Here is a 72,089-nt window from a genome sequence, read left to right as displayed (position 1 = left end):
TGAATCCTGAGAAGAAAAAAGTAGTCCTTTATATTACTGTAACAAGTCTTTACATAAGCCAATATAGACTTTCTTTTCCAAAAAACATCCAACCCCTTTTACATTCATCTTTCAGCTCTATATAGAATATTTACTCTACCTGATTCGAGCTCCCTCCTCCAGCGTGAGGGGAGCTCAATAATTACCTATGATGACACCTACTAACTTTTAACTACCTAATAATTACAGCTGACCACTAATTGACAGCGCTAGAATCCTAAAACAATTAAAACTTTAATTCTACATCATGCTGGAAATGGCATTTATTACAACCAGGATGGTGCTCCTACGAAAAGAAGGAGAAAACAGGCTCATTCTCTGACAAATGGCTTCTTTTAGTTTGGCTGTGATAGGTGTCTGTAGTTGCTTACTGGCCTTTAATGTAACATGTTTTCCAATACGCTGAAATATAGGAAACTACTCCTGTTTGTCGGTCCTTGGTTCGCCTCAACATATTCGAATCTAAAGGAGTATGCTTTTATCCTTTAATTAACCAAAATAGAGCGTCCTGTATGTGCTATCCACCGTTTCTTGTACCTTGTGATGACACAACATTTCAAAAGAAGATTTGCCGCTTTGTTAATCATCATTGACCAACTGAACTGTAATATGCAGCTACAGCAGTTTCGTAGCGCGCTACGAAACTGCTGTGTAATTTCAAAAACACAGCTTCAACTCAAAATCTGACTGTCTTCAAGTAACGAGGAAGAAGAAATGTATGCCAATCATTGGCAATGAAAACAAAACCCTCCCCATAAGGTCCACTAAAGTGTTCACTGCCTGAAAGATTAAGAATCCTTGGAGTTTCAATAACTGCCTGACATAAGAGGCTAAAACAAAGTTCATTGTCTTGGGTTTTTATCCCTGAACAAGAGATAACTGCCTCAGAAGGTTTATGATCTTCTGCTTCAACACCATCATCTATTAAAACGCCACATTCCGTTGTAATTGCTTTAGCTATGTTAATATTGTCACCAGTGACCATCCTCACTGTAATACCTGCCATATCATGTTGTGGAGATGCTTTCTTGCAGCAAACTTTAGCCCAAGGGCTTACATTGCATTAGTCTTATCACTTATAATCCTGTTTCAGCAAAGAATGCATCACTAATCAATTGGTGAACCACTTTCATAATGATTTTCTTGGATCTTCAACGTGTTCCACATACTTGTCAGAATAGTCAGTCATCCAGTTTGCACGGTGTTCCTACATCATTTTAGATTAAGCTCGCTTCTGTCATTACATATCACAGCAAAATTGATTAGCATCAAACCAATAACAGCTTCATAAATCCCAACTGGAGCATAAAGTCACTGCAGTATTCCTCGCTGTCCTCAATAACTACTGAATTTTCAGTTTCCATATTTCTTTTGTATGCATATGCCAATCTCTAGTGGCGTCCATGTTCACAGATTACATAAGCATCAAATGCTTTCAAGGGCAACAAATACATGAATCAAATTTTCTAGCCGAAAGAGGCCAGAGTACTTACGCACATGTAATTATAAGGCTAATGCTTTTCATTTTCTTCGTTGGACCCACATCAGCCCCAGATGTAGCACTAGCCGAGCGCTTTCTCACATAGCCTTCATGAAGTGGCTTAGGAATTTGATAGGAGAACTGTGAAACCTGAAGAGGATTAGTGTCAGGATTTTCCTGCTTCAAATATGGAAATAGCCTTAGAGTCGGATCTCGGGATTTGAGGAATTCTTATCGACTGTCTGAGCGGCTTTGGTTGACTTGAGCGGCGTCTTGTTCTAGAGCTCCTACAATAGTAACTCCAAGTCTTCGGCAAACTTCAATATATATTATGCTTAGCATTATTCCACTTCCAAATGCAGATTTAAGCACTTGATGCAAGTATGACTGTTTTGGATTGTTAAGAAGAGATGACCTAGTAAGCCTCGTAAATCAAAAAGAACAAAATTCACCGCCTCCAAAATTTTCAACAGATGGCACCCAATTTCTTTTAATACTAACTCTGCTTCCACTTGTTTTGTCACTTTCTTTCCAGCTGTGATTTCAAAAGCATGGATCTTCATGATGGCAATTGTAACATACCCCATGACCACATTATTCCCCAAATGAGCCTCGGCCACATCACATAATTTTCCTATAATATATTGCGCAGAGTATTTCCCATCAGCTGTTCCATACTTTCCCAAAACCCAGCATATTACTTGCAAAAGAATAGATGGAGGTTTCGGCTCTCCAAGTATCTGCAAATATGAACCCACAGCAGAAGATCTCAATTGGCTATCAGCATCCTCATTATCTTCACCAGAGCCTTCAGCAATCCGTCGCATTAAATTATGTGCCACTTTAATATTTACCGGATCTCCATTGTGTTCAAAGACTTTATTCATAATCTGAATGAACCAATGATTGCTTGGTGCAAAGCGTTCTGCAATTACTTCAACCTTGCTGGATTTTATTAACATTAATATTAATTAGTTTGATTAATATTAATAAACTCTGTTTCTTAAAAGCCATCTTCTAATATAGAAAGAGCTCTCAAGTAATCACTTGCAGAAGTCTGAAAATCCTCTCTTTCCAATGATGTATCTTCTAAAGAACTACACCACGACCAACATCTTCTAAATCTTGATATGCTTTCCTTCTTATGATTGGCACCTTATTCAAAAGCCACCTTTCTATTAACCTCAGCTGTCATTGACAGTGGAACTGATTGAGGACTTTTATCCTGGTTAACAAGCTTTAAACTCTCACTAGAAGGCAAGCAAGCCTGTAGCCATAACTCAGATGAATTACAAACTTCACCATCAATTTTCCGAAACAGGCTTTTCTATGCATATATCATATTCCCACAGAACTCATAGGAGACAAAAGTGATATGGGTGAGCAATGGTTTCAGACAAATTCCCAATTTCGTAGCGCAGCCAGTGCAAATTATGAATTATGCGCTACGAAACCACCTAAACATCTTGCGCTGCGAAACTACTAAAAGGGTTCATGTGCTTATTTGCAGACATTTAGCATTGAAATTTTGTCAGTGATAACAGTGGCTCCACTTGGGATAGTGTGCCCTTGTGGTACACTAAGAACATGCAGATCCAGTGCCTTATCCATTTATGACAAACAGAAATTTGCTTGACAAGCATGACTGTAGGAGAAAGAAAGCTACATCTACTGAAAAATGCTCAGTTGACCTTGAGCTTATTTGTATTTACCTACCTACCTACCCTAACAATTTAAACTTCTTCCTGCTCAATCAATATGAAATTTCCAATGTAGCCAATCCTCTGTTTTATCTGATATTTGTTTTCTTTGACTGCATCGGAGTTCAGAGCCAATATGATAGTATGATGACCGCTGCCACTGAATTTGTCTCTGATCTTTATAGGAAAACTGAAAAACTTGAGAGTAAAAATCTTTTATGTAATCAGCTACAGGATCCCAGAATACATGATCAGCTTGATTTTTCTTGTAACTTTCCAGTTGTGCAAACTAACCTTCAACAGCAGTGTGCATTTCCTCAAGTGTAAAAGAGAAAGGAAACAATACTCTCTCCTTATGTTCTGCCATAGAAAGCTTCTGAAAATAATGATCATGATTATGAAAACTGCATGCCTGAATTTGACCTTCTAAACTTTCAATTTCTTTCTCAATGTCCTCAGCAACTTCATCAAAAAATCTCATCTTATCCTCTGCCTTGCAGTCAAATGATTTTAGATATGAGGACAAGGACAAAGAAAACTTTTCACCTATTTCTTCATTAATATGATCATCATTCCATTGTTTGAAACCTTCAATTGAAGGAAAGTTTGCCACCACCTCTGACCTAACTATCCATTCCTCCAAAAACATAAGCCAAAAGTCTTGAAATGACTTAATGGATTTGACAGGAAAGCTTTCAATCCATTGTTTGCATTTCCCTTCAAGTGAATCATAAAATAACATAATGCAAACATCTTCATGTTTAACTCTAAGAAGCTCAGCAAAATGACAGAAATCTTTGATATGCTTCAGAGCTAAACTCAAATCTTCTCCATTAAATTTGGGACCATTCCTTAGAAAATATGCATCCTTGGGAAAATGATTTGGGAAACCATGAATTCCTGAAAACTCTATGCATGCATACCTTGAACTACGAATGGTAGCTTCTGAGTCCTTCATAACTCCAGTGGAATTACCATGAACCTATGAATTTCGAACTCTTCAACAATGGAGTCGCCAAGGTAGATTTGCAGCCTTGAAAACCTTTTGAGCTCCTGCTACCTTCAGAAGTTCAGTTTCATAATTTCGGGAATGAGTAATCTTCAGACTCCCGGCAGACGAACCAAAATGTTATCACAAAATCATGTACTGATGGCTGCTAATCAGTTAGACTCTATGTAACTATTTCAGACCAGACTCTTGGCTAAGGATTAGCCTCCCTAACCTGAGAGGGCTCTCTCAAAACAAACTACTGACTATGATTAACACTAAGAGGGCTAACTCTTGAAATGAAAACTTTAATAAACATGCTGGTTGGACAGACAACATAAGATTTCACCCATTGGGCTCATGGAGTCAAACACCATTTCAGTAAACAATAAACTACTCAATCATGGAAGTCAGGGCATGTAAAGTCCAAACACTCAAAACATTTCTCAAAGAACCTCAACTCATAAATATACACAGAAAATCTGAGCAACTAGGTGAATTCAGAGTGATTGCATATCTATTGAGCTGTAAAACATGAAGGATAAGACAAAGCCATATACATCTTGAGCATCTGAACTAAGTATGAATCCTGAGAAGAAAAAAGTAGTCCTTTATATTACTGTAACAAGTCTTTACATAAGCCAATATAGACTTTCTTTTCCAAAAATCATCCAACCCCTTTTACATTCATCTTTCAGCTCTATATAGAATATTTACTCTACCTGATTCGAGCTCCCTCCTCCAGCGTGAGGGGAGCTCAATAATTACCTATGATGACACCTACTAACTTTGAACTACCTAATAATTACAGCTGACCACTAATTGACAGCACTAGAATCCTAAAACAATTAAGACTTTAATTCTACATCATGCTGGAAATGGCATTTATTACAACCAGGATGGTGCTCCTACGAAAAGAAGGAGAAAACAGGCTCATTCTCTGACAAATGGCTTCTTTTAGTTTGGCTATGATAGGTGTCCGTAGTTGCTTACTGGCCTTTAATGTAACATGTTTTCCAATACCCTGAAATATAGGAAACTGCTCCTGTTTGTCGGTCCTTGGTTTGCCTCAACATATTCGAATCCAAAGGAGTATGCTTTTATCCTTTAATTAACCAAAATAGAGCGTCCTGTATGTGCTATCCACCGTTTCTTGTACCTTGTGATGACACAACATTTAAAAAGAAGATTTGCCGCTTTGTTAATCATCATTGACCAACTGAACTGTAATATGCAGCTACAGCAGTTTCGTAGCGCGCTACGAAACTGCTGTGTAATTTCAAAAACACAGCTTCAACTCAAAATCTAACTGTCTTCAAGTAACGAGGAAGAATAAATGTATGCCAATCATTGGCAATGAAAACAAAACCCTCCCCATAAGGTCCACTAAAGTGTTCACTGCCTGAAAGATTAAGAATCCTTGGAGTTTCAATAACTGCCTGACATAAGAGGCTAAAACAAAGTTCATTGTCTTGGGTTTTTATCCCTGAACAAGAGATAACTGCCTCAAAAGGTTTATGATCTTCTGCTTCAACACCATCATCTATTAAAATGCCACATTCCGTTGCAATTGCTTTAGCTGTGTTAATATTGTCACCAGTGACCATCCTCACTGTAATACCTGCCATATCATGTTGTGGAGATGCTTTCTTGCAGCAAACTTTAGCCCAAGGGCTTACATTGCATTAGTCTTATCACTTATAATCCCGTTTCAGCAAAGAATGCATCACTAATCAATTGGTGAACCACTTTCGTAATGATTTTCTTGGATCTTCAACGTGTTCCACATACTTGTTAGAATAGTCAGGCATCCAGTTTGCACGATGTTCCTACATCATTTTAGATTAAGCTCGCTTTTGTCATTACATATCACAGCAAACTTGATTAGCATCAAACCAATAACAGCTTCATAAATCCCAACTGGAGCATAAAGTCACTGCAGTATTCCTCGCTGTCCTCAATAACTACTGAATATTCAGTTTCCATATTTCTTTTGTATGCATATGCCAATCTCTAGTGGCGTCCATGTTCACAGATTACAAAAGCATCAAATGCTTTCAAGGGCAACAATTACATGAATCAAATTTTCTAGCCGAAAGAGGCCAGAGTACTTACGCACATGTAATTATAAGGCTAATGCTTTTCATTTTCTTCGTTGGACCCACATCAGCCCCAGATGTAGCACTAGCTGAGCGCTTTCTCACATAGCCTTCATGAAGTGGCTTAGGAATTTGATAGGAGAACTGTGAAAGATTTATTCCTGCCTCTAAATATTCTGGATTTTCTATCAGAAACCTTTCAACCTCTGCCATTTGAACGTAACTTGTTCCTTGATGGAGTAACATAGTACACATCATCAAACTTGGATGCACCTTCACCTCTAATGACAAGCAATCTTTCCCATCCAGGGGGAAGCTGAGAAATATTTGGCTTGTCAATTGCCCAAAGTCTGCTCGTATCTTGAGAAATATCAGCTGGATCATCACATGATGCATCTGGACGCCAAGGATAAGCATTTTCACACACCCAAGGATCTTCCAGAATGTATTGTCATATAGCTTCGTATTGCTCCTTGGTTGGAATTAACCTCCACTTGAAGCACCTTGCACACTAGACAGTGAATGCCCCTACAGAAGATAAAACCCGTCTCGAAACGTCTCTCGGCATTGATACATCATTAACTGGACTTTCTTGTACAACAATGGGGTCTGAAACGGAGGCATAATCTAGTTCTTCAAAATAATTTCCACTGGGATTGTAGACTTCATTGCATGGAACATACTCCAATGAGGATGCATCTCTTGAATGCACTTCCTGAAAGGGTACGAGTTCATTAGAGATTAGCAGACGAGGATCTGATCTTGCTGAAACCTGAAGAGGATTAGTGTCAGGATTTTCCTGCTTCAAATATGGAAATAGCCTTAGAGTTGGATCTCGGGATTTGAGGAATTCTTATCGACTGTCTGAGCGGCTTTGGTTGACTTGAGCGGCGTCTTGTTCTAGAGCTCCTACAATAGTAACTCCAAGTCTTCGGCAAACTTCAATATATATTATGCTTAGCATTATTCCACTTCCAAATGCAGATTTAAGCACTTGATGCAAGTATGATTGTTTTGGATTGTTAAGAAGAGATGACCTAGTAAGCCTCGTAAATCAAAAAGAACAAAATTCACCACCTCCAAAATTTGCAACAGATGGCACCCAATTTCTTTTAATACTAACTCTGCTTCCACTTGTTTTGTCACTTTCTTTCCAGTTGTGATTTCAAAAGCATGGATCTTCATGATGGCAATTGTAACATACCCCATGACCACATTATTCCCCAAATGAGCCTCAGCCACATCACATAATTTTCCTATAATATATTGCGCAGAGTATTTCCCATCAGCTGTTCCATACTTTCCCAAAACCCAGCATATTACTTGCAAAAGAATAGATGGAGGTTTCGGCTCTCCAAGTATCTGCAAATATGAACCCACAGCAGAAGATCTCAATTGGCTATTAGCATCCTCATTATCTTCACCAGAGCCTTCAGCAATCCGTCGCATTAAATTATGTGCCACTTTAATATTTACCGGATCTCCATCGTGTTCAAAGACTTTATTCATAATCTGAATGAACCAATGATTGCTTGGTGCAAAGCGTTCTGCAATTACTTCAAGCTTGCTGGATTTTATTAACATTAATATTAATTAGTTTGATTAATATTAATAAACTCTGTTTCTTAAAAGCCATCTTCTAATATAGAAAGAGCTCTCAAGTAATCCCTTGCAGAAGTCTTAAAATCCTCTCTTTCCAATGATGTATCTTCTAAAGCACTACATCACGACCAGCATCTTCTAAATCTTGATATGCTTTCCTTCTTATGATTGGCACCTTATTCAAAAGCCACCTTTCTATTAACCTCAGCTGTCATTGACAGTGGAACTGATTGAGGACTTTTATCCTGGTTAACAAGCTTTAAACTCTCACTAGAAGGCAAGCAAGCCTGTAGCCATAACTCAGATGAATTACAAACTTCACCATCAATTTGCCGAAACAGGATTTTCTATGCATATATCATATTCCCACAGAACTCATAGGAGACAAAAGTGATATGGGTGAGCAATGGTTTCGGACAAATTCCCAATTTCGTAGCGCAGCCAGTGCAAATTATGAATTATGCGCTACGAAACCACCTAGACATCTTGTGCTGCGAAACTACTAAAAGGGTTCATGTGCTTATTTGCAGACATTTAGCATTGAAATTTTGTCAGTGATAACACTTTCCTTCTCCTTTCATTTTCCATCATTCGTTTTATATATACATGTCACAACAGTTCCTCGCCTCATGACCATCCCCTCATTTTTGTTTGTTCAGTTGCTCAACTCCGCTTTCATGTGGTTGACTCATTGCACACTTCACGTTAGCTCATGCTCGTAGGGCTAACCTTCATTCATTCGACTCATTCCACCATTTCCACCACATGTTGTCGTCTGACGTTCAAGCCAACTTATGTCCTTACGTGCATTCGGGCATGCCACTTGGTCATGTTGCATCTTTGTGGCACTTGTGCCACCCAAGCCGACATATCTCCATCCACCATTATGGCCATATGGAAACCACAATATTCTCTTTGGGGTCCAATTTATTGGGCATGCCCTCACCTATCGGTGTGCCTTTCGATTTTCTATCACCATCACCTAATCTTATTGGTTCCCTTGTCTCCACAGTGAAGTATTAACCAAACTCCATATCATCACATTATTATTTGCGATATAAAATTCCCAAATGGTGTTATGGAGATATTTCCCTTGGTTCATGTTCATTTAAAGGCGTACCTAATTTCACGTCTTAACACTAAGGGATTATGGATGGAGAGGATCCATTTTGTTGTTTAGAATGTGATATTTATCGTGAGGTAATTGTCTTGATATCTATTATGTATCCATAACTATTTATATTTACCAACAATTTAATTTAATGGTTGTTCAAGTTTATGTCTAAACAAAATATTAGGTATAAATTATTAGGTTTGTGTAGGATTTAGTTTCTCTTACATTATTCCTTCCAGTCTTTTAGGGAGGGGATGGTGGTGGGAGCCATTATAAAAATAAAAACATGCATAACTGACATTTAAGCTCCACTGAACTTTACAAAATCTTATTAACAACATCCTATAAATAAGAAAACCATACACAATCCTTATAAACATAGTTTTTTTAGATCTAACATTAAAACTAACCCAAAAACATAACCTAATTTAACCCAAAAAAAAGCTAACAAAACTAACTAAAATTTCAGAAAATCTAAACGGCTCAGATAACAAATAATAGAAATAGAGAAATTAGGGGAGAGGTGTCTAATGTTGTGCATGGACCAGTAATTGATACAGTACTGGTCCCACCAAACCACCAAAAATTGAGAGATATGCAACCAATATTTAAACAAAAATAAATAACATTAAGTGCAAATATGTTTTAATTTATGTTCAAAATTTCCCAAACATTGACTGGGCCCACAACTGTCCATAAATAGTATCTTAATACTTAACATTACAAGCCATATTGACCCAACTAGAAAATAGATAAAACCATAAATCCTTCCAAAATGATCTATTCCAGAAGTACAAAGTAGCAATCACTTAAACCGTCACTCAGCATAACTGAAGCTATGTAGTCCAAATAAATATCCATACCTGCACATAATAAAAGTGAATGTATGCCAGCCATAACTGCTATGCTGTTCAACATTTAAACCCACTGTTTTCAATAAATTACACCCAACCCAATAACATTTAAACCCATTGTGTTCAATAAATGACACCCAACCCATTTTATTTTTCATTAAAATATATCAAAGCACATGGATCAACAAATAACAAATTCCCATCCAATTAAATCCAGATCACATATTCAAAATGAAGCCATTGCAATCCATGTCCATCCTTACCACCAATTAAATTCAAGTGTAAAAAATATAAAAGAATTTCAACCACTGTTTAAGTTGCATGTTATGCATTCAAACTATTCACCAGCCTTGGAGGCAAACCATCGCAGAACATTTGACAGTATATTCAGGTTAGTTATTTCAATTATAGCACAAATTTCTATTACAATTCTACTTTCATTTCTCACAATTTTTATTTCAGCTCTTACAATTTCATTTTCATGAAAATATATATTTTTCTATTTTTCTATATTCTGAATCATTTTAAAGTTGATTGGAAAATATGACACAACCATAATGAAGAGTATTGGATAGTATGGTTAGCTACAAATGAAAAAGAATAAAACAACTCCACCTGAGAAATAATAATCTTAGTGGAAAATATGGCACAACCTAAATCTTGCTCAAAATAACTTTGTTGATAACATACCTCAAGCCATAACAAAATTGAGATAGCTTGCCACCTTAAGAGTAACTACCAGTAATTCAAATGTTCCAAAGCTTTCTAATTCAGTTTAGTAGCGGACACTGGACCATGCCACAAGTTGTTGAATCAAAATATCAGAGAAAAGACTATCTTTAAGTAACATAATTAATAAAATGGGTTAGATTGTTGAATCAAAAGATCATAGAAAAGACTATATTTAAGTAACATAATTAATAAAATGGGTTAGATTGTATTTCACACTGAATGTCTTTATAATAAATTGAGACATTAACCTTATGCTGAATATTTGAATGAAATGTTATGTCTTCCTTATAAAATTATGAAGTATTACAATTAGATTGAACTTGGTCAATTAATGTGATCATCATTCCCTTCAATATGTTCTCAGGTTGGTTATGGTAACTCAGACCATTACTATTGGCAGAGGCTTGAATATATGAAAACACCAAGACAAGCCTACAATATTGACACTAGCAATCCTAGATCAAATCTTGCAGGAGAAACTTCTACTACAATGGAAGTTTATTCAATAGTCTTTAGACAATCTAATCCTGATTACTCTAATGAACTTTTGAGCCATGCAAAATAGGTAATTTTCTCTTATCCATAGAATTTAATATTGAAGGCATTATTCCCATATTCAATAACTATGTTGGGTATTGCTCTAATATAATCTGATATATTGATATTCGAATGGCTGGGAGAATTTTGCAGCTTTTTGAGTTTGTTGACAAGTACTAAGGAAGGTATGACAAAAATATTACAATAGTGAGAGAATGTTATGGGTCAATTATTGGATATGATGTAAGTTCTTTTCAACTTGAAAGAAACATGAGGTAAACATCATTCCCTTCAATATGTTCTCAGGTTGGTTATGGTAACTCAGATCATTACCGTTGGCAGAGGCTAGAATATATAAAAACACCAAGGCAAACCTACAATATTGACTCTAACAATCCTGGATCAAATCTTGCAGGACAAACTCCTATGGTAAGGCAGTTAGTCATCCCTAACACAAAGATTTTATATAGATAGGAAGACTCGGAAGTCATTCCCTTGACTCTAAGCAACTAAGGTATCTAACGAATGTCTTTTCCTCATGTATCTCTGCACTTCTTCAATCTTTGTCTTCGAACAACCTAGCTTTGCAAGCCATTTCTCAGTCAATTGAAAATCATATATCCCCATCACATATTTGCAATAATCCACAATACCCATAGGATCTCTATCATCCACTTATGCACTTAAATCATCCTCATTAGAAGAAGCACTCAAGCATCTCACTCTGACATCACACTGTTGGTGAATACACTTGGTTGAAGTCTCTCAATGTTGCTCAAGATTGGGAGAAGATCCAACTTCTCCTACCCAACCTACAAATTGAATCATACTATCAATTTAATATGCTCATGTAGGCATTTCCACTAGCTCCCTTTTTTGTTTATCATTATATAGGGTTGTTCCCTTCTCAAACTTATGTAACTAAGGATCTATCTCATACAACACAACTGTGAATACCATTGAATGATATCCCACACTACTCTTCTTCACCAATGGCACCATCTAAGCTCCATGGTCTCTAATGATAAAAAGTTTATCCTTCTCCAACAAAGGAAATGTTTGAATTGTATTCATAAAATCCAAGCCCATAATCATCGAATAATCCTCCAACAATATAACTCTCAAAAACATTTTACCAAACCATGAGCCCACTCTCATCAGTGCATCCTTGAGAATACAAAATGTTGGCCTCATCTTAGAGTTCATTACTTTGTAGGAAAACATCATTCCCTTCAATATGTTCTCAGTTTGGTTATGGTAACTCAGACCATTACTATTGGCAGAGGCTATAATATATGAAAACACCAAGACAAGCCTACAATATTGACACTATAAATCCTAGATCAAATCTTGCAGGAGAAACTTCTACTACAATGGAAGTTTCTTATTACTCTAATGAACTTTTGAGCCATGCAAAATAGGTAATTTCTCTTATCCATATAATTTAATACTAATGGCATTATTCCCATATTCAATAACTATATCGGGTATTTCTCTAATCTAATCTAATATCTTGATATTCAAATGGCTCAGAGAATTTTGCAGCTTTTTGAGATTGTTGACAAGTACTAAGGAAAGTATGAAAAAAGTATTAAAATAGTAAGAGAATGTTATGGGTCGATTATTGGATATGATGTAAGTTCTTTTCAACATGAAAGTAACATAAGGCAAACACTACTTGAACTACATGATTGACAATGCAGGCCCACTTGGTGAGACAATGTGGGCCATGAATGAATTCCATTGCGATAACAAACATGAGTCTAAACAAACTAATTCAAAAAACAGTAACTACCAGATCTTCTCATAGTACCAGAAGAATGTGGAAACTCACAGTAGTTTTACAAGTACAAATACAGTCATGGTATTTTAAGTGTAAAAATAAGTTATGAAAACAACAACCACTGATAATTTTGAAGACATACAACAAAATGATTTTGTAGATTTGATTTTTCAAGGATACTAACATACATGTTGATAATTGCCTGTGATAAAGCAGAAGTATTTTTTCCTTCTATGAAAGCATAATTTTCAAATATTCTTAACTAATTCACTCAATAATTCTACAGGTTGCTACATCTGTGGCAAGAGTTAGTTATGTTTCTCGTACAAGGAGAAGTCGCAGGAGAGTGACAAGTGGTGCCCAGCTATGATGCCCATCATCAGATGAGGACAGGATAGGTGATGTGAATGTCAACAATGCCCCAAGGAACGTTGCTGAGGATGACCATGCGACTGAATCTGATGTTGTCACACCATCACCCACAGAGCCACCTTCAACAACAGTCCAAGGGGCAAGTTCAACTAAAAAGATATGTGCTATAAGAGGATGGAAAAACCAAGAAATGTTAGTTGCAATTGACGACTTAGCATTTAATGGATACTCGGTTTGGACATCTACAAAAAACATGGTATTCCTCCCTCATCAATACATTATTGGATAAATGGACTAACTCATAGAAAATGTAGAGGGCCTCTTACAGTTATGATTGACAAGGAGGAGGCTAAGGTGGTTGAGTGGTGTAAAGAGATGGCCCAATTCGGACATGGACTAGAGTTGATACAACTCAAATTCACAGCTGCTCAAATCTATCAAGAGAGGCCAAACCCATTCAAAGGTGGGTTTCTTAGTAAATCATGGTGGTTTGGGTTTAAAAAAAGGCATCCTTACCTTGTATTACGTACAGCTGAGAGCCTTGACAGAGAGAAAGCAATAAATTTGCGCCCTGCAGTTGTGCAAAAGTTATATGACACTCTTTCTAGTGCTTACAATAAACATTCATATGGAGTAGACCATATATGGAACTATGATGAAATAGGTTTACAGGCAAGGAGAAATTGTGGCATGCAGGTAATTTCTAGGAGAGGGAGCCAAAATGTGCCAAAGATTTTTCCTAAGAGAAGGGAGTGGATAACTATTTTATGTTGTGTCAATGCAATTGGTACTTCAATCCTAGGATTTTATCTATTCAAAGGTAAAAATCAACTAAAAAACTATATACAGAACAATGAACCAGGCAAATGCATGGCTTCACATTACCATGCATGGATGACTAAAGAATTGTTTTTAAGTTGGATTTTTCACTTTGATTCATCGGTACCAGGTGGAATTTCACCTAATCACAGACACCTATTTATATTAGATGGCCATGGCAGCCACATGGTTCTATAAAAAATTGGGGAAGAAAAAAAATTAGCCATCAACCTGTTGACATTTCCCACTCATATTGTTTCTGGGAAAACTAGTATTTCTAAGGAATGCTAGCCCTTTAGGTTTGGTAGCTACCCTAGAAACAACAGTTTAAAACAATTCAATGATTTCTTCTATGTGTAACAGATAACAGAAAGATAATGGAACCAACTTGGAACTTCCGCTTGATCCCTTGCTTGATCTCTCTCCCCTTTGACAGAACCCGCAACTCCTCCCCGTACTTAACACGCTTGGAGAGTACCTGCACAAGTACAACAACAAAGAATTGTCAAAGCATCGTGATCTATTACAACATAAACATTACATAATCATATATATAATGAACAAATGATAACATTCACAATTGCACAATCATATGGAAGAAAACTTGAAGAACTTTATTGATTGAAGGGAGAATTACAACCCAGTTGTTTGATCCAGCATCATCCTCCGAGCTTCAATCCTTCTTCACCTCATGAAATAGCAAGATCACTCCATCAATACAATGCTCTTTCCTCAATTACAAACTATCAACACTTACTTACAATTCACAACATTCCAGCCTCTGGATCTCTTGGATGAGGGATCCATTTATAGATGTGTGCAAGGGTGTGAGTCATCCATGGGGTTTGATTAGTTTCATTCCACTTGTTACAACTGGTTCCACAAGATAAGGGATAACTGAAGGTTTAAGATCCCTTATTCATCCTTGGGCGAATTCAAAGAGGCAAGTGACAGAGGAGAAGTTTCTAGAAGATTCCATGAGAATCCACTTAGCAAACTATCCTGGGCATTTGTCCATCCTCGCCCATCGCACGCTATTGAAGGCCTAAATAGTATGCATCACACCCTGGTAGTGGAGCAGTCAATATGCATTGCACTTTGTCAGTGGAGCAGTCAGTATGGTTCAGTTTAGTCAATTTCTGGATGGTTTCTCAGATGGAACTTTTGGAGAATGATGTATTCAAATGATTATGTTCCTTTAGGGTATGAAACAACTATTTTAGGGGTTGAAGGAGCCCTAATACATCAACATATAAGTTGGGGTTGATGTGCCCAAATAATTCTATAACAGTTGCCCCCTAAAGCATGAGGTCATAAATATTAATGTAGGATGAAATGCTTTATCATGAGGATCCGAAGTTTCGAACTGGAAGGTGACCTGCATAAGTTACAATACAATACATCATCATAATATAATTTCATGATCTAGCTAAGGGAGGCATTCCCATGCTCAGCTTTATAAATTTCATTTCATGTACATAGATCAGATGGTTGTCTGTAGATACATACTAGTGATTCTTCAGATATAGAGTCATCATTCATGTTTAGGATGACCATTCGTGCAAAGCCTTTTGTACATTTGATGTTTTTATATCCCTGAATATATTGTAGACCAGATGGATGAAACTAGATCCGGGGTCTTCAAACTCGTTCAATCTTCGCTCGATGTGATCCATGTGAAAAGATATTCTGGAGTCAAACATGGAAATACATCGCCTGATTACTAGCCAATGATGTAAGTTGTTAACAGACGCGAGAGGAATCACCGATAATGATAATGACCCTCAAGGTACTATAGTACAAATCACGTGGTGTGAACATATGATCCGATGTCGAACACCACACAAAATCTTTCGGTTGAATGCCATTGATGTCAACCTGTCACCAGAAGTAAGAAACTTGCCATTGATGTATGCAAGCTTCAAATAACTTAAATCATCTTCATTAGAAGAAGCACTCAAGCATCTCACTCTGACATCACACTGCTAGTGAAGACACTTGGTTGAAGTCTCTCAATGTTGCTCAATATTGGGAGAAGATCCAACTTCTCCTACCCAACCTACAAATTGAATCATCCTGTCAATTTAATATGCTCATGTAGGCATTTCCACTAGCTCCCTTTCTTTTTGATCATTATATAGGGTTGTTCACTTCTCAAACTTATGTAACTAAGGATCTATCTCATACAACACAACTATGAATACCATTGAATGATATCCCACACTACTCTTCCTCACCAATGGCACCATCTAAGTTCCATGGTCTCTAATGATAAAAAGTTTATCCTTCTCCAACAAAGGAAATGTTTTCATTGTCTTCATAAAATCCAAGCCCAAAATCATTGAATAATCCTCCAACAGTATAACTCTTAAAAACATTTTACCAAACCATGAGCCCACTCTCATCAATGCATCCTTGAGAATACAAAATGTTGGCCTCATCTTAGAGTTCATTACTTTGTAGGAAAACATCATTCCCTTTAATATGTTCTCAGTTTGGTTATCGTAACTCAGACCATTACTATTGGCAGAGGCTAGAATATATGAAAACACCAAGACAAGCCTACAATATTGACACTATAAATCCTAGATCAAATCTTGCAGGAGAAACTTCTACTACAATGGAAATTTCTTATTACTCTAATGAACTTTTGAGCCATGCAAAATAGGTAATTTTCTCTTATCCATATAATTTAATACTAATGGAATTATTCCCATATTCAATAACTATATTGGGTATTTCTCTAATCTAATCTGATATCTTGATATTCAAATGGCTCAGAGAATTTTGCAGCTTTTTGAGTTTGTTGAAAAGTACTAAGGAAAGTATGAAAAAAGTATTAAAATAGTAAGAGAATGTTATGGGTCAATTATTGGATATGATGTAAGTTCTTTTCAACTTGAAAGTAACATAAGGCAAACACTACTTGAACTACATGATTGACAATGCAGGCCCACTTGGTGAGACAATGTGGGCCATGAATGAATTCCATTGCGATAACAAACATGAGTCTAAACAAATTAATTCAAAAAACAGTAACTACCAGATCTTCTCATAGTACCAGAAGAATGTGGAAACTGACAGTAGTTTTACAAGTACAAATACAGTCATGGTATTTTAAGTGTAAAAATAAGTTATGAAAACAACAGCCACTGATAATTTTGAAGACATACAACAAAATGATTTTGTAGATTTGATTTTTCAAGGATACTAACATACATGTTGATAATTGCCTGTAATAAAGTAGAAGTATTTTTTCCTTCTATGAAAGCATAATTTTCAAATATCCTTAACTAATTCACACAATAATTCTACAGGTTGCTACATATGTGGCAAGAGTTAGTTATGTTTCTCGTACAAGGAGAAGTCACAGGAGAGTGACAAGGGGTGCCCAGCTATAATGCCCATCATCAGATGAGGACAGGACAAGTGATGTGAATGTCAACAATGCCCCAAGGAACGTTGCTGAGGATGACCATGCGACCGAATCTGATGTTGTCACACCATCACCCACAGAGCCACCTTCAACAACAGTCCAAGGGGCAAGTTCGACTAAAACGATTAGTGCTATAAGACGATGGAAAAAAGAAGAAATGTTAGTTGCAATTGACGACTTAGCATTTAATGGATACTCAGTTTGGGCATCTGCAAAAAACATGGCATTCCTCCCTCATCAATACATTATTGGATAAATGGACTAACTCATAGAAAACGTAGAGGGCCTCTTACAATTATGATTGACAAGGAGGAGGCTAAGGTGGTTGAGTGGTGTAAAGAGATGGCCCAATTCGGACATGGACTAGAGTTGATACAACTCAAATTCACAGCTGCTCAAATCTATCTAGGGAGGCCAAACCCTTTCAAAGGTGGGTTTCTTAGTAAATCATGGTGGTTTGGGTTTAAAAAAAGGCATCCTTACCTTGTATTGCGTACAGCTGAGAGCCTTGACAGAGAGAAAGCAATAAATTTGCGCCCTGCAGTTGTGCAAAAGTTATATGACACTCTTTCTAGTGCTTACAATAAACATTCATATGGAGTAGACCATATATGGAACTGTGATGAAATAGGTTTACAGGCAAGGAGAAATTGTGGCATGCAGGTAATTTCTAGGAGAGGGAGCCAAAATGTGCCAAAGATTTTTCCTAAGAGAAGGGAGTGGATGACTATTTTATGTTGTGTCAATGCAATTGGTACTTCAATCCTAGGATTTTATCTATTCAAAGGTAAAAATCAACTAAAAAACTATATACAGAACAATGAACCAGGCGAATGCATGGCTTTACATTACCATGCATGGATGACTAAAGAATTGTTTTTAAGTTGGATTTTTCACTTTGATTCATCGGTACCAGGTGGAATTTCACCTAATCACAGACACCTATTTATATTAGATGGCCATGGCAGCCACATGGTTCTATAAACAATTGGGGAAGCAAAAAATTTAGCCATCAACCTATTGACATTTCCCACTCATATTGTTTCTGGGAAAACTAGTATTTCTAAGGAATGCTAGCCCTCTAGGTTTGGTAGCTACCCTAGAAACAACAGTTTAAAGCAATTCAATGATTTCTTCTATGTGTAACAGATAAGAGAAAGATAATGGAACCAACTTGGAACTTCTGCTTGATCCCTTGCTTGATCTCTCTCCCCTTTGACAGAACCCACAACTCCTCCCCGTACTTAACATGCTTGGAGAGTACCTGCACAAGTACAACAACAAAGAACTGTCAAAGCATCGTGATCTATTACAACATAAACATTACATAATCATATATATAATGAACAAATGATAACATTCACAATTGCATAATCATATGGAAGAAAACTTGAAGAACTTTATTGATTGAAGGGAGAATTACAACCCAGTTGTTTGATCCAGCATCATCCTCCCAGCTTCAATCCTTCTTCACCTCATGAAATAGCAAGATCACTCCACCAATACAATGCTCTTTCCTCAATTACAAACTATCAACACTTACTTACAATTCACAACATTCCAGCCTCTGGATCTCTTGGATGAGGGATCCATTTATAGATGTGTGCAAGGGTGTGAGTCATCCATGGGGTTTGATTAGTTTCATTCCACTTGTTACAACTGGTTCCACAAGATAAGGGATAACTGAAGGTTTAAGATCCCTTATTCATCCTTGGGCGAATTCAAAGAGGCAAGTGGCAGAGGAGAAGTTTCTAGAAGATTCCATGAGCATCCACTTAGCAAACTATCTCGGGCATTTGTCCATACTCGCCCATCGCATGCTATTGAAGGCCTAAATAGTATGCATCGCACCCTGGTAGTGGAGCAGTCAATATGCATTGCACTTTGTCAGTGGAGCAGTCAGTATGGTTCAGTTTAGTCAATTTCTGGATGGTTTCTGAGATGGAACTTTTGGAGAATGATGTATTCAAATGATTATGTTCCTTTAGGGTATGAAACAAATATTTTAGGGGTTTAAGGAGCCCTAATACATCAACATATAAGTTGGGGTTGATGTGCCCAAATAATTCTATAACAGTTGCCCCCTAAAGCATGAGGTCATAAATATTAATGTAGGGTGAAATGCTTTATCATGAGGATCTGAAGTTTCGAACTGGAAGGTGACCTGCATAAGTTACAATACAATACATCATCATAATATAATTTCATGATCTAGCTAAGGGAGGCATTCCCATGCTCAGCTTTATAAATTTCATTTCATGTACATAGATCAGATGGTTGTCTGTAGATACATACTGGTGATTCTTCAGATATAGAGTCATCATTCATGTTTAGGATGACCATTTGTGTAAGCCTTTGTACATTTGATGTTTTTATATCCCTGAATATATCGTAGACCAGATGGATGAAACTAGATCCGGGGTCTTCAAACTCGTTCAATATTCGCTCGATGTGATCCATGTGAAAAGATGTTCTGGAGTCAAACATGGAAATACATCGCCTGATTACTAGCCAATGATGTAAGTTGTTAACAGACGCGAGAGGAATCACCGATAATGATAATGACCCTCAAGGTACTATAGTACAAATCACGTGGTGTGAACATATGATCCGATGTCGAACACCACACAAAATCTTTCGGTTGAATGCCATTGATGTCAACCTATCACCAGAAGTAAGAAACTTGCCATTGATGTATGCAAGCTTCAAAGCACTGAAAGGGTTGTTTCTAAGTCAACTTCTTGGATAATGAGCTAATGTTGACAAGAAGCGACTTTTCGTAGGAGGGCCATGATGTATCCCACATCTACGACATGAAACGAAGCAAATGATTTCTGGAGGTGAAAATGCACTGACGACACAAGGTTCAGGAATGACGGTCATGAAAAAATGAAGGTTGGAGGTATTGTAGTGGATGCGACATTAATTAGATGATGATTTCTCAACTAATGACTTCTCTTGAACATGTCGGTGACATTGAGATGAATTGGTAGCATTAACCCAAAAATATGGATGGTATGAAAGACCAATGGTGAGATGACTGGTGAATGAAATAACCCAACCCAACTCAATAATGGAGACGAAGTGGAAGTTTCATGTTCAAGAGCGACCTGCTACCATAAATTCTTCAAGTTTTTTCCCTTTTTTCCTAGTCATTGCTGGCCAATACCTCTTTATTTTTGTCAAGCTTGAGGAGGATAACATATGCTTGTTCTATAATTCGCCCTTCAGGCAAACCTGTCGCTATTTGATGTTTAACGAGTCTAGCGGCAGTGAAACTCGGTCTCGTCTAGAATGGGCAAGTTTGTCACTATTGTTTTAACGAGTTTAATGACAAGGATAACTCGGTCCTTTTCACGTTTAGAGAGTTTGAAAATGGATGAAAAGAAAACTCCATAAGTTCTTTTTCGTAAAGTAATTCCTTAGGTCCAAAAATGGATAAAATAATACAGGAGGGATGACGTTTCCAATCACTTTAACGAGCTAAAAATGACAAGCACTTGACAATCTTTTCATTTTTAACAAGTCTAAAAAGGGTTTAAAGAGGACTCTATTTATTTTTCGTAAAATAAGCCCTCAGGTCCGAAAAAGGATAAAATAATACAGAAGGGATGACTTTTCCAATCACTTTAACGAGCTGAAAAAGACAAGCGCTCGACAATCTTTTCATATTTAACGAGTCTGAAAAGGGCTTAAAGGAGACTCAATATTGAGGAACGAGTGGTGTCTCGGGTAGCAACTCGTTCCAGTGACGTTGGAACTTCTCAAAACATGTTGAATTCTATGAAGAGGCTGGCTAATAAAACCACTCATTGCAATTGTTCCTCAAAAAGGGTAAAACAACCAAGTGAGAGCATATGATCGGCTAAAGGGGTGGTGGTGATGGGATGTACAGAACCAAGGCTCAAAAGGCTGATAGAATGGCAATCACAAAGGTTAATGGGTTCATTTTTAGACAATCTTGAACCATGGGTTAACTATTCTTGGATTCGGTTTCATGTTTTCATAAGCTCGAAACAAGAACAAACTATGCTTGGAGTCAGTTTCATTTTTACACAAGCTCGAAACGACAAAACTATGCTTTAAGTCAGTTTCATTTCTTCAGAAGCTTGAAATGACAACACTATGCTTGAAGTCAGTTTCATTTTTACACAAGCTTGAAACAACAAAACTATGCTTGAAGTCAGTTTCATTTTTACACAAGCTCGAAACGACAAAACTATGCTTGAAGTCAGTTTCATTTTTACACAAGCTTGAAATGACAAAATTATGCTTGAATTTAGTTTCATTTTTACACAAGCTCGAAACGACAAAACTGTGCTTGATGTCACATTGCATGCCCCCAAAGATGATGAAAAAGAGAATCTCTTGTAATTAGATGGGAAATCACTGCGGTGAAGCAGGACAGTTATCCAACACCTTCTTGGTTTCATCCAAGATAGACAAAGGTGAATGGTGTGATAGACCTACAGGGAAACTTATCTTTACCATTAGGTGCATGCCCCCCAAGCTTCATTACATTCACCCGACTACTCATGGCTATCAGGTGGATGGAATGAAGGTTCAAGTGATACCGTTGATGTAAATGGACTATTTAAGGAAGATGATTGATTTGGGGCTATGGTTGGACCGGGAAATGATAGCTAGTCAATGGTGACAATCTTGCCTTCATGTCGGAAATGCATCACTTAGTAAAGTGTTGAAACAATAGCTTCCATTTTATAAACATAGTCATGCCCAAGAAGTAGATTGTAATCTAAAGGTCCCAAGACTACCATCACGTTCAGATAAACGGTCTTTCCTCCCAAAGTAATAGGTAACTTAGGATGGTTCCCTAATGGTCGACTGGTTCCTTTGTTAAAGCCTAATAGATTCTGTATAACAAGCATAAGTGGTGGCGAACCAAGTGCTTTCCAAGCAGTTGAGGAAAGGATACTCATTGATGCTCCTTCATCTATAATAGTGCCAGACATGATCATTTTACAAACTTGTACTATGATCTGGAAAGGTATACAGGAAGGAAAGCAGGATCTTGCTAGTTGATTCCAATCAAAGGAAGTGACTAGACTACTTGGAGGGGGTACTAAAGAAATGAGAGAGTTAACTCCTTGAGTTACGAGAACAGGAGGATTTTCCTCCTGTCTTGAAGGTAGATGTGGATTGCCCCCAAGCTCATTAGAATCCGAAGTAACAAAAAGAACTTGAACAGTATCATTTTCACTCCCTTCGGGAAAGGTACGATTAGCTGAAGGTGAAATTGGGTCAACTGTTACCTCAACCTGTTAACTTTGGTCGAGTATAGACTTATAAGATTCACTTTCACAAAGAGTGGTTTCAACTGACGGTTGGTTTAAGTCAGTGGGTTTTTCAACTAGTGAAGGACTTAGGGAGAGTTTCTTGTAACCAAATGGAAGTCGCTGCAGTGAAGCAGGACGGTTATCCAACATTCTTTTGGCTTCATCCAAAAAAAGACAAAGGTGAAGGGAATGATTTCCTTCACATAACCTACATGGAATCCTGACCTTTCCCTTTTGTCCATGAACTTTACAATCACTAGTTGATGGTGTGCTACCAACATAATCTCCAGAGGTTGATGACATAGGACGGTGTGAACGGGAAGACCATTCTTTCAAGATCTAGGGAAAGTAAGGAAAATCTCGATGAAAATGGTCTCCCACACAAACTATGCCCAGATATCTAGCTTTGGGAAGTTTAATGGGTGGATTTTCATTAGATGATGCATTCAAAGCAATGGTTGCTTGGTTTCCCCCTTGCTGAATTGGCTTCTTCTTCTTCTCCTTCCCTTTTTTCTTCTTCTCAGGTAGCTGGTTACTAGTATCGCTACTTTCACCAAGCAAAGAGGAAGAAGGGGAGGGAGAAACAAACGAGGAAGAAGGCAAAGGGCTAACTTCAGGTTCATCTAGAGGCATACTCAATTGTGGAGAAATCACAACGTTTTGAACCACAAAGGTTGAGAACAGCCATACTAGCAAGCCAATGGTAAGTCCCAGAAGGGACAAAGTAGCCATATAAGGAGCACCAATATTTCCCCAAGAAGGAAAAGGACTAGGATTCCCCTCAAAAGGGATTCCGTGATCAGTGGACTCTAGATTCGTTGCCATATGTCTCAACCTAAGATCAATTAAGGAATAGGGATGTTATTTCGAATTCAATTAATTTTAATGATGCTTGGACGCAACTTTTCTTTTTCAGTTTTTAAGAGTTGAGAAAAAGCTAAAGATGACTCTAGTCTCCTTCGATTTTTAATGAGCCTGAAAGGACAAGTGCTCAGATGGACCTTTTCTTTTAAAGAGTTGAAAAGGAATGAAAGTGACTACTCTGGAATATCTAGACAGAGGGATTACCAAACCAATCACAAAACTGCAATATACACGTTGGCGGTAAATTAAAAAGAAATTACCAAGGACTTATGTACGACAGTCAATCTTCCCGAATGTTGTCTTCAGTGCATTGTGATCAATAAGGCGGTAGACTTAGTTTCCTATGGATAAAGGATTTAAGCCTATTGTGGTCTCCCAATATATACACAATAGTACAGGGAGCACAAGTTTGTGCTAGCACTTGTTGTATCAAGGAGGAGGAATCACCCAACCTTCAATGAAAATGATAGTCACTAGTTTTAACGACGTCGGAACACGTCACTAGCCTAGACCTTTATATATGTTGTGTTAAGTTACAAAGCGTTGTTCGGTTCATTGAAGTTCATTTTAAAGTTGATCTTGTTTAGAGTTTTCCTTTCAATGGTTCACTGCGTGATGATGATCTGAAATTCCTAAGATGCAATCTACAATGGTAAACAATCTTTGTTTATTTGAATAATGAAAATCCTAGCTACTAGGGAAAGAAGATAACAATGCTTTTAAACAAAGAGCAAAGAGCACACACTAGTGCATTTCCCTAAATCTTTTTTTTGCACACAAATAAAAAAATATGCTAAATGCAAATGCATGTATTTTTTTTCGTTCTTCTTAATGTGAAAAAATTCCAAAAAGGAAAACTAAATGTTGCAAAGATCTAAAATATTTCACTCAAAATGACATTTTCGACAATTTCTTCTTCAAAAGAGAAAGGAATACTCCACAACACTTTTCAATTTTGAATAAAAATGATTTCGACAATTTGAATATAAAAAAATCAAATCAAATGCATGAAAAAAAGTTCAATCGATTATCAAGGGAAGGAATAATTCATGACACTTCTCTTTTTGACACAAAATGACAATTACGACACTTTTTGTACCAAAGCGACAAATCGATTCAAACAACTTTTCGACAAAGGATTGTAAATGAAAAACAAATACACAAAAAAATCATTCACTAATCCTAATGTAATTGAGGTTGATCTAAGTGATACAAGTAAGCTTCAGTAAAGAAGCATTGTTCATATGCAGCAAAACAACCAAACAACATTGAAAACAAGGTCAAAACCCTCAATTTCTAGAATGGAAAAAGATTTTAGTCAATCATTGCACCTAGGCTTCACAGAATATGAGATGCATTTCACTTACTGCACTCGGGAGGTGCTATGCATACTGAGTCATAGTGGGAGACAGTGTGATGGTCCAGGAAGCGCAACTGAAATGGGTTTTGGCTCAAATGTGTACCTGTTTTCAACGAGTTAAGGTGGGTTTTGATGAAAAATGAAGAGGAAAGTATGATGTGGTGTCCTGAGAGGTTACTGAGCTACAAAAAGGGCATCTAGATGTGCCTGTAAGTCAAATGTTCAATTCATAAACTAAACCCGATATTGACTGAAGCAGCATTCATCTACTATGCAATTGCAAAGCAATAGAAATTCGAAGGCTACCTGGATGACTTCAGGCTCTGTCTATAATTTATCAAATTGAACATCAAACAATAACAACAAACAAACATCTATTCGTTCCCTAGCGGAGTCGCCAATTTGTTTCTGGGAAAACTGTTATTCCTAAAGAATGCTAGCCCTCTAGGTTTGGTAGCTACCCTAGAAACAGTAGTTTAAAGAAATTCAATGATTTCTTCTATGTGTAACAAATAACAGAAAGATAATGGAACCAACCTAGAACTTTCGCTTGATCCCTTGCTTGATCTCTCTCTCCTTTGACAGAACCCGCAACTCCTCCCCGTACTTAACACACTTGGAGAGTACCTGCACAAGTACAACAACAAAGAACTGTCAAAGCATCGTGATCTATTACAACATAAACATTACAGAATCAAATATATAATGAAAAAATGATAGCATTCACAAATGATAACATTCACAATTGCATGATCATATGGAAGAAAACTTGAAGAACTTTATTGATAGGAGGGAGAATTACAACCCAATTGTCTGATTCAGCATCATCCTCCCAGCTTCAATCCTTCTTCACCTCATGAAATAGCAAGATCACTCCAACAATACAATGCTCTTTCCTCAATTAAAAACTATCAGCACTTACTTGCAATTCACAATATTCCAGCATCTGGATCTCTTGGATGAGGGATCCATTCATAGATGCAAGGGTGTGATTCATCCATGGGGTTTTATTAGTGTCATTCCACTTGTTTCAATTGGTTCCACAAGAGAAGGGATAACTGAAGGTTTAAGATCCCTTATCCTTGGGCAAATTCAGAGAGGCGAGTGGTACAGGAGAAGTTTCTAGAAGATTCCATGAGCATCCACTTAGCAAACTGTCTCGGACATTTGTCCATCCTCACCCATCGCACCCTATAGAAGGCCCAAACAGTATGCATCATACCGTGGTAGTGGAGTAGTCAGTATGCATCGCACTTTTTCAATAAAGCAATCAGTATGGTTTAGTTTAGGCAATTTCTGGATAGTTTCTCAGATGGAACTTTTGGGGAATGATGTATTCAAATGATTATGTTCCTTTAGGGTATGAAACAACTCTTTTAGGGGTTGAATGAGCCCTAATACATCGACATATAAGTTGGGGTTGATGTGCCCAAATATTTCTATAACACATACCACTCACAGATTGCAACCCCTTGATGTTAGTGTGTTTGGTCCTTTCAAGAACTATTTCAAGTCAGAGCATGATGCATGGATGGCAAATAATACAGGGGTTGAGGTGAAAAGGTTCGAGTTAGAAGAGCTTGCAAGCAAATATTTTAAAATGGCTCTAACACCATCAAATATCAAGGTTGGCTTTAGGAGGATAGGAATCTGGCCGCTAAATTATGATGCTCTTGTGCATGATATTGGTTGTAGACAGACATTTCATGTGGATGGTCAGGAAGAAGGACATGTCCAAACAGGTGTTGAAGTGCAAGAAGTATATGAACGAGATGATGTGGTTGTAGCTAGTAATATGATTTCCCTCTCTCAAGGACACTTATATGATGAAGATGATGAAACTATATGTGAAACATAGTAAATCATGAACAAATTCATAGTAACATGGATATCGTTCTACCAACTCAATAACATGAAACTTTTGTTGTTGATATTGTTAATGACGTTGTTGAACATGCAGTTGACAATGACCAATTGACATTGCCAAGCCAAGTAACCCCACCATCATCACTAGAAAAATCCATGATTAATATGAATGAACATAGTGTCTTAACAACCAATGAACAAAGCATGAGCATGCCCTCACAACCAGCAAAATTGAACAGTGAAATTGTTCATTTTCTTGTGGAAAATAGATCAATGGAAGAAGATACTGAAAGGGAAGTACCAAGTAATGACATGTAGGTGGGAGGGGTGGAGAAGATGCTTGGTCGGTTCCTAAAGCTACCAATAGAGAGAGTATCAATGAAAAAAAATCAAGGTACACTAGGTAGTCTTCGTTTGGGCGGAAGTTCATAGTTACTAACCTCAGAAGACTATATAAACCTCTTAGTTGAGTCTGAAAAAATAAATAAATAAATTGAAATGCAGGAATTAAAATAGAAAAAGAAGGATCTAACCAAGGAGTAGAAGGTAGCAAGGATTGTTGCAACACAACGTTGAGCAAATGAAAGGCTTGAATTAGATAAAGCAAAGCAAGATAAGGACCAACAAAAAAAAATGGCAAGACAGGAAAAGGAATCAAAAAAGGCACAACAAATGCTTGAAAAGGAACAAGGGATGATCAATATGGTTAATACTAATGCAAATAGCTGATGAAACTAGGATTATTTCAAACACATTGGACAATATTGTAGATAATACACCATTATTCCAAGACCTCATAAACATTCAAGTGCCTCACTATCAAATTGAGGGTTTACCCAGCTGCCTTATTCCTACCAGAGGAGGTATCAATTATATGTATGATCATCACACACCTCCACTTAATGCAGGGGTTAGTAGTGCAAATGTGAGGTATGGGTACTCAATTCCTCCATAGGTTGGAAGGTGAAAATTGGACTCAATCATATGGCAGCAATCAACCATTTTCTAATCAAACCTTTTTAGGTAAGCCAACCTACCTAGCTCAAGCAGGTAACTCAGGGAGTTTTGGAACTCAATATTCTCAATGCCATAAATAATAGGGGTGTCATATGTTTTTGATTGTAGCCACATTATGATGTGGATTTTGGATGGATTGTATCTTTTTATTGTCATAGAAAGATTTTGGCTTACAACCTAGATTGTTTTATTTCATATTGTTTGCAGCAATGTAACCAAAATCCATTTTAGAAGGAACATCTATAGTCTATTATAATGTAGAAATCTTACCTAAAAATGCAAATGGGATTTTCTATTATGCCTCTACACACCAAATGATTTACAACACATTTATAAATGAGTTGTAAATATGATGAAATATGAGTGAATAATGAAATCTTGAACAAGTCACTTATTTTAATATGAAATTCCATAAAATAGTGAACAACAAAAGTGCATAGATATTAGTTTCATATTCACAAAGAACCTAGCATTCCATAGATCAACAAATATGTTAAAGAACCTAACATTCCATACATCAACAAATATGGAGACAGGGCAATAAAGAAGCTCCTCAAGATGGCAAGTTACAAAAGGACAATTTACTTCCAATTAAAACATAATACAAATGGGTAATACACTCTTGGCATTGAATTTCCCTTATAGCCCAATTTACTTCGAATCCAAACACAATGCAAATTTTCTCTTACAAATAAATTTACCTCCAATTCTGCCAAATATGGACATTGAATGACTCTTATAAATGAATATACAATGCAAATGGGCAATGCACTCTAGGCATTGAATTTCCCTTATAAACCAATTTACTTGAATCCAAACACAATGCAAAGTTTCTCTTATAAATCAATTTACCTCCAATTGAAACACAATCAATTGGGTTGTCAACTATGGAAATTGAATTACTCCTATAAATAAATATACTACACATCAAATGCAATGCAAACACTTGACTTGATGGCAAAAAATTCCCATATTCATAACTTTACTTTTACGCAAATGTAGAGCATAAAGATTTGTCGAAGTTGACAATGATTTTTCCATATTCATTGCCTTAACATAATGCAATAATACATAAATTGTACTCCTTCTACTGGCCACTGCATATGTTACCAAATGTTGGGACAAATTAAAATCCCTTATAGTTAATGACTACAATGATCATGGAGGAAGAAAAATGACAAAGATGAATCTACTCCAACAAGCTCAAAAAACTTGTAATGTAATTAAAAGAAGCATTGAACATTTTAGGAATAAGTTCTATAATTTGAGAGAAATGGTTATACCAACTTGTGGATTTTTCTCTTTTTATAAACTGTAGCATTTGAGATTCATTAATATATAAAAGTTTCATATTCACAAAGAACCTAGCATTACATACATCAACAAATATGTCAAAGAACTTAACGTTCCATACATCAACAAATATGGAGATAGAGCAATAAAGAAACTCCTTAAGATGGCAAGTTACAAATAAACAACTTAGATCCATATGATATAAACTCAATAAGACAATTGGCTAAATATGACCTGAACCAAAACCATTTCCAAAATGACATAAAATCCAGATTTCTCCACAAACCAGATGCCACAAAGGAATGAAACAACAATACACAAGTACATTTGTTCCAACCCAAATATTAAGTGCAATTACATCTTTTAACTATAAATGTTATAGAATAATGAATCGAAAAATGAATTTCACATATTAATGTAGTCACTGCATTTAAAGTATCTGTTTAAGAAGTTCTAATGTGAAATCTATGTATATTATCACAAACTCTATTACAAACAATACATAAATGAATTAAAACACAATGCAAATGGACTAGTATGCCCACTATCAGCATCAAAATACCTTTATAAGTCAATGTATTTCCAATTAAAACATAATACAAATGAGTAATGCACTCTCAGCATTGAATTTCCCTTATAATCCAATTTACTTCAAATCCAAACACAATGCAAAATTGCCCTTACAAATCAATTTACCTCCAATTCTACCAACTATGGACATTGAATGACTCTTATAAATGAATACACAATGTAAATGGGTTGGTAGACCAGACCATTATGAGAATCATATTACCTTTATAAATCAATGCACTTCCAATTAAAACACAATATGAATGGGCAATGCACTCTAGGCATTGAATTTCCCTTATAAACCAATTTACTTGAATCCAAACACAATGAAAAGTTGCTCTTATAAATGAATTTACTTCTAAGTGAAACACAATCAATTGGGTTGTCAACTATGGACATTGAATTATTCCTATAAATGAATATACTACACATCAAATGCAAACACTTGACTTGATGGCAAAATAATTCCCATATTCATAACTTTACTTTTATGCAAATGTAGAGCAGAAAGATTTGTCCAAGTTGACAATGATTTTTCCATATTCATTGCTTTAACATAATGCAATAATACATAAATTGCAGTCCTTCTACTGGCCACTGTGTATGTTACCAAATTTTGGGACAAATTAAAATCCTTTAGAGTTAATGACTACAATGATCATGGAGAAAGAAAAAAAATTAACAAAGAGGAATCTGCTCCAACAAGCTCAAAAAACTTGTAATGTAATTAAAAAAAACATTGAACATTTTAGGAATAAGTTCAATAATATGAGAGAAATGGTTATACCAACTTGTGGATTTTTCTCTTTTTATAAACTGTAGCACTTGAAATTCATTAATATATAAAAGTTTCATATTCACAAATAACCTACCATTCCATACATCAACAAATATGTCAATGAGGCTAACATTCCATACGTCAACAAATATGGGGACAGAGCAATAAAGAAACTCCTCGAGACGGCAAATTACAAAAGGACAACTTAGATCCATTTAATATAATCTCAATAAGACAATAGAACAAATTACCAGAACCAAAACCATTTCCAAAATGACATAAAATCCAAATTTCTCCACAAACCAGATGCCACAAAGGAATGAAACAACAATACACAAGTACATTCATTCCAATCCAAACATCTTTCAACTGTACATTCATTCCAATCCAAACATTAAGTGAAATTACATCTTTTAACTGTAAGTGTTATAGAAGAATGAATCGAAAAATCAATTTCACATAATAATGGAGTCACTATTCCAAACTCTATTCCAAACAATACATAAATGAATTCAAACACAGTGAAAATGGGCTGGACCACCCACAATGAGCATCAAAATACCTTTATAAATCAATGTACTTTCAATTAAAACATAATGCAAATGGGTAATGCAGTCTCGACATTGAATTTCCCTTATAACCCAAGATACTTTGGATCCAAACACAATGCAAAGTTTCTCTTACAAATCAATTTACCTCCAAAAAAACATTTGGCAATAAAAATAGTCTTCCATCTCACACTGATAAGTTTGGGTAATTAGTTGTGTGAATATTTTAGGATCTCCATTAGATATCATAGAAAGTAAACTCCACCATATACAAATCAAATAACCCTTATAACAATTCAATCCAAATATCCAAAAAAACACCATAGAGATTAACTATGCGTCAAAATTCATTACAGAGCTAATCAGACCACAGAAAAACAATTTCCCGCATAGATTTGAAAGCAAAGAAAGTCTAAACAGCACAAATCAAATGAACCACAGAGCATTTCAATCTGAGAACAGACCATAGGGTCGAGGCTACCCCTTGGATACCATAGAAAGTAAACTCAACCATATACAAATCAGACAATCCTTATAACAGTTCAATCGAAATATCCAAAAAACACCACAGAGATGATTTCCATCTCAAAATTCATTTAGAGCTAATGAGAGCATAGAAAAACAATTGTGTGCATCAGATTTGAAGGAAAAGGTGGTCTAAATAGCAAAAATCAGATGAACCACATAGCATTTCAATCCCAAAATAGACCATAGAGTCAAGGCTACCCTTTCACACCATACTTAGATCGCATCACCCTTGAGTGGAGCTTCTAGCTATAGGTTCTTGCCCCAGACAAGGGTTTATAGCCCCAACTTATCAAATTTTAGCCTACTGGAGGAGCTTCCTAAGCGTATCAAGCACTTTAGACTCAAAAAATCCCCTGAGATTTAGTGGGTACATGGGCTAAACCTAGGGTCAAATTAAATCAAACACTGCACCCAAAAAATTAAGAAAACAAATCAGGTACAGGGGAGGGTAAGGAAAGGGTAATAGAGCAAGCAGAATCAACAAAAATCATAATAGAAGAAAATGTAGAAAACATGCAATAAAAGCTAATGTCCCATCAAATTCAAGTATTCAAAAACATAATAATGCAGCAAGATAAAAAAAAACAAAAATCCCTATAGCAAGTTCAGGTGTTCAAAAACACAGTGGCTGGTAGGATTTAGAATCCTATCGGATAGATGCAAAAGCCACCACCGTGTTCAAACGTCCCCTAGACCTTGCCATACCTTTTCTGCAACAACGACACAAATTAGCTACAATCAAAACTTCTAAAACATGAAAAATTAGCAGTTGGAAAAAACAACAAACAAATTACAGGGAATTAAAAAAAAAACCCATGTATTTAGAAATTTGCCATCATGGGCCTCAAACTGGTTAGAGTTTCGCACTGTCTCCTTCCCAAACAAGAGGTCGCCTGAAACAACAACCAAGGTATTTGTAAACCCTCGACGGTGCAAAACAAACAACAAAAACGACAATTGTAAACCCCCGACAAAGCGTTTAACAACAACAACAGAGTTAAACCCCCCTCAAAACAAGTAAAGCAACAATACCCTAAACCCTGAATGAAAAACGAGCAATTAAACAACCACACCATAAACCCTAAACTGCAACAGAGTTAAACCCCCTCAAAACAGGTAAAGCAACAATACCCTAAACCCTGAATGAAAAACCAACATCTGCATATAGTAATGTCAAGAGCAATTAAACAACCACACCATAAACCCTAAACTGCTAACTAACCACTGCAAGGTGCGCAGCTCAAGAATGGCGGACAAAACGAACCAGTATTGGAGTCGTCCCAAGCCATCATCGGAAGAGTGCATCACCCACACACGGGACCTGAAAAAAACAGTGAGGTAGGTTCAAACTTAAATGCCCCTACCCACCACAACACGTGGCAGGAGCTCAGGGTCTTACAAAGTTGGCAGGTGTCTCCAAATGGGCAGCTGAGATGGAAGAGGGCAAATGTAAAGGCTTCCCTCCCCTAAATAATATCGAAATGGACATGGAGGTTCTCATCGACTTGTATATCGTTAATGTAATAGCTAAAGATGAGTTTTAAAACCATAAAAATAGTCAATACAACTATCATTAATTTAATTGTATGCATGACATTGGCCCAGTTTTTGTTGAGATGAAATGCACCACTGCACGTAATAAATTAAACAAGCTCCATCAAAATATATATATGTAGAAGAACGGAAAAAGACCATGGACAGATATGTGTCGGCTCTGTTTGTTTAGCCTCGTTTCATTATAGTATAAAAGCGAGGCCACGTTCTTTGTTTTGTTTGGCTCAGTTTTCATGTGTAATAAAAATTTTGAGATTAGAAACAAGTAAATAAAGAGAAGAGTGTTGTGGGTGGTAGCCGTTGATATTTGAATTCTGGAAATGGAAGGAGAAAGGCGACCAGGACAAGAAGAAGCAGGCGGTGGAGAAAGTATGCGCAGGAGAAACTCAAATACCTCGTCTCCCAACAGGAGTGATAATCAAACCGCTAAGGATAATGATGAGAGCAACGTCACATCAAGATCAACAAATGACCCAACTAGTCCTGATAATGATGAGAGCAACGTCACATCAAGATCAAGAAATGACCCATCTAGTTCTGATAATGATGAGAGCAACGTCACATCCAGATCAAGAAGAGGCACAATGAGTCCTGCTGCCACGTCTGGTCCTTCAACTATTACTCTCGCGAATGACTTGATAAGCAACCTATCAGCCATTGCCAATGTGATAAGTGATGGATCAAACAACGCTAGAAGAAACACAAGATATTCTTCTTCGTGTGAGGGAAGTAGCTAATCTTATAACAATAACACAGGATGATCAACATGTCCGACCCGCAGATAGAGCCAGTGTCCACCAGCTGCCTCACCTAATCATCGCAGAAGAACACATAAATAATGATCATTCATCGTGTCCAATTTGCCGAGAGCAATTCCAGTTAGGCGAAGAGGCAAATATAATGCAATGTGGTCACATGTACCACAAGACTTGCATCTTCAAATGGCTGGAAACTCGACATACCTGTCCACTCTGTAGATTCGAAATGCCTTGCACAGAAGAACTGGTTACTTTTCAATAATGTAGTCTGTGTATTCAGCTTAATGGTCAATAGGTCGGTGTAATGAAGCTTTTAAGAAAATATATCAAAATATACGTAATGGAAAAATAAGACGATAAATATATTCTATCGGACACTTAGAGGTTAACTTGATTGCAAATCTTGATTCTAGATTTCCTGAATATTTGAAATCTGCAATGCAATAGACATAAGAGCAGTCTCATGGAACATGTCTCAACATTTTTGCGCTTATTAGAAAAATTTGCCCTTAATTTTTTAAGTAAATGTGGGAATCACTGCTCAAACGCTTATCGGGATATCTTGTTAGTTTCAATTGGCAATGAATCTTTGTTCTTAATTTTTGTATTTGAATGTGAAAATTTGAGTTATATGTGTTAGCTTCAATTGGCAATGAATCTTTGCTCTTAATTTTTGTATGTAAATGTGAAAGTTTGAGTTATATGTTGTTAGTTTCAATTGGCAATGTATCTTTGTCCTTAATTTTTTTATTTTTTTTATATAAATGTGGAAGTTATTACTCAAATGCTCATTGGAATATCTAGTTAATCTGAATTGGTAATGATTCTTTGTGACTAATTTAATTAGTGTTAGTTAATTTATCTATTTGATGTTTTTGTAAATATTAAGAATAGTATCTTCATTCATAATTGGTTAAAAATCTATGGTGGTATCTTAGAAATAAGAAGTAACAACATCAAAATCTATGGTGGTATATTAGAAATAAGAAGTAACAACTTCATCCTTAGACTTTCTTAACTCATAAAGATTAAGCTGATTAAATTTTCTAAAATAATGCATTTTTTGGCACCTTGATATAAGGCCCATATTGAATAGGTTTGAGTTTATGATGTTGCACATAATTATCTTGGGGAACCTAATATGGAAAAAAACTTACCTAGAAATTCAGGTTTGAGTTCTACCCTCTTTGCATTAGTTGTAAAACACACATAAAAGAGTGAAACTCGTGATGTAGTTACAAAATGGCTTGAATGACTATTATATAGTCCTCCTCTTATAGGCTCATAAAACTTCACTCTTAGGTTAGCTATTACTCCTCTTAGAGGAGTGATATATAACTTAGCCCACATATCATCTAGGTCTAGGGTTTTAACTTTTTCAACCCTCTACCATGATAACATTTTAGAACTTTTAGAATATTCTCAAAAGTCCATGTGAGGCTAGTTCTAAATTTGTGGGTAAAAGGGGATTGACATGGTATCCACACATACCATGGTGGTCAATAGGTAGATCAACTTATGGATATGTAAATTTTATGCAATAACTTAGATTGAGGATATTTTCACATTGGTAGTCTAAAGATCTAAATATTTTAGTGTGTAAATCAATGTTGAGTGTGTGGGTAGAAGTTATAAACTATAACTACAATCATTAATCTCCCACATGGATACTTATTACAGCAATTCCATAGTTATTACACTCATTGGACTATGTTTCAACTTTGGATCTATGAAATTGCTCATATTCAGAGTCATTCTTAAAGACCAACTTAAACTAAGCATGAACTTAATTCCTCCTTGGTTATTTCCTTTGTTAACATGTCAATAGGATTTTAGTTAATCTACATCATTTCTAACATAAATTTTTGTTATAGCTCAAAATGTCACCCATAGGGCCTTCTTAGCTTAAATGGCATACCCTTGGGTCTATTAGGGAAGCACCTCAAAATCAAGGGTAAAATATAAGATAAACTCCCATGGAAACCACTCAAATGCTAGTAGAACACTAGTTGGGAGGGTTGTAACTCTTTAGTTGGTTTGTGAGGGACAATTCGAATGATTTTACTTAGCAAAGGAGACTTGGAGCAACTAGGACTAGAAAAGTAAAATGGATAAAGTTGGGAAAGGTAAAAAATGATTATATTTCAAAGATATGGATGAAAGGACCATACCAAACATGGTAAACAAAAAGTTTAAATAAATTTGATCACTCCTCAACCTCTTATATACAAGCAATGTTTTCCATAAGCAAAGAGAGAAAAGTTGAGGATAAATAAATATTATTAAATTAATAAACCACTCTCCTTTATGATAATATGTAGAATACAATGTGCTTGATTGTGAGTTATAGTGAGAGGGGTAGTGAAGGGAGGTCCACAAAGAAAACAATGTTGTAAGTGTTGTTGGTATAATAAAAAAATTATGCTTTTCCTCTAGCAACATGTTATTTTTAATGTATGTTTGTGGGTTACGATGATGTTAATATTAAATTGATTTGTAACGATATAGTGGTTGTTTATTGTTTGTGTGCATGTTACAAGTGAAAGGAGCATAAGGGTCAATATCTTGAAGAGCTTCATTGTCGAAAGTAGTAAGTGTCCACCATCTATAATAAGGTCTACTCCCTTCTCTCTCTTTACTTTTATTATGCACGCATGTGTCATTTATTTTTTTGGGTTAGGCAGATATTTCACATGTTATTTATCATAGCCCTTGGTAGAACTATGGGTCAAAATTAATTTGTCACTGCATAGGAATTTCCATATAAATAGAATTGGTGCCTCCATTGGGGAATCCTAGTGGGTCTCTTTGTGATAGTTGTTTACTTATTTTTATTTTATTTTTACTTTTCTTGGTTTCATCATCATTAGGGGTCTTACACCAAATCTCACTATTAAAAATCTTCATAGGCACCAACCTACCAAAGGCACCAATCCACACTACTAGAAATATATGTAGGCACCAACTTACTTCACTAAGCCTTTTTACTACTTCTACCTTCACCAAGTATGCTAGATGCTTTTTCCTTTACTATGTATTCTTGTTGCTTCCTCCCTTACTAGGTTTGATTGTTTCTTCTACCTTCACTAGGTTGGTTAGTTACATATTCCTTCACTAAGTTTTCTTAAAAAAATAAATAAATAAAAATAGAAATAAATTTAAAAAAAAATAATCATACCAATAAAAAACGTGTACAACATGCCACCTAACCAATTTTTCAAGTATGATTTTGAAACTATTGCCTTAGGTACTTATGTATGCTTCCTTAGATCTCTAAAATTTTCACATTTTGAAAAGTCCTAAAAAATAATTTATAACAAAAATACTAAATTAACTTGTTTGAAGTTGACTTTAGGACTATTTGAAAACCATAACTTTGATTGTGCATATCTTAAAAACTAGCCTATATCCATCTAACTCCGAATCTATCATGCGTTGAGAGGGATCAAATCCCTCGAGGTGCAAACCTTTCCTCAAATTCCACACTCCAAAAAGAAGGTTTGCACCTCGAGGGATTTGATCCCTCTAAGCACATGATATATCGAGAGTTATATGGATCTAGGTTGGTTCCATTTGAGGGAAACAATGACACATTTTTAGATTAACATTATTATGTATATGTTTGAGATAAACTTCATACTTTGAGATAAATTTACATTATGTTTTCTTTCTTTGACATGACTATCATTCTCTTCTTTAATTTTGTTTTTGTTGCTTGCCTTGAATGGTTTGTACATCTGTGCTTGGATGCTTTGAGTGGTTTGTGTGTTTATTTTTTTGGATTTGGAAGGGAATGTTTGTGAATGTTACAATTGTTGTATTATATTTCTATATGTGTATGTAATTGTATGTTAGTAATTAGTTGTTGATGAAGAAGGGAGACAATCTTGCCAATATTTTCCAAGAGGATTGATACTACACATATATTTCATTAATTTTAGGTATTACAACTTTTGACAATTAATAATTCTTAATAGTGTCCCTCAAGGTATTAGTAAATATATTTTGAGGAGTAGTTTTAATAATTTACTACATCAAGATTACTCTTGAAATCATTTGTTTCATTGCTAATGTTTGAAATAATTTATTTCCTTCAAAATACTTTGATGATTTTTTTTATCTATAGTTTGTTTTTCAAAAGTCAAGAAATAATGTGATTTTGTTTCTTTAATGAGTGGTCAGATTTGCGAAATCTTTACACTATTTGTTAGCTTTTCCAACTTTTCATATCGATTATATGAAAAGGATAGTTGATATTGCAAACTATTCAATTCCTTAACTCGAACTATTGTATTAAACAACATACCTTGTCTCTCTTGCTCTCCAATATTGATAGGTTGAATTACTATAACACAAAAATCAATGCAAACTGTCAATCATTTTTTTGTGCTTACACTAAAATTAATGCAAATTGTCAATCTAATCACTTTAAGTTAATGTACCATAATACATTGAGTTACATCAAATCAAAAATCATCATCTACATTGAAATCAATGCATCTAATGTAAGCAATCAAATAACATTGTAAATAAACATTTACACTAAAATAAATGCATCTAGTGCATGCAATCAAAATTAGAAATCAACATCCATATTTACTGTAAGTAATGAAATACGATTAGAAATCAACATCTACACTGAAATCAATGTATCTAGTGCAAGTAATGCAAGTAATCAAATAGGATTAGAAATCACCATATACAATGAAATCAATGCATCTAGTTTAAGCAATCAAATAGGATTAGAAATCACAATCTACATAGAAATCAATGCATCTAGTGAAAGCAATCAAATAGAATTAGAAATCACCATCTACATTGAAATCAATGTAGATAGTGTAAGAAATCAAATAGAATTAGAAATCAACTTCTACATTGAAATTATTGTATTAGTGCAAGCTATCAAATATAATTATAAACCATCTACACTAAAATCAATGCATCTAGTGAAAGCAATAAAATAGGTTTAGAAATCAACATCTACACTGAAATCAATGCATCTAGTGTAAGCAATTAAATATTATTAGAAATCAACATCTAGACTGAAATTAATGCATCTAGTGCAAGCAATCAAATAGAATTAGGAATCACCATCTACCATCAATTCAATGCATTTAGTGCAATAAATCTTCCTCCCTATCTCACCCCCAAACATACACATTGTCTCTCCATCTCTTCCTTTTCACTCCCCCCTCTCTCTCGCTCCACTTTTCTCTTTGTATGTCTTTTTTATCCCCACCCTCTCTCCCCTTCCAAATCCATCTCTTTGTCCTCCCTCTCTCCTCCTCTCTCTCAAGTTGTATCTCCCTCTCTCTTTCTCTCTCTCTCTCTCTGCCCCCAACTCTATCACTGTCTCCCTCCCTCTCTCCTTATCTCTCCCCCCTCCATATTTGTGTCTCCCTCTTCTCTCTTACCCTTCTCTCCTTTTCTCACTAATCCAGGTGGCTCCAGACACAGGAAGAAGTCCCAGAGGACTTAGAAAAGGGTCAAAAATCAAAGTTTTTGGATTGTGCTCTAACTAGGGTCATGTTGAAGATATTTTCATCATGATTGCGGTGGTGTGAATGGTTCGTCAAACCGAGTCCGTATGTGAAAGTTAGGAGCAGTCAAAGTTTAGGGTTGACTTGGGTGACTAGGCAGGCCTAAGGAGGTAGTAATTTGGACAAAAGTCGGCCACCGGATTTCGGCCAACCTGGGCCAGTTTCCAGGAGAATTTGTGGGTCCGTTAATTTGTCTTCTACCACCTAAGATTCTGGAAAATTCCTAAGGGGGTCGATGGTTATGAATTTTTTTAAATAAAAATAAATAAATATTAAATGGGGCTGGTGACCATGACCATGCTGCTCTTGGAACCACCATAACCCAAAAATATTATTTATCTAGGGTGGGTGTCCATGACCTCACCACCCTGGAGTCCCAATGAAAACCTTATAATAATGGTGGGGGGCGCAAGCTATCAACCCCGCTACCCTCTCCACCTCCAATATAATATAATAAACAGGTGGTGGGTTGTGGGTTGTCAACCTTGCTACCCCTCCACATCACCCTCGTACAAACTATAATAGCGACAGAGGTTAGGAAATCAGGCCACCAAACTGGCAGACCCTCCTCCCATTTACTAATATATAACCGTTATGTGTAAAAAAAAGGGAGGAGTGGGATTTGATCCCCTGACCCCTCCTCAATGAATTTCCAAATTTACCAATGCACCAACAATACTTCTTGTGTACTCCACCCACCAAAACATATTTGAACCGTTTTTCACAGTGCGTCGAGGAGGAGGCTAACAACGAGCACACATTTCTATGCAGGTGGAACCATGATCTGAGCAATTTCTCGAGGAGGCAGATTTTCACTTTGTTAGATTTCAACAAATTTTATATGGTTTCAACATTTGTCGATGCCATGAACTCAATGGTGTTGTCCATTTCCCCATCAGAGATCTATGATTTTTGGGCTTCTTCAATTGTGGAGGTATAAGGTCGTCATTTTGACTTTTGATGTATTTTAATTATTTTTCCTTCTAATGAAAATAGAGCCTCCCCACTCATTCGAGCAGATTAGGGAGACGTAGTACCTCCTGGACGAACTCCAATATCAATCTTGTGTTTTCTATGCGTGACTTGATATTCTTCTCTTCCTCTTCTTTATGCACTTGTAATTTTCATGGTTAAAATGCAAGCTTAATATGTAATTCTTTAATGCATCATAAGGAAAATATTTTTTGGGATCAAGTGGTATCAGAGCAGTCTTTGTGCACGTGAATTGCATGTTTTTATGCTAACAACAAACAGGCTCTGAAGAGGCGAAAGGAAACTAAAGTCTTTCGAAAGAGAAACATGGGTGAGGAGAATGATGCTCGATATGAAGAGGAGGTAAAATTCCGCAAGACTTTCTACACGATGGCAGATCATGTTGAGAAGATGTTCTCAAGACTTGAAAAACTTGAGAGTGCAGGGGAAAGAGTTCCAGAAGGACAAGGTTTAGCACATGGAGATGATGGAGGAGATCCACCTCCTTCCCCTTCCACGAGTGAAAGTTCTTCTTCCTCTCATCACCATCATCATAGAAATTCAAGGGGTACATCTAAGAAACCTTTCTCTAAATTAGATGTCAAATTTGATCTTCCCATGTATAACGGTGAAAGTAATCCAGAAAAGCTTAATAACTGGATTAGGCGGATTGAGATCTACTGCAGGATTCAACAGATCACAGAGGATGAGGCAAAGATTCAGTTGGCCTCTCTTCGACTGAGTGGCACCGCTCTCATCTGGTGGGAGAGAAAATTGTGAAGCAATAAGAGTGTGGGTAATCTTCTTTCCTCATGACCTAGTTTCATTTTTGCATTAAAAGAACAATTTTACCAAGGTGTTTAAAAAACAAGCACTTAGTTTGGGCATTGCACTTGACTCACTTGAAGTAGTTACTAAGTATATTGGATCATTACATAGTTACATTAGACATTTATTATTATTGTTTGAACCTACCACCATTGACTCGGCCAGTGTAAAGGCCATTCATCTGGAAAACAGGGGAACACATGAATGAGATGACCACCCAAAGAGAACCACAATAGCTAAGAGAAGGGGAGAAAATCACATTGTGAGAACGAGGGGCATGATGAAGAAAATTGTTGGAAGTTACACCTTGAGCTAAGACTTGAGAAGGTTACAGTAGCGGGATTTGCACGAGATAGGCCCATTGACTTGGGGTCTAATTCCATCGATGAAACAAATTTTTTAGCCTTTGGGATCATGGTAGGAGGACCCATAGATTTGAGGTTTGATTCCAGCTATGAATCAAGGATTTCAATAAACATAACGAAAAAGGTGATCCCATATTAGGACTCCAAGAACTTGAGGAGATCAACCACCGCATCCAAGTAGAGAATGCTGAGCTAAGGGGGCTTCTATAGGAGGCAAGGGAAGAAAAAAAATATTACTATGCCAGTTGCAAGCCAAGGATGAGGCCTTGGAAGAGTTACAACATCGCTATCTGGAGGTAAAAAATGATTCTCTAATTTCATATGATTTTCATGATGATGAATTCGCTGTTTTGAAAAAAATACTACAGGGATTGGATCGAAACTATTAAATAAAATAGGGTATCATGGGAAGGGCCTCAGCATCAAAGGCCAAGGCATCGTAAACCCCATCAAATTCAAGGAAATGTTGTGTCGTGCAGGACTCGAATACGCTAGAAAGGAAATGGGAGAAAGCTCTAATATAGCTAGTAACCAGCCAACGACAGATGATGAAACTCCTTCCTCACATTCCAGCGATAGTGAGGGATCCATGAACACTTATCGGAGGAACACCAAGGGAAAGCACCCCAAAGAAGCCTTGAAAGTTTGGAGGAAAAAGAATCATTGTAGTCCTTGCAACAAAGAGGGACATCAACAAACCATGTGTCTGATGCTCCATGCTCTGGAAACATCGTCAGAAGAGCTGAAAGGTGAACATGTTCAACAAATGAATCCACCCCACTCACATTGGTCTACTTTATTAAGTTGGTTTTTTTAGAGGTAGTAGCTTGTTATGGCCACCATTGTAAATCATACGCTGCAAGTCAATGTAAAAGTGATGGTGTGTTTCCCATCACTTCAAAATGCAACGATGATATTTTTGCCTTCCTTATTAGTAGTTGAGGTATTGATTACTTTTGATGTAATCCTTAGCCAATGAGTGTCTACTATAAACTCTTGGCAAGGAAGGGTTGTTGAGTCATGTGTGATGTGCATGATTTCAAAATATGTACTAGTTTCGTGTGCAGGTGATTGAAAGTGTGAATTGAAAAGGACACAAACCGAGTGCTAAGTGTAAATTCTTTAGAGGAACAAAAGCTCCTCAGTGGGGAGGATTGATCCAGTTGGCTCCAGACACAAGCAAAAGTCCCAGAGGACTCACAAAAGGGTCAAAAATCAAAGTGTTTAGATTATGCTCAAACTAGGGTCATGTTGAAGATCTCGTCGTCATGATCGCGGTGGTGCAAATGGTTCATCAAACTGAGTCTGTATGCAAAAGTTAGGAGCAGTCAAAGTTTAGTGTTGACTTAGGTGACTAGGTAGGCCTAAGGAGGTAGCAATTTGGACAAAAGTTGGCCACCAGATCCTGGCCAACCTGGGCCAGTTTCCGGGCAAATTTGTGGGACCGTTAATTTGCCTTCTACTGCTTAAGTTTCTTGAAAATTCCTAACGGAATCGGTGGTTATGAATGTTTTTAAATAAAAAAAGTAAATATTAAATGGGGCAGGCGGCCATGACCCCACCTCCCCCAAAACCACCATAACCCAAAAATATTATTAAGTTGGGGTGGGCAGCCATGACCCCGCCACCCCGGAGTCTCAACGAAAACCTTATAATAATGGTAGGGGGCGTGGGCTGTCAACCCCGCCACCCTCTCCACCTCCCATATAATACAATAAACATGTGGTGGGGCACAGGCTATCAACCCCACCGCCCCTCCACCTCACCTTGTACAAACAATAATAATGGCGAAGGTTAGGGTATCGGGCCACTAAACTGGCATACCTGCCTCCCATTTAATAATATATAACCGTTATTTGTAAGGAGGGGCAGGATTTGATCCCCCGACCCCTCCTCAATGAATTTCCAAATTTAACAATGTGCCAATAGTGCTTCTTGTGTACTCCCCCACCAAAACGTATTTGAACCTTTTTTCACAGTGTGTTAGGGAGGAGGCAAATAGCGAGCATACATTTATATGTAGGTGGAACCATGAACAGTGCAAAGAGGGGTTTGTAACCATGATCTGAGAAATTTCTCTGGGGGGCTAGATTTTCACTTTGTCAAATTCCGATAAATTTTATATGGTTTCAGCATTTATCAATGCCACAAACTCAATGCTATTGTCCATTTCCCCATTAGAGATCTGCAATTTTTGGGCTTCTTCAATCATGGAGGTATAAGGTCATCATTTTGACTTTTTATGTATTTTCATTATTTTTCCATCTAATGAAAACAGGGCCTCCCCACTAATTCGAGCAGGGCCTGGAGACATAGTCCCTCCTGGATGAACCCTGATATCAATCATGTGTCTTATATGCGTGACTTGCTATTCTTCTCTTCCTCTTCTTTATGCACTTGTAATTTTCATGGTTAAAATGCAAGCTTAATATGTAATTCTTTAATGCATCAAAAGGAAAATATTTTTTGGGATCACTCACTCCTCTCCTTATGTCTCTCCTGATTCTCCTCTCCCGTGTCCTTAAGTTTATCTTCTTCAATACAAGCAATCAAAGAGGATTAGAACTCACCATCTACACTGAAGTCAATGCATCTAGTGCAAGAATTATTATTCCCTTTCTCCCCCCTCCATCTATATCTATATCTCCCTCCATCTCTCCTTCCTTGGCTCTCTATCTCACCCCCTCCTACAATTCACATGCTTTCCAAGGATAATTTTAGGGGCGAATGTTCGCCCTTTGGCAAAATTAAGGGGTTTTAAATTTTTAGTGGGAGAATATTTTGTATCATAGTACATTTTTACAAATCACCTCAAATAGCCCACCTTATTTTAAGGGAAGGGTAAAAAAGGTAAATTTAGCCCTTGAAATTAGGACTTACAACCTTCCATTCGCCCATTTTCAAGAATAGGTTTTATTTAAGTGAATCCATTCACCCATTTTCAAGAATAGGTTTTATTTAAGTGAATCCTATGGGCCAAATACCATATTTATAAAAGAGGTATGGTAAATTAATAAAAATATAAATAAATGAGAGGTATGGTAAATAAATAAAACATTTTTTATATTTACTCCATAAGTCACCTTATATACATGTAAGGGTGTAAACAAATAAAAATATAAGTAAAGTGGAGGTATGGTAAATAAATAAAATGTCTTTTTATACTTACTCTAAAGGTATGGTAAATAAATAAAAATATAAATAAACTAGACGTATCGTAAATAAATAAGACCTCTTTTTATATTTAGTCCATAACCCTCGTTCTATTTATGAAGGCTCAAGAAAGAGGTTTTATTTAAGTGAATCCTAAGGGCCAAATACCATATTTGTAAAAGAGGTATGGTAAATTAATAAAAATATAAATAAACGAGAGGTAGGGTAAACAAATAAAACATATTTTTATATTTACTCCATAAGTCACCTTATATTTACCAACACTCAAAAAAATGGGTTATATTTAGGTGAAACCTATGGCCAAAATACTATGGGACAAATACCATGGACTAGATTGTTATTAATACCATGCAAAAAACCATTATTAACCCTAATATTAGAATTAATAAAAATAAAAATGGCACATGGTATTGACCCATGGTATTCACCAAAATGGCACATGGTATTGACCCATGGTATTCACCTGGACTGTAACCTATTTAAATGGGGGAATTAAACCAGCATGTAGCCTATGTTAAGATTCACTAGGACTTTACAAAGTTTTATTATTTAGTGAAAGACTCGCCAAGATCTTACAAGATTTTATAATTGAGTAAAATATTCGCCATGCCTGGTGAGAGATTCACCAAAAAATTATATATACATATTATATTATTGATAAAATCGCCTTCCATTTTTCCTATATACCATGGAGATTCGCCCATTTATTATATTTATAAATTTAGGGGGGGTTCTTAAAATTTTCCCTGATGCTTTCTTCCTCCATACCTAATGATCTCTCCCTCTCTCTCTTATTCCCTTTCTTCACCTTCCATCTATATATCTATCTCTCTTTGTCTCTCTTTTGTCTCTCTATATAAACCCCAAAACATACATAGTCTTTCTCCATATGTATATATCTATCCCTCCCTCTTCCTCTCCCTCTCTCTCTTTCTTCCCCTTCTCTCCCTTTTTTCCCCTTTTATCTTGTTGGCATTTTGGCACAAGTGTGGCCCTATGGTACAGGTGTTGTCCTTGATGGCAACTCACTTTGGTGTCAAACCTCAGTTCAGGTGCTCAGAATGAAGGAAATCTTGTATACGTAGGTTCACCTTGCTGAAGGCACATATACACGCGGGTTATACGTTCAGAAGTCGCGTATGTGTATACACGCACTTTTATGCACAAAAAAGCGCGTACATGGTGGGAAACTTATTTTTGGTCCATGGTTGTTAGTCCTTAGAATTTGAACCTATGATTTTGGATCATGGTATCTCGTCAGAAGTGTTGACCCCAGGTTTTGGGCCCTTGGCATTGGTTTATTATGGTTTTGGACCGTGGTATTGTGGAAGGCCTAAAACTATAAAAGAGAAAGGAGATCATGTGATAAGGAATCATCTGAATTATTATTGAATATCTGAGTATGAGATCTGAAATATTGGTGATTAGCATTGTGGAGCAGATCTGGATCTGAATGAAGGAGGAACCTTAGCGAAAAGAAGGATAAGTTCTATTGATGGGTCATAATCTCTTGGGTTGAATGATAATATCTTTTCATGATTTTGATCTATTATATCTGGCGCATGCGTGATCTATAAATCTGATAATCTAGGTTAATCAGTTCCTGAATACTTGAAAGAGTGAATTATGTTTGTAGATCTGTACGCAGGTTCAGTTCAGCTAAGGCACGCATATACGCAGGTTCAGTGAAGGAAAACAACGTATACACAGGTTGTTCCATACGCAGAAGCGTATGCACGCAGGTTTCAGGCCATTAAAGTAGCGTATACATTTTGAGTTTTGTTTTTGCTACTTTTGTTTATTGCTGCAATGTTTTGGGTTTGGTTTTGGTGTGTGGTACTGTTACTGTGATCTGGGTACAGTCGTCAGAGAGGTGTTTATGTTGATTCAGTTTTGATTGGTGAAAAGGTGATTGGTTGATGCAGAAATTCTTGATGGTTGATTGATATTATTTGTGGATCCAGTCTGAAAATTTATGAGACGTGGTCCCTGAAAGAAAGAGAAGGTTGTAGCCTTCTGTAGGCCAGCACCTACGTACTAGTATCTTGGCTAGTGCAAGCGTTAAGGGGGTTGTAGCTCCCTTCCAGTAGAAGCTGGAAAACGAGAGAGAGTTGTAGCTCTCTGCAGGTTGCAGCCTGCATACTGGTAAAGGACTCCACCAGTACATTTGTAAAAAGAAGTTTCTAATTAAAGAAAAGATAGAGACGAATTGCAGCAGGTTCTTTTCACCCACATTGGGTTTCCACCTTATATCCTGTGTTCTTGTGTGCGATTGTCTTTCTACTCTGCTTTATTGTTTCTGGTTACTAGTTATTTTCTTCTGAATCACAGATTAACAATCAACATCAGAAAGATAAAGTAAATTAAAAGTTTTCATTATATATGTGGGTTTTCTTCTACATAGTTGTGTATATACGTGGGTTTAATTAACTGAAGTAGTGTATAGCAGTTGATTTTGAAAAAGGAATATTTGACTTAATAATACTGATTCACCCCCCCCTCAGTATTATTCCCAACATATCTCTCTTCCCTCTATCTCTCCTCTCTCCCTCTCTCCATCCCTTATAAATCCCTCTCTCTCACTCCACCTTTCTCTCTATGTGTCTTTCTTTTTAAATCCATCTTTCTCTCCCTTACTCTCTCCTTCTCTCTCTCATATCCAAGCTCTCTTCCTTCCTATCTCTCCCTTTCTCACCGACCTCCCTTTGCCTCTCCCCCTTATCTCTTTGTCTTTGTCTCCCTCTCTCTCTTCGCCCTCTAAATCTCTCACTATCTCTCCTTCTCTCCCCAGCTTATCTCTATCTCCCCTTCTTTACCTCTTTATCTCACCCCCAGACATATACACTCACTCTATCTCTCCCTTGTCACTCCCTCTCTCTCTCTCTCCACTTTTCTCTCTCTATGTTATTCTTCTTCCCTCTCTCTCTTTCCTTCCAACTCCATTTCTCCATCCCTCCCTCTCTCCTCCTCTCTCTCAAGTCCTATATCTCTCCACCTCTATCACTATGTATTTGTTCTTCCCTCCCATATATATATAGAGTTAATATATATCATGATATATTATAATATATTATAATATAACATATTTAATATTATATTACAGTGAACATCATATTAATCCTAAGTTATTAAATTTATAATATCAATATTATAATATATTAATATTAATATTAGATTAATGATATTTTTTACATGACATGATAACAAAATTTTCAAATATTACAACTTTGACGTGGAAATATTTATGTCTTTGTAGATTTTAATATATCCATAGGATATGGTTCCACTTTTAAAGATTCATTATACAAATATTTAATTAAAATAAATATTAAAAGATATTGGAGCAATATTTTCGTTTCTTTGGTTGAAATAACCTTTTTACTTTATTTTACAAAACGGTATTGACTTTAGTAAAGAGTAAAGATGTTAAAAAATTACCTCATTTAGAATTTTAATGTGGTAAAACAATTTGTTGAAGGTAAATTTATGATCCATTCAAATTCAACATATATGATAAAATAAATATTAAACACATAACTATATAAAACATTTAAATAATCATTTTTATTTTTAGATTTTTAAGATTTTTTATTTTGGCCGACATGAGAAAAATTTCAACTTTGATGACAAACATACACACTTACACATCATACTGGGTTGTAGAATGCACCTCCCAATGCAATTATAGTGAACTAAAGTCTAAAATATTTTCTATAGGTACCTATAGATCTTACCTCTCACTTCTAAGTATTTCATAGTTAGAAACATCTCATAAAACAATTTATAGAAAAACTGTTAAACTGGCATGTTTAGTGATAATTTTAGGAATATTAAAATTCATAACCTCCACAATGCATATCTTTGAAATTATGGAAAATAAAAGTTTAAACTATTTACCATAGGTACCTAGAGAACTCCCCTCTATATCCAAGATATTTCATAGTTTGCATGTTATATATCTAGATCAAAATAATGTAGAAACATAAGAATATACAAATCAATGAATTGATAATAAGACATTTTGAGGGGTCATCCTCCTTTTACATCACATAAATGAATAATTCTTGGATGATTCAAATGAAAATACCTACTTTGTATATATAGAAGTCTAAAGGGTCAAAATATAATTAGGGCCTACATAATAATAATAATGTAAGGGCACAATAATAAAAATAGTGGGCTTCTATGGGGTATAAAAATAACAATATAGGGTTTACATTAGTATTATAGGGACTTAACATGCCCCTCTCCTTCAAAAAAGTGTTGTCCTCAACATTGAGTAGTTATGGATGCTTCTATATAAAATAATCATCCTCCTATGTGGAATCTTTAGCTGATAAGTTCTTCCACTTAATGAGATACTCTAAAATTGATCAATTCTATATTTATCAAATTCTTGTTTCTATGATTACTTCAAGCTCCAATATGATTCTACTTTCCTCGTTAAGTTCTAGAAATATAGTTTGAATCAGAAACTTATCACCTATAACCTCCTTTAAGCATGAAACATGGAAAACTAGTTGTACTCACGAGTATGCAAGAAAATCCAATTTGTATGTCATAGTACCAATATTTTGCAATGCCTTGTAAGGGTTATAATACTTGGGTGATATTTTATTATCCTTATTAGCTTCCTTGAGGGGAATTTGTTTGTAAGGTTGTAACCATAAAAATAACCAATCACCCACATTAGGAGAATTTTGAGGTCTAAAATGGGTCTCCTAAGGAAATTATAAAATAATAGTAGAAATAATAAAATAAGATTAGATTACATCATCAAATTTAGAGGGAAAAAATATTAACTTATTTTGTCAACTCGTATTTTAAACTTATCTCCGTATGGGTTTACTCAAATTTCAAGCGAAAACACTCTTTGGATGCATAATTTGATTCTTCATCCAAGGAGTATCCATGTTGCATACTTTAGATGGATCCTGCTACACGAAAAATGAGAAATACATGAAAAAATGTGATTGCAATCACGTTTTTCATGTGTTTCTCATTTTTCGTGTAGCAGGGTCCATCGAAGTATGCAACATGTGTACTCCTTGGATGAAGAATTAATTTTTTCATCCAACAATTACTCTCACTCGAAATTTTAGTAAAACCTTAACGAGATAATTTGAAAATGCAAGTTGAAAAAATAGTTTTATTATTTTATTATTTTTTAATCATTTTACTTTTTTACTCCAAAAGTGGTGAATCATCCCCCATGGTTGAGATCATCATCTTGAATCTTATTGGTTCTTATAAAGTTTTTCTAGTTGTACATTTTTCTTAGGAGACCCGTTTTAGACCTCAATTCCCCTAATGCATTGAAATTTTTTTCATTGTGATGTTGATATGCTTGTTCTTTCATTTGATTTGTGCTAGAGTGAAGTTATCGTTTAAGAGGTGGAGAACTTGTTGATGCTTGATGTGATCTTCAACTACTTGAACCTTATAATTATCTCTTAGAGGTTATGTGCTAAATGGTGTATGGTATCCATAAAACACCATAAATGGGGTCATTTTTGTTGTGATATGAAAGGAAGTGTTATAGCACCATTTTTCCAGAGGTAACCATTGAATCCAATGTGTTTATTTACCATATGAAAATCAACGAAGATATCCTTCCAAAATTTTGTTCATTAACTCAGTTTTCCAATCATATTTGGGATGATAAGATGAGGTATGAGTCAATTGAGTACCAAGACTAGAAAATAATTTTGTCCAAAATTTTCAAATGAAAATTGGATCTCTGTCACATTAAATAATATTTAGGTTTCCATGTATTTTTTAAACTATTTCTACAAATGCAATAGTGATTGTACTAGCTTTGAAAGGATGAAGTAATGCCTAAAAATGTGTATACTTGGTAATTCTATCGATTACCACCATTATTACACACTTTCCTTCATACTTTGGTAGACTTATGATAAAATCAATTGAGATGTCCTCCCAACATTGACTTGGAATGGTTAATGGTTGTCAAATACTTGGGGTCTTAATTGCCTTGACTTTATTTTGTTGGAAATCCAAACATTTTGCCACAACTTGCAAACATGAGCTTTAAGTCCATCCAAAAAAAAATCATGCTTGACCATGTAGCAAGTTTTAAAATTCATAAGTTCCCTCTTATAGGATAGAGGTGAAATTATAAAAGAACATTTTGTTTGATTGGGAGTTGTTACATAGATATAAGCAATCTTTGTACCACAATGAATCATGTTTCTAGATAAATGTATCATCTGCACTAGGATCTTGTTGCAACTCTTGAATGAATCTCCAAACTGCTTCGTCATTCTTCCATTCATCCCTTGCTTCATTTATCCAATTAGGTTGGATAATAGAAATGACACAAAGCAATGCCTCTACATCCTCGTCCCTTCTTAATAATGCATCTGAAATAACATTTTTCTTCCCTTTTGGTATATGATTTCAAATTCATAACCCAACATCTTTGTGAAATACTTTTGTTTCTCTTATAAAGAAGTGTTTAATACTATCATGATTTTTTTTACCTTGAAGTGTATTCCTTCTCACAATAGGTTTGTGTAAATTATTTACCTTGATTGGATTACTTTCAAAATAAATTGGTCTTCCTTGTATTAAAATAGCACCAATGTCATTTCTTGTGGCATCACTTTTGAAAATAATTTTCTTTGGGAATTCTAGTGTAGCTAAGATCAAAGCTTGACACATTTCATCTTTAAGATGTTCAAAGCCCTTAGTTTCTTCTGGAGTCCAAGAAATGCATCTTTCTTTAGTAATCTTTTTATAGGTGTTGCTATTTTACCTTAATTCTTATCAAACTTGTGATACTACCCTTTCCAATCAAGAAATCCTTGAAGATGACTTAAGGTTGTGGGGATTTTCTACTCCTTGATGGCTTTAATTTTGTTAGGGTATACCTTAACACCCTTATGAGATACAATATGACCCAAATATTCCACCCCTTCTACCCCAATGAAAAATTTGGAGGGTTTGAGCACCTTATCAACATGTTGGACATGATATTTCCAAAAAATAATTTTAGTAGATTATTATAATATCAAAAAATACTAACACAAATTTTCTAAAGGTAGGATTTGAAAGTGGAATTTATCAAACCTTGAAATGTGGAAAGTGCATTAGTAAGGCTAAAATTTATGACAAAAAATTCATAATGACCTTCATGAGTTATGAATGTTGTTTTTAGAATGTCTTATGTCTTCTTTCTAGTTTGAAGATATTCTAAACAAATATCTTGCTTGGTGAAGTAAATTACTCCATGTAATTCATCCAACAATTCATCAACGACACAAATGGGAAATTTATCTTTAATATGAGCTTGTTGAGCTCTCTATAATCTATACACATACGCTATGATTCATCCTTCATTTGCACCAATACTACTAGAGAAGAGAAAGAACTTTGGCTAGACTGAATTATAATTGCCTCTAACATTCCTGAAACCATACATTCAATTTCACTCTTTTGTTCATAGGGATATCGATAAGGTTTTATTTTTGGAGGAATACTTCCTGCAATCAAGTGAATAGAATGATCATGATCGTGAATAGGTGGGAGACTTTTGGGAGACTCAAATTGATCTAGGTGGCTCCAGAGACACACATAGGACAATGAGGGCTTATGAATGCTTGAAAATGAAAGTGGTCAAAATGATTTCAGACCAAGACTAGAGCATAGATCTTGTCGTCATGATCATGGCACTGTGAATGGTTCGTCAATCTGAGCTCGTGTGAGGGAGAACGAGCCAGTCAAATTTATGGTCAAAGTTGGGCTATGGGCCAGGTTTAAGTGTCCTTCAATTTGACCAACCCTGAGGCATGAAACCTAGCTCCTGAAATTAGTCGAAATTGTGGCCTCATTAATTTGCCCAATATCCCTTATTTTCTAAAGATTGGAAAATCCCCTCTATGTTAACAAAATAAAATAAAAATATATTGTGGTGGCGGGCCACCACCCTCACCACTGCCAACAACCACATTAATATAAATTTGGCTGATGGGCCATGAACCCCGTCGGCCCCCAAACCTTACAAAAAAATATATATTTAAATTAATTTTTGGCTCAGCGGCCATCACCCCGCCAAGCCCTCCACCCACGCCACATAAATATTAATCAAATATTAAGGGGGTGGGTAGGCCACGTCCAGTGGACCTGGCCCACACCCCAACAAAACCTCACCATGCAATGAGTAAGGGTGTTGATGGGGGTTGAACACGCCTGACCCACGTGGTCAGTCCCCAAACAGGCGACCCCATGTAATACGACAACCATCCAACATACCTCCCAAATAAATGAATGCGCCTCCCAAAAAAATAAACGCGTCAACCATCCAACAGCAATGAGTTACATAGGGTATGGGGGTAGGTTGCCTAATGTGGACCCGACCTCCCAAAACAAAATGCGGTTTGTAAAAAAAAACTAATTGCATATTAATATGGAGGGTCGGGTTTTGACAACCTGACCTCCTCCTTGTAATGCACCTTCCTTACCAATCCACCTAAACGACTTATTTGATAAGTCCGCCCATGAAAATTTATATAAACATTCATTTTCACCAATGCGGGGGAGATGGGGGAGGAACTAGGAAAGGGCATGGATTTCGAGACAACATAGGCAGAATCTTCTTTGATGCCCAAAGATTCTCCGAGGAGGTAAAAATTATTTTGTCGAAACATAGTCAAGTTTACAATCATTTCTCACGGTTTAATGCAAGGATCACAACGGTGAGGTGAGAGTCTCCTTTTGAGTTGCATATTTCCAGTCCACCCATGGAGCAGAATCTTTGAGGAATCTAAAAGATTCCTTGAGACTCAGATTCTCAATTTCTTAGAATTCATAAATTTGATAGTGGATTTTGCACTATTTGATGTCACAAATCTGATGGTGCATTCATATTTTCCATTTGATCATTCTATTTTTCAGCCACTTTTCTAAGTGGAGTGCAGGTGTCAGCATTCATGTGCGAGCAGTCCTTTCCATGTGATTTGATGTAGTGAGATCGATGGCATGAACAGCTTCAGCAGTTTGACATCCGCTTCTTCAGATGGCCCTGGTTGTGAGGTATATGCAGTGTGTTCATGTACTTCTTTTGCTATGCATTGTGCTGCATAGATCCCTATTTGATGTTGATGAGGGATCTTGTTTATTACTTGTTTTCGTGATTCCTTCTTGATGTGATGCAGAATCGTCTATGTGATGTACTTGTTGTCATGATTCGTTATGTTTTATTTGAGATCCCTTCGCTGTTATGTTGATGGGATACTTATGTTGTCATCATGTATGTTTTCATTGAGATCCCTTTTATGCCATGTTGGCGGGATGCTCATCATGCATGAGTTTGTGTCATATTGATAGGAGTCCTTTTGACTGAGAGTTCCTGTAGTGGAACATCTCTTGGAGCCACTCCTGCGTGAGGGAATTTTCCTTGTATGATAGCAACATCACCTCTATGTACATCATCACTATTGACAACACTTAATGTAGTGGTCTACACCATCTTGACACCAGGGCCCGAAGACGTAGTCCCTCCTGGACAAACTCTATTATCAACAGCTTATGTTTCATGTGTTGATGATTGACATCTTCCTCTTCTTTACAACATGTACAGGTATTCATTTATGTTCTCTTAAAATTGAAATTTAACACCTCACAAAAGTAAAAGGTCTTGGAAGGGTCCTTTGTCACACCCAGACCTAGATCAAGTGGTATCAGAGCGATCTTTGCGTTGATGTGAAATGCAAGCGTGAACAATGGAACGTGCAACGATAGAGGATGAAAAAGCAATGTACGGGACCATGCTCATAATTTCCAAAAGGATGGAAATCATGTATGAAACTCTATAGAAAGAGACAGAGGAAAAGGAGTGATTGCATCTTCAGTTGTAAGCCACGGAAGAAGCCCTACAAGAACTGAAGCACAACAAACATAATCTTCAAACATAGAACGTTGAATTGAAGATCTGTCTACATGAAGAGAAAGAGGAGAAACATAGTTTGCTACGATAGTTGCAAGCAAAGGACGAGGCCTTGGAAAAGCTACAGCGTGACCCATGTGAGGTAAAAATTAGTTCTCCATCTTCATGTATGTTTCCTGATGATGATTTCATTGTTTTTGAAAATCATACCACAGGAATTGGCTCCAAATTGTTGAAGAAAATGGGGTATGAAGGAAAAGGCTTGGATATTAATGGCCAAGGCATTGTCAACCCCATAAAAGTAGAAGAATTACCTCATCAGATATGACTTGGGTATGTCAGAAAGGAAGTTGGGGAATGCACCACGAAAGTTAGTGAACCACCAACAACCGATGATGAGTAGCCCTCATCAGTTCTTTCCAAGTCGAAAGAGGAGGTAAAAGATGTTGATTTCCTTTCAGTTTTGTCTTCACATAGTATTATTTATGTTGGAGATTTGGAGATCCCAATTATAGGGACAAACATGAGGCTTCTTACAAGGACGAGGCATGAGGAGGAAGAAAAACTTGGTGTTAATAACCAAGACATAACTCAACCATTTGAGGTTATGCAGAGGCCTCAATTTGCAGGATTGTGATACACCGAGGGAGAATGCTCTAAGTTGTCAGATTCTTCCGAGACATCATCGAAATCATCGAAGAAAGAGAATGATGGGAACACATCCCCATCATCCCATGGGAATGTCCATCGTAGGGAAAGAGCTGAGGCAAGCTCTCCTCGCCATACTTACACCAAAGACAGAAAGGAAAGGTATAACCAGTTCCGATATTCGAATGTTCATTTCGATTATAATCGTGTCGTTAACGATGAATGTAAAACATGACATTGAAAAACATGTACCTATTGTGGATTACATAACCATACATTTTCTAAGTGCTGGAAAAGAATGGCAGCACACAAAAGGATGAGGTGTGAAAGACCCTCTCAACAGTAGGTAAATAAACATGTTAAGAAAATTTGGAGGAAGAATACCTATTGCAATCATTGTGACAGAAGTGGCCATCAAACAGCCACTTGTTGGAGGCTCCATCCAGAGTAGCAACTTAAAGATAAAGTGTCGATACATGAACCAAATGAAGTAGTTGTTCGACAAGCGAAATTGCCACAAGGAGGCAACCCATTCACATTGATAAGTGAAAAATGGTTTCTAGATATGTCAGCATTTCATTGTTGTGCTTTTGTAAATCATTTGTTGCATTTTAAAATGTAAAAGTGATGATGTGTTTTCCATCACTTGTTCAGCAACAATGATGTTTGGTCTTATTTGAGTTGCATGTTAAACTGTGAAAGTGATGTCATGTTTCCATCACTTGTCAAAGAAAAATTAGTGTTTGGCCTTATTGTTGTAAATCATGTATTGCAATGATGATGTGTTATTCCATCACTTGTTGAAGCAACAATGATATGTTGGCCTTGTTTTCGTAGATGGAGTTTTGCGCCCATCTTAATGTAAATTTGACCACCGAGTATGTGTTATAAACTCGTGGCAAGTGTGGGATGCTTGGCTCATTAGTTGGTCATGCAAGTCAAGCATGTAAATTGCGAAACAATTTACTACAAGTTGTAGAGGTGGCAAGTGTCGACTCATTGCTTAAGGCTCCGAAGAACAAAGGTGAAGGATATGGAAGTGAGGCCTTTAAGGACGCTTGTGATGCAGACAAGGTACAAAAAAGTTGCAAATTATTTTTCATGCTTTTGGAGGACCAAAAGCTCCTCAGTGGGGAGGATTGATCTAGGTGGCTCCAGGGACACACACAGGACAAAGAGGGCTTATGAATGCTTGAAAATCAAAGTGGTTAGGATGATTTCAAATCAGGACCAGAGTGTAGATCTCGTCGTCCTGATCACGACAGTGTGAACGGTTCGTCAATCCAAGCTCGTATGAGGGAGAACGAGCCCGTAAAATTTCTGGTAAATGTTGGGCTGTGGGCCAGGTTTAAGTGTCCTACAATTTGACCAACCGCGAGGCATGAAACCTAACTCCCGAAATCGGTCAAAAATGTGGCCTCGTTAATTTGCCCAATATCCCTTATTTTCGAAAGGTTAGAAAATCCCCTCTATGTTAACAAAATCAAAAAAATAATATTGTGGTGGCAAGCCACCACCCCCACCACCCCCAAAAACCACATTAATATAAATTTGGCTGATGGGCCATGACCCCCGTCAGCCCCCAAAACTTACAAAAGAAAATGTTTAAATTAAATTTTGGCTCAGCGGCCATCACCCCACCAAGCCCTCCACCCACGCCACATAAATATCAAGGGGGTGGACAAGCCACCTATAGTGGACTCGACCCACACCCAAACAAAACCTCACCATGTGATGAGTAAGGGTGCTGGTGGGGGTTGAACTCGCCCAGCCCATGTGGTCGGCCCCCAAACGGGCGGCCCCATGTAATACGACAACCATCCAACGTGCCTCCCAAAACAACAAACACACCAACCATCCAATAATAATGAGTTACGAAGGGTATGGGGGTGGGCCACCCAATGCACACTCGACCTCTAAAAATGAAATGTGGTTTGTAAAAAAAACTAATTGCATATTAATATCGAGGGTCGGGGTTTGACCGCCCGACCTCCTCCTTGTAATGCGCCTTCCTTACCAATCTACCTAAATGACTTATTTGATAAGTCTGCCCATGAAAATTTATATAAAAATTCATTTTCACCAGTGCAGCGGAGATGGAGGAGGAACCAGGAGTGGGCACAAATTTCGAGACAACGGAGGCAAAATATTCTTTGATGCCCAAAGATTCTCCAGGGAGGTAAAAATTATTATCGGAACATAGTCAAGTTTACAGTCATTTTTCATTTTTCCACAAGGATTGCAATGGTGAGGTTAGAGTTTCCTTTTGAGTTGGAGAATTCCAGTCCACCCATGGAGTAGAATCTTTGAGGAATCTAGGGGGAATCTAAAAGATTCCTTGAGCGCCAGATTCTCAATTTCTCATAATTTAAAATTTTGACAGTTGATTTTGCACCATCCGATGCCACAAATCTGATGGTGCGTTCATATTTTCCATTTTCTCATTCTATTTTATAGCCACTTTTCTAAGTGGAGTGCAGGTGTTAGCATTCATGTGTGACCAGTCCTTTCCATGCAGTTTGATGTCTTGAGATTGATGGCACGAACAACTTCAACAGTTTGACATCTACTTCTTCAGATGGCCTTGGTTGTGAGGTATATGTAGTGTGTTCATGTAATTCTTTTTCTATGCATTATGTTGCATAGTTTCCTATTTGATGTTGATGAGGGATCTTGTTTATTACTTGTTTTCATGATTCCTGCTTTATGTGATGCGGAATCGTCTATGTGATGTACTTTTTTTCATGATTAGTTATGTTTTATTTGAGATCCATTTATCGTTATGTTGATGGGATATTCATGTTGTCATCATGCATGTTTGCATTGCGATCCCTCTTATGCCATGTTGGTGGGATGCTTACCATGCATGAGTTTGTGTCATACTGATAGGAGTCCTTTTGACTGAGAGTTCCTATAGCGGAACATCTCTTGGAGCCACTCTTACATGAGTACATTTTCCTTGTATGATAGTGACATCACCTCTATGTACATCATCACTATTGATAGCACTTAATGCAATTGCCTACACCATCTTGACACCAAGGACCGGAGACGTAGTCCCTCCTCGACGAACTCCATTATCAATGGCTTACGTTTTCATGTCTTGATGATTGACATGTTCTTCTTCTTTACAGCATGTACATGTGTTCATTTATGTTCTCTTAAAAATGCAATTTAACACATCATGAAAGTAAAAGGCCTTGGAAGGGTCCTTTGTCACACCCGGACCTGGATCACAAATGTATTGGAATGATTATCAAGGACTCTTTAGATATTTGGAGAAATGGATGGCTTATATGTTTGAACATCTAGTGAGCTTAATTTTGAATTACCCTCATTTTTCCTTATTCAAAATATTTGTCATTCAATTAGATATTATTATCCTCCCAAGTTTCTATGTGATACCCCTTAACTCAATTTCCTTTCCTTCCCATAAAATTTTGAAGAAAAGTTATTGAAAATTAAAATCTATCATCCCCAAATATTGTAACCATTGGACTCCTAATACAACATCAACACCACCTATTGGAATGTCAATCATTGGACTATTCAATACATATTCCCCCATGGTTAGATTAATATTATGGAACTTTCCTGAGAACTTTATTTTTCCTCCATATGTAATCATCACTTGACACTATGGTGTTTGATACAAGAAGCAATTCAAATCCATGACTATCTTACAATAAATAAAATTATGAGTACTACCGAGATTAATCAACATTATTACATTTTTCTTCTTTATATATCCTTCTATCTTGAGAGCTTAAGGAGTGGTAATTTCTTTCAATTAATTACAAGATATGGTTGGATTTATTTCTTCTTTTTCAACCCTTAAGGTTGTTCCTGGTGTAAATATTCTTCTTTTGATGTTTCTTGTTCCTTTTCTTCCTCCTTTTCACAATCTATGTAAAATAATTTATTCTTAGCACACTTATTACCCTTAGTGTATTTTCGATCACAATTGTAACAAATCCATTTTGCTCTTTTTTCCTCTAACTATTGTGGTGACAACCTTGTAGGTTGTGGGAGACTAGGAGCAACAATAATTCCATATTTATAGTTGTGAGTGATAGACTTGCTTATTTCCATAATTTTTCTTTCAACATTTCTTTCCACCCTAAACACATTCTCCAATGACTTAAGTTCCCAAAGGTGAACCTCATGTTAGATGTTATCCATTTTTTTTTAATATTTATCAACTGTCTAAAGAAGGTGTTTCTCTTTAAATCCTCATAATGTGTTATCAATTCCTCCATAATGTTGGAAACTTGACTAAACTAAGAGGGGGCTGAACTAGTTAAGTACATTCATGGACATATGTTACTCTTTTTTTCAATTGTTAACTCAAATATTAAATGAGCATCATAGCACCTTATGAATAGTAGATTTAATATGCGAAAAACATAGTATCAAATTAACACATAAAATAAACATATATGGATACCATGTATAAGTGCAAACCCATAAAGGGAGAAAAACATGAATTTGTTATTGTTGTGATACAAAGGCAAGCTCCTACTTCCTCTATTACATAAACTCTTGGAGGCCCAAACCTCTTTGATATTCTATAAGCTACAACTTTCTAAGAGGCTCCTACTCACACATAAAAAATTTGCAGACAACAACCTACAAAAGTATCCTACCTCAATGGGCTCCAACCTATTATTTTTCAAGCTACAAATCAAATGGAGACTACAATCCCCCAATCAAATAACAAATTAGATTTTTTGGTTACTTAGTATCTAGCTTTGTTCTAAAATTAGTTTTTGCCTTCTTTTGTTTTTCTTATCCTCTTTGCTTCTCTTCTTCAAGTCTACCCCACTTCTAATTCCCTTTCTCTTTCTCTTTTCTCCTTACAAGGTTGTTCAAGAACTCTCTCATACAAATGTTCATTCACAAAACTTAATTCTGATTCAACAATACATCTTTCATAGGCATGGCTCTGTAATTGTTTGCATTCTAAGTAATAATTTTAAATGAGGAGAATCTCTTAGTATTCCAAGACTATTTTCATCTCACTTCTTCATTTTTAGTTGAGTGTCAAATTTGCGCATCTGAAGAATCATTGTCATGCATTAATTATTGTGTAAGACGAGGCTCAGATGGACAATTATTGTGTAACATAGGCTAATTGAAGTTAGGGTGTATTATTGTCTATAGTAACACAATTTACATAGTAGATGACCTGCATTATAACTCTATTCCTAAGAGAAACATGCATGTTACAATTATGAAAAGGCCAAAAATATAAATGATTTTGTATAGCCGATTTTGTTTAATAGAAGTAATATGTTCTTCAAACTTTGTTCTCTAGTTCTTTGGTTTTTATATGCCATATCTTCATTTAGTTTGAAGGATAAACATCCAAGAAATCATCAATGGACAAGCATCAAATCATTTTCACATAACATCACTTAATTATCCTTTTGACTTCACATCACCTTAATCAACCTTTGCACTTTACATCACTTTAATCATCCCTTGCACATCAAGCAATCAACAACATAAATAAACTTTCAAACATCAAATGACATTAACATTAACATAATTCATCCACGTGGCCATTTGAAATCAATGCCAACATTAATGATTGCATTAATTAGCCTTTTCCTTTTCCTTTTCCTTGCTCATGCCTTTGCATTTGCCTTGCATCACAATAGTGAGAAATCTTTGCTCCTATTGGGCCTCCAAAATGTCATCCACTTTTACCCACATTTCCATAATTTTACCCTCATGCTATAACTCTATAACCCCATAACCTTACATTAAGTAACCATTTTCATGATTGTATGGGTTTATCATAATTATTTTCCAAGTCATTGATTTTAAGTATTATAAGTGAATTTATGATTAAATATTAGGAAATTAACATATTTTCATATATATAAAAAAGTATTATGATTTTTTTGATATTGTAGGCCTACTTGGAGATTCTATAAGGGTCCTATTTGACCACCCAACCACAAATTCCAACTCATAAAGATTTGTGGAATAATTGAAGAAGATGTGGATCATTAACTATGTACATTCAAAGGAGAAGAATCATGGATGAGAATTTTGAGAGGATTTGTATCTTAGATTTTTAGGAGATTGGTTGTAACCACAAGAGATAAATGTGGATTTAGGGGAGATCTAAAGATCTATATTTATTGAATAGTTATCCTTAATTTTTGTGTGAATAGGAGATACCCTTCATATAAAGGGTAGCCAGTGGTTAAGTGTTAGTGTTAGTGGCTAGTTGATAGTTGGAGGTTCCAAGTTCCATCCAAGATGCAATTTTTAAAGTGAGGATAGAGAATTCTTATAATATCTTGTAACTCATTTTATAAAATACATATTTTTACTTTGATCTCCAGGATGTGATAGTTGTTCAGTGTGCTTGTTGAGGAATGGAGGGCCCCCATCAACTAATTTTTTCACACCTTTGATTTCATTTATGCAAGTGTGGTGTGATTTCAATTCTGCAAGTGTGATTTCAATTCTGCAAGTGTGGTGTGATTTCAATTATGCAAGTGTCGTGTGATTTTCATTTATGCAACTGTGGTGTGATTTCAATTATGCAAGTGTGATTTCAATTTCAAGAAAGTGTGATTTTCTTTATGCAAGTGTGATTTCAATTTCTTTATGTTTGGTTTGGTTTGGACTAAATTGATTTAATTTGTTTTGTAATTAGGTTTAATTGCATTAGATTAATCTATTCTGATAAATAACCATCTAGTACATATAGTACAGGTATACCTCGTCACTTCTATGAAGCTCTGGTTGACAACTAATGACAGGGATTTAACTCAAAATTAAATCACCCAACATTATGGCATCGTTGCCAAGGAGTTATACATAGGTGTTTATTTTGAAAGTTTAGACAACTTATTATAGTTGCATTGATTCTTAGATGCATGGTTAAAAGAATATTAGAATTATTTAGGATGCATATTAGATTTCAAAAAAAAAATCAAAAAATTGTACTAATCTGTGTGCATGAAGGTAATTATCAACTTGTTGGAGTAATTCACAAACAATTAAGAAATTGAAGAATGCTTTTCCAAGAATTTTCTCAAATCTTACCAACAGCTGGGATATATGCCTCTAAGGAAGAGTATATTTTAACTGCATGCAGAAACTTGTCTATCTCTCCACCTCCATAACAAGATCTTCAAGTTTCTTTTGATTCCTCTTGTCAATTAGTTGAAGAGACTAAAGAATCACGCAATACTTTTGATGGGGAGAACCCAGTAGAATCTAATATTGAGGAATGTATAACAAAGGAGGATATTCAATGTGATCTAAACCAAGCAAGGAATCAGGAATGTCATAACCTTATTGAAAAGTGGTTCCAATCAAGGATCAAGTCACATCACTCTTCTATTCTTCCTTACTTCTTGATTGTATTATCAAAACAATGGGTTTTTCATGCTTTGATGTATTTTAATGCATATTTTTCAAACCTAACTGCATGAATATCTTTTTATTCTTGTTATGAACATGGTTTCACTGGAAATATGCATACACTTGATCAATTTTTTCTATTTCCGGTAGAGTAGAGTATGATAGAATTAATGAATAAAACCAAGTTTGGTGATTTGTTTAAAAAAAAATCATTTTATTTAAAATTTTATTTATTGGTGGTGCATTAAGAGCCACCTAGCTCACTAATCATTTGCAGGAATATGTAGAAAGAGAAGGAATATTTGAGAAGAAGGAGACAAATAGAATTTTGAGAGCCACAATTTGAAGTTAGAGATCAAAGCCTTTCACTTTGTCCTTTTTAATTTTAGGTTCCAAATGAATAAAGAGTTTAAATATTGCTAAGTATTCTCTCTTATTGCACTCTCTGTGATCTGGAAGATCAGAAAAGAAAATTGAACAAAATTAGTTTTAAAATTTTGCAAAAAAAATTGGATAAGAGATCTAAATTCATACTAAAAAGTATAATTACAAAACCAGAGATTCTGGGTTCGGTCCCCAGTGGAGTCGCCAATTCTGTTAAGGGAAATGTTCCCCTAGGGCTTTTGGGTTGAAACCCTAGCAGACTGAAAGTTGTCTATACAGAGAAACACACATTCACACAGCCATTATGCTATTATAAGAAAATTCTATGATAAGGGGCATACCTTAGGTCCTACGTTTGAGAAGGTCCTTAAGGGTCCAAACCCTTCTTCGAGTTCCTTTTGCTCCTTTGTCCTGAAAAACAACCAATTCTGGAGAGCACAGCAGTATATGGAAAAAACCTTAAAAAGAAACCATCTTCATGTTATAAAGAAAGGTGGTTAGTTATGAAATTTAAACAACCATTCACATTTGAATTCCAACATGAATATCATAAACACGAAGAAGATTATATCAGGAACCAAGACATGTGTTTCTTTTATTATAGACAAATAAAGTACAGAAAAGGAATAATTTCACCTGAGTCACCCTTTCGCAGGCTCCAAGAAAATCCTTCTTCCGTATTCGTCCAGCCTCAATCCTTTAACAAACTCCTTCCATGACTTACTCCATAATGTCACAAGTAGTGGATGAACGTTAACACACAAGGAAACACGGGTTTCCTATATAAATGGGGGAAGTGCAGGAGGCACAAGGATCTTCAGACCTGGTCAGGGAAAAATCTCAGCATAATAACCTTTCTCTCTCTTCTCTCCTCCCTAAGGCCTTCCCATTGAGGTCTTTTTATACCTCTCCAAAAGTAGTTTTTTAGTTGGGAGTTGGTTGGGAACAGTTGGGCCACGGGCACTAACAGGTGATCAGCAGGTAAAACCTGCGATCTCCGCCCGAAATTAAGGAGTTTTATATTTTTTAAAGTGTTTTAATACATATACACGAGTTGGGTATATGCCTACCCACGTATACACGCATTTAACTCAGGGCAATGTCGCGTATAAGGGATAAAACACTGTTTTTTAAATTTTGGACCAGGTTTGGAAGGAGGGGTTGTCTTAGGCCATAGTGCAGCATTGCAAACCATAAGAGTGAGATTTGGAGCTATAACATTTTTGCACCTCATTTAGCCAAAAATTGAGTAAAATATCAGTGTTTCAAGTTTTTTCCAAATTCTGTTGTTAATAATCCTACAATTCGAACTAAACCTGACCTGTGTGCCCCAAATGCAGAAACTACACACAAACCTGGCCTATATTCCCGATCCACAGTTGAATTTGTAGGACAGTTACAATTGTCATTAAGCCCCAATTTTTTCGCCGATGTGGTCATATGGAGGGCCATACGACCCTGGGCTAGCCGAAATTCCTCTGTTGCACCCCTTTTTCCATTTTGCATTGGTCATATTATGGTTCATGGGACTGTGGCTAGGGCTTAGGCCTAGCCCTTTGCCCCCGCTATGGTTATATCGTGATAGAGGGCCAGGGGCTAGGGCTTAGCCCAACTCCTTTCTCCAAATGTGTGGCTCATCCACATTAAATAAAATTTGGAGAACTTTAATTAACAAGAAACATGGTAGGCAGACTGGTATAGAGTTGTGTTGATACAAATGAGGCCTTAGTTTCAATTCTAGTGGAGATCGTTCAACTTCACACAAATTTTGTCCACCATGAGGAGGCCACATTGAAACCAATGGTTGGTCCATGCGGCACTCTCTCGTTGGCCCATCATAATACAACTGGTTAACCAATAAAAAACAAACATTTTTCAACCAATAAACTCGTGACGAGTGCCAGTCACTCATTGACCAATGAAGGTCATGGTCAAACTTGCTAAGGAATAATCCAGTCATCGTACAGACTACTGACTGGGCATTCTTACAACTCAAAATTCATTTTTTTAGTTATTTCCTAAAACAAACAGAACGCAATTCCGGGAGCATCTGAAGTCAGATTTTAGTGAAACAAATTGCACTGGATTCAGGGAGATGAGATCTATGCTTTGGCATTTGTTTCAATCTGATCCAAGCATTTTTAATTTTGAGCATTTTCTTGATCCATAGGATCATCCGCTAGAGAAAAAGAAAAAACATAGTTATGGACTTATAATTTCATAAAAACCTGCAAATATTTAAAAACCAACTGCGATAATTGACAAACCATGATCTGAGTCTAATTGCAAGTTGTAAAGTGGCAAGGCAATGCAACAATCCACGTTTTTGGTAGTTGCAAAATCGACACAATTCAGTAGCTTATGCAAATTTGATTTATGATCTATTAATGAAGCATTAATTGTGTGGATAAGAGGTCTCAAGATCAAAATTTGTTAGAAACACAATGAAGAAGTCACCAACAAAACAATAATAGGTGATCCATGGTACTACTTTCCAATTAGGTAAAAGGGAATTTAATTTTTCGTCCTTGAATTTGTTTTATTAGTATTATTTCTAAGTTTTTTGTGTATATATCAAATGAAGAGAGATTAATCATCTCTCTCTCGATAGTCTTACATTGTATTGCAAAAATTGCTAAGTTTTTGTAGGTTCAAGGACGGCGAAAGAAGATCACTGTATGCACAAGTACCTTTTTAAAGGCCAAGTTTCTTTTAGAAGAGCATGATCATTCAATGTCAAATCAGATCCATAAAACCATTACTACTAAACAGATACCAATTTTACCATTGTTATTCATTCTAAGCCTCCATTCGATCCATAACTTTCCATCTCCCTACTACCAAAAACTCATTTCCCTTTGCAATATTCATATTTTCCTACCTCATTTTCACTCACCCTTAACCCAGAAATAAAGTCATTCAACTCCCTTACAAAGATGAGTCACTCCATTTTCCTTTTTCCTTCTTGTCAAACAAACCTTTCTTCAATTCAAATTATCCATCTATAGTCCTTCAAATTATTATTTCATACTCGCGTTAGATGATGGAGGATTCATTAAGGCCTCCCTTCTAACAAGTCTTGACCCATCGACTCTAACACATCATTTGGGATCAAGACTAGAGATATTTCAAGTACCTTGAGGCTTGCATTCCTTAATGGCAAGTTCTCTCACCAGTAAACTGTGGGAATACATCAATGTCTCCTATTTTTTGAATCTTCTAGGTGACTCGGCTACGGCACATCTATTTGTACCTAGTAAGATGTACTTAGGCATCTTGACTCTCATTGACATCAATGGTGAGTAGTTTCGTGTTGATTAATTGCATTCATTAATGGTCAGTAATCCAACAATTTCTTTTCTATGTTTGACATTGACACATATATTCACATAGATAAGAATTATTCCACTTAGTGGGAATGAATGAAGACTACATGATTTAACAGTTTGTAGCATGACTCAATTCAAAATTCAGCAACCATATCAATAAATATTCCAAACTCATAATAAATTCATACAACCAAGAGAGACAATAAGAAAGATCAAATTATTTTACTTCATACTCCATGATCTAGCAACAGTAGTCACACTCTTCGATATACATAGCTTGTCCACTTTTCAGGTAAGTCAAGGTATGTTGTTTTCTAATCTTTAATCATGTAATTCCTTAAATGCTAAAATTGTGATTTTGGAAAATCCATCACCACATTCATTTATATTCCCTTTCTCATTTGCCAAAAACTGAAAACACCTTTAGTTGTGGGGAAGGATATCAATTCATATTCACATTTCATGCCACATGTCACATTTAATTTCATCCTAACCAACATATTTTTCCCAATCAACTATTATTGCATTTTGATTTAAAAATATGTTTTGCAATGATTAATTGATGAACACATTAAATGAAGAGAGTCACTATGGGACTTAAAAATGAATTCTCAATGTTTTCAAGTATTTTGATGAAAAAAATAATAAAAGTATTGTTATACAAGAACCAATACTCATAAAATTTTGGTTGTCACACAAGAACCAACCATAAAAAAATATATGTTGCAATCAAATTATTTCAAAGTACACTTTGCAAAAAAATAAAGTTATCAAATGATATGATTATGAAAAATTAAAAGAGAATTAATACAAAGGAAAAACTCATATAGAAGCAAAACATTTCAAGAAGCTCAACTTATGATTAAGGGAATCAATGCAATAGTTGCATGAGTACATGCAACATCTTCAGTTGGGGGGTATGTTGGGCCTCTAAAATTTCATCCACTTTTACCCACATTTCCATCATTTTACCCTCATTTTGTAACTATATAACCCCATAACCTTACATTAAGTAACCATTTTCATGATTGTATGGTTTTATCATTATTATTTTCCAAGTCATTGATTTTAAGTACTATAAGTGAATTTATGATTAAATGATAGGAAATTAACATATTTTCATATATATCTAAAAGTGCTTTCATTTTTTTGATATTGTATGCCTACTTGGAGATTCTAGAAGGGTCCTATTTGGACACCCAACCACAAATTCCAACTAATAAAGATTTATGGAATAATTGAAGAATATGTTGATCATTAACTATGCACATTCAAAGCAGAAGAATCATGGATGAGAAATTTGAGAGGATTTGTATCTTATATTTTTAGGAGATCGTTTGCAACCACAAGAGATAAATGTGGATTTAGGAGAGATCTAAGGATCTATATTTATTGAATAGCTATCCTTAATTTTTGTATATATAGGAGAGAACCCTTCATACAAAGGGTAGCTGGTGGTTAAGTGTTATTTTTAGTGGCTAGTTGATAGTTGGAGGTTCCAAGTTCCATCCAAGATGTGATTTGTAAAGCAAGGATAGAGAATTCTTGTAATATCTTGTAACTCATTTTATGAAATACATATTTCTACTTTGATCTCCAAGATGTGATAGTTGTTCAGTGTGCTGTGATAGTTGTTCAGTGTGCTTGTTGAGGAATGGAGGGCCCCCATCAACCAATTTTTTCACACCTTTGTACATATTGGTAACATAGTATAGTTATGTTATTTCATTTATTTTCAGCATGTTTGTTTTCATTTTATGCTAGTGTGCTTTTCCTTTCAGCAAGTGTGATTTCATTCCAGCGGGTGTGGTGTGATTTCAATTCTGCAAGTGTGATTTCATTTATGCAAGTGTGGTGTGATTGCAATTCTACAAGTGTGATTTCAATTATGCAAGTGTGGTGTGGTTTCAATTATGAAAGTGTGGTTTGATTTTCATTTATGCAAGTGTGGTCTGATTTCAATTCTGCAAGTTTGATTTCAATTCTGCAAGTGTGATTTCAATTTCAAGCAAGTGTGATTTCCTTTATGCAAGTGTGATTTCAATTCCTTTATGTTTGGTTTGGTTCGGACTATATTGATTTAACTTATTTTGTAATTAGTTATAATTGCATTAGATTAATTTATTCTGATAAATAACCATCTAGTACATATAGTAAATGTATACCTCGTCAGTTCTACAAACATTGGCTTGAAAATTAATGACAAGGATTTAACTCACAATTAAATCACCCAACAACTCCTTTTCTCATTTTCTAGCAGTCTCTACAATATCTTGTCATCAACTCAAAAACATACTCACCCAAATCATCATCATGAGTTATCATAACATCACTAGTATATGTGACAAACAAGTATAACATCAGTAACAGTAACTCCCTTTGAAACATAAGCATCAACACAAGCATACCTTGCACCCAAGAATACCTTGTTGTTATTCCTTTTCCATCAATGAAAACAACGCCAACAATTCACCCTTTGGCATTGATGGAAATATAGTGATCCTTCCCCCTTTGACCTGAGAAACATTTCTTCTCACTTCTAATTACCCCCCCCTTTGACATCAATGGCAAGGGGTTCCGGGTTACAATGAAGGGGTCACTCAAACTGTTGATAGTAAACTTGAATTATTGCCATTTAACTATCATTACTATCAACTTTCTTATCCATATATAGATAAAGCATAATAAAGAGGCCTAAATAATTATGGAAATATGCACATAGTTTGAGAAGTATTTTATCACTTCCATATACACCACTGCAAATTGTTGAAAATCATTTGAAACTTGGTAGATAGTGATTAAAACATTATATTTAAATTTTTGTTGGGTAAATATTGTCAAGACATTTTTCTCCTTCACTTCAGGGTTTGATATGGGTGCTTTCAGACTTGACTTAAAGAGAATTCTCTGCTTAATTATAGCCACTCTTGGTATCAATAATGTTTAAATGAGATTCTAAACCAATCTAATCAACGCCCTTTTTCCTTAGAATTGGTAATGGTTTCTAGTTTATAGTGCCTTGAAGCTTTAGAATGGCCCTTTCCATGAATTTAGCAACATTACTACTCTAATATGTATACATTTGTTTTTGTCTTTAAACCTAATATTCTACATACTGAGTCACCAAAGATTTTTTTGCCTTGTTTTCCACCTTGTAGTCACTTTCTAGAATAGTGCCATATAATACTATATGTTGTCCCTTTTCCACTAACAATAGCACACCAATTTTGTGGCCTTGTACTATTCAAGAAATTTTATACTAAATTGATGGGTCAAGAAAAATATCTAATTACATAATTGGATTCCAAAATCTGGTCCTAGAGCTATTTGAATATTATTCATGACCCACATTTGAATGTCTTCTCTTTCTATTTGTGTTGTTAAATATTGAAGCATTATCTAGTTCTTCACAATCATTATCTACTCAATTTTCTCCCATAATATAGATTTCCCAAATAGTATTTAAGTTGTATTATGTTCCCTTCTGGGAACTTTCCATCTTGTTGAGAATTGTATACCATTAGTCATAGTAGAAATGTGACCAAACATATGAAACAAAAAGGATTTAAGCCACCATCTTCCAGAGGTAGTTGACAGGATCAATGAATTCCAATGGTAAATATTGATTTCATATTTAGTGTTAATGGCATAATTCCTTAGCACAATTGCATTAGAAGTAGTTGAATGAATGGTACCCAACATGTCCTCATTCTCACAAGAGATTTTGAGTCTCACAAAGCATGCTGGTGCGTTGGATCTGCATTTCTTAGCCACGTTATAGGATAAACATGTCTTTCATGTTTACTAAGATATGTGTAGGTCCTAATAAAGGATCATGACTCGTAAGAACTATTTTTTTTTTTTGAATTAAGATGTTTCCTAACAGTCTTAATAATATTCCATCTTCTCACTTCTCCTTGATAAATTGGGAATTTAAACTCTATCAAATCATTCACATATATCTTAGTTCCACTTATATAGGGCCACACATTGATACTTTATGTTTCCCCTTCGGTAACAACGTACTATAGAATTGATTCTCAATACATTTTCAATGCACCATTCTCAATGCACTATTCTCAATGCATTACCCTAGCGTTTTTTTGTATACACTAACATCCTCGACACTTGAAATCTATTATGACCTTAACACATACAACCTAGCATTCACAGTAATCTAGTTTTAGCACACTTCATGTCTGAAATATGATACATAGTCACACTAGAAAGTTATTTTATCTCAAATCATTTCAACTTTAACATGCATTAGAATGTATTAATAACAATAGATAATGTGTAATGTTTCATGCATACATGTCTCCCTTATTTCTATCCATAAAACAACTTATTACCTTTCATTGTAATAATGTTCCTTGTAATGTACTAGACCATGATTTATTTGGCCTTTGCAAAACCCTTTGTTATAGTTGTAACTATTTCACCATCTATGTATCACATCACTAGTCTAACTTATAACTTGACAAATCAGACCAATTCCTTCAACATAGATATTTCAAAATTCTCATTTGAATTTTCAGTCTTATCCATAGTAGACCCGTTGTTCATATTTTTGACCTCCTTGAAAACATGAATATGCTCGACATTGTCATTTAAAATTTCTAACCTATTTATAGCAATTTCATTTTCAGCTTTAGCTTTGATCCTTCCATTTATTGTCTTTGGTCCCTTCACTATTCTTTGTGACCACAATTGTTTTATTCATTCTACAATGTTAAAAGATTCTTAGTTATCAAAATTTCACATCTTAAGTCTCCATTCTTCATTTTCTAGTCAGGGATCATCGCTCCTATATATCGATTCAATGTTAATCATCCCACGGATCACTAGTTTCAATACACTTATTTTACAGTTCATTTGGGTAGTATGATATCTTAGTTTGTAGTCTCCCTTAATTCCCATTGAGAGTTCACATTGATCCTCCAATATTCCAAGGGCTTGACAGATTTAAATTTTTCAATTAGGTTGTGCCTCAAAAATTTTGGGTCTATATGAGTAGTCTAACATTTTTATCATCATCAGGTCTGAATCTTTCAAGTTAGGGCACAAATGAATTGACATGATTTACAATTTCCACACATATTGAAGGCTCAACACTATATTTTGATTCTTCACCACGTATTTCACAATCCTTTCAATACCTCTGTCTGTTAACACCATAATCATTTTTCAAATGCAACTTTCACATTGAATCAAAACAAATGTGAGATTCCACGAGAATCACCTACAAGTATCAAATTTCATTGGAAAATTGTTCTTGAGATTCCACTAAGAATCAACTATATTACCAAGGATATCATTCATGTTGCATCTTGTAATTTTGCATTTTAATTTTGGAGGAGACCTTGGAAAATTTGTGATTTTGAGTTTTATTACCATTTTTTTGTGTATGGAGACCATAGGTATCAATGTTTCAAAGAATAAAAGCATCTCAACCATGTTTCATCATGATACAGGATTGATAATTTGTTTGGTGTTTGGAATAGTGATTTTTATTTATTTGACTTACAAGGTTTAAATATGATGTTTACGTGTGAATATATGCCA

At 35.9% G+C, this 72,089-nt stretch overlaps 1 long non-coding RNA gene across 1 annotated transcript; it reads right to left on the bottom strand.

Moving 5' to 3' along the window:
• Positions 1-32,136: 32,136 nt before the first annotated feature.
• LOC149164395 (uncharacterized) lies at positions 32,137-33,000 on the bottom strand. The gene is made up of 2 exons (XR_016260232.1): positions 32,899-33,000; positions 32,137-32,569 (listed from the first exon to the last, which is right to left on the bottom strand). It is a non-coding gene; the product is annotated as an uncharacterized LOC149164395 (long non-coding RNA).
• Positions 33,001-72,089: the final 39,089 nt, after the last annotated feature.

This window comes from Pinus tabuliformis, chromosome 5_1, assembly GCF_031772625.1.
Source record: "Pinus tabuliformis cultivar Carrire ecotype Pingquan chromosome 5_1, CPIR1, whole genome shotgun sequence".
NCBI lineage: Eukaryota > Viridiplantae > Streptophyta > Pinopsida > Pinales > Pinaceae > Pinus > Pinus tabuliformis.
This window is presented reverse-complemented; position numbering and strand designations above follow the sequence as displayed.